General features: G+C 35.3%; 1 protein-coding gene and 1 long non-coding RNA gene across 2 annotated transcripts; one reads left to right on the top strand and one right to left on the bottom strand.

Annotated features, from left to right (window-relative positions):
• Positions 1–33262: 33262 nt before the first annotated feature.
• Positions 33263–56621, bottom strand: LOC148949868 (uncharacterized). Its single transcript, XM_089091967.1, has 4 exons — positions 56468–56621; positions 52443–52572; positions 40323–40400; positions 33263–33524 (listed from the first exon to the last, which is right to left on the bottom strand). The coding sequence occupies exons 2-4, from the start codon at positions 52570–52572 to the stop codon at positions 33325–33327; spliced, it is 408 nt and encodes a 135-aa protein (XP_088948093.1). The 5' UTR covers positions 56468–56621; the 3' UTR covers positions 33263–33324.
• Positions 34935–52432, top strand: LOC148949869 (uncharacterized). The gene is made up of 2 exons (XR_016141982.1): positions 34935–34997; positions 51905–52432. It is a non-coding gene; the product is annotated as an uncharacterized LOC148949869 (long non-coding RNA).
• Positions 56622–72089: the final 15468 nt, after the last annotated feature.

The following is a 72089-nucleotide window of genomic DNA, read 5'->3' as shown; positions in this document are numbered from 1 at the left end:
AGTGTAAAATAATACCATGCAAAGAGCTTCATACTAATCCTTGAGTGTGTGATACATATTAAGAATATAACCTGAACTGAAATAAAATGCTGAAACTTGTACAGAATCACAGTGCTCTTTTTGAGTTTTTGCTATTTATGGATTAAAAAAATAAATAGGGCACAGCCACTAGCCACCCATATCAGTCTGTTTGTTTAATTTCAACCTTTCTATAGTTAAGGTTTGCTTACTAACTGCACTGATTCAGCAATATACTCCCCTCTACCTCTTCTAGCCCATGGACTGGACTTCTGCGTTGTTTTTCTTTTTTTTTTTCAAATTCCAATTCTTTTGCGCACTAATATAAACAGCGCAGTTACAGAGATAACTTTGTCATGTTTTGGGACCATGGAATAAATGTCAAAGGAAGAGTGAGCCAACAGTCAACCGCCTCCGGTACGTTCACCCATCAAAATGCTTTCAGCTGAGAGGGTAAAAAAAATTATTAGATTTAGGCAAAAATTTACTAGTTTTGATTTTACTAGATCTGATCCCCATTATACTTGATTTACAAGGTGGATATGCTTTTTACAAGATATAATAACATTTTTCAAGGGGTGGCAACGTTGGGTCCTTCTCCTTCTCATAGGCAGACTTTTCCACTCACCATAAAGTTTAGAGGGATCGTCGGTTTCCAGTGAAACAGAAGTAATCATACTATATGATATTAACATTTAATAAGTCCGAATTTGTCTTTATGTAAAAAAGGCCAAAACAGATTGTTTCTCTTTTATTAATACACTGTAACTATTCCATAAGCCATTTACATGATGAGATATGAAGAGAGATACATTTATTAAAAAAAGAAAACATACACTATTCGCCTTTCGCCTGCCAAGAAAGGCAATAAGCTTGAAAGGGCAAGCGAGGTTATCACTCTCAGCTAATTAAAACAACATTCATACCTTGCTACTCAACACACAAGAAAATTGTCTGATGAAGGAATAAAGGAAAAACAGAGAGAAAGAGGAAAAGACAAGAGGTAGATAGAAAAAAAAGCAAAGTAAATCGGGGAAATACATTAAATAGAATGACAACCTGGAGTGGGCTTAACACAAAATTCACTCACGAGATAAAAGAAACTTTTTTGCCCGTGACTTGAAAGCCGGAAGACTAGGCGCATTTTTCACACACTCGGGCAATATATTCCAAACATGAGGACCATAATGGCGAATCACAAAAGAGGCCCGAGTGGTGCTCCTAAACTCATGAGTTAGGTTATCAGATTTTCTTGCTTGAGAACCAGGACAGTATCTTTTAAGAGTAAAAACATTTACAAAAGCAGGGGTGAGCAGCTGATTCAAATATTTATACTAGAATATTACAACCTGGTAAGCTCAAATTTGGAATATTCCCATTAACTTATTCTTTATAAAATACTTATGAGCAGGAACCTCATCAGAATCATCAAATTCAGATACTAATTTTACAGCTCTGTTCTGAAGCTTTTGTACTCTTTTGAAACATGTTACAAAATTACTTGCCCATATAGAGCATCCGTAGCTAATGTATGGGTAAAATATAGAAAAATAAATCATTTTCAGGATCTTTTTTGGGACTAGATTTTTAATTCTTCGCATCACCCCAAGGCCTCTGCTTAATTTTTCAGCTATTGCACTTGAATGGTTTTTCCACGACAGTTTTCATCAATTAAAAACCCAAAATACTTCGTTGTTGCTACTCTCTTTATCACATTTTCTTGAACCGTGATATGGTCATTTCTAGCACTAGACGAAAGTCTAGAAAATATCATGAAAAAGGTTTTAGAAAAGTTTACGGTTAACATATTTTGCTGAGAAAAAGTTAGAAATTCAGAAACTGCATTATGAATTTTATTATATAAAATATCAAGTGAAGGCGCTGCCAGAAAGAGCTAAGTGTCATCTGCAAACAGGATGACACCAGCCTCTTCACTCGAAGAAGAGGCTGTTTCACTCGATCAATGAATATAACGAAAAGTAGAGGTCCCAAGATTGACCCTTGTGTGACCCCACACTCTACTTTCTTTTTGAAGATAAAATGACCCATTCTGAACTATCTGATACCGACTGTGTAGATACGATGAAAACCACCCCAGACTTGAACCCTTCACCCCAATCGAGTCAAGAGCTTGAATAAGCTCTGAGTGGTCCACCGTATCGAACGCTTTTTTCATGTCCAAAAACACAGCTGCGGGTATGAGACCAGCTTCAAATGCATCACTAATCCAATCAACCAATTTCAGAACTGCTATATCCGTAGATAGCCCTTTTCTGAACCCAAATTGATTTTCCATTACAATTTTATTGTTTTCAATATAATAACTTAACTGGGCATGTACCACTTTCTCATATAACTTAGAGAAAAATGGGAGAATAGATATAGGTCTTCGATTCGATGGGTCATCTTTTTTCCCTCCTTTATGAAGAGGAACCACTCTTGCAATCTTTAGTGCTTCCGGGAAGACTCCAAGATCTAGAGAAAGGTTGATGAGGTGCGTCAACACAGGTAAGACACTTGTTTTTGCGGCCTTTATGAGTTTCAGGGAAAACTCGTCCATCCCGCTAGAGCTTGACTTCATCGTACCCAAGAATCATGCCACTTCCCGTTCCGAATATCTTGCAAACTCAAAGGAATTCTGACTTACAGGCTGTCTTTCAACGACAGATCCAAAACTTGCAAATGTGCGTATTTTACCCCGCGCACTTAATTGCAGAGTCTTTTTCCTTCATGTGCATAATAGCCACACAGAAATTCAGATATGTCTAGAGAATCAGTAAGACGACCTCCTGTTGTCTCCAAGACTGTCACCTTCTCCTTACAATGAAATTTACCCAAAAGTTTATTTATTGATTTCCGAGTATTTTTCATATTCCCTTGATTTTCATGAAATTCATTTTGGAAATCAAGTTTCTGAGCATTCCGTTTTACTGAATTTAAAATATTCCGAAATCTTTTGAATTCTATAAAACTATCATCTGAATGATCCTTTAAATAATTCACATAAAGTTTGTTTTTCTGCTTTATTGAAACTAAAATAGCTTTTGATATCCATGGTTTCTTATGAAAATTTTTATTAGGGTTTATTCTTCGCAAGGGACATGTTTCATTCATTACCTTCGTCACTATCTCACTGAATAGCTTATATGCAGTATTTGGACACTGCTCATTTATTATACGTGAGAAATTCGTTTCATCCATTATATTTGCAAAACTCTTTAGGTTTTTATTATTCATTTCGCGGTAAAACCAAGCCTATTCATTTCGTTTATTTTCCTTTGACTGATTCAGCTTTATTTCACTTATTAAAAGAAGGTGATCCGTGCCGTCGGACGCAACCACATCTGCTTGGGATCTTTCAAGCAATCCACCATTAACGAAAAAATTATCAATTAAAGATGCCGAGAGATGCGAAATCCGAGTTGGAATAGTCACAAGAGGAAAACTATCATGTGACACCATCATATTAACAAAATCTGAACTATTTGCTCTTTTTAGTAAATCTATATTAAAATCTCCCATCATAAATTTGTTTTTATTTTCATTATTAATTTTATCTAACAATGGTTCAAATTCATCAAGAAAAAAAACTAATATCATATGACGGATTTTTGTAAACTAATCCCAAAATCAAGTTCCTTTCTCCTTCATTTTTTATTTCAATGAAAAGTGTTTCGATCCCACCTTCAAGCCACTGGGAAAGGTCATCCCTAACCCAATATTGGGTACCTTCACTAATCAAAAGGCCTAGACCGCCCCGCTCCTTGGTTGTCCGTTCTCTTCGCTCGCAAATATATCCTGGGAAAGAAAAATCCCATGGCAGTGACTTGCTAGAAACAAATGTCTCACAAAGGCCTACAATACACGGTTTCTTATCGAGCGAACTTAAAATCTCACATAAAGAAGAATATTCCGTTTCTAGACCTTGACAGTTCCAGAAAACGATCGCTCTTTCTGCACTCGCAGGATTTGAATGCTTATAAAGATTATTCGGATTCGCATAATTACTTGGGCGACAATTCAACGAAAAATTATCTATGCATTCATCATCCCCCGCAAGTGTGTCACGAGCTTGGCTTCCAAGAATAAACCGGTTTTTTTTCAAATTCATTCAAAGGGTCATAATATATATATTCGCACTCATTGAAGAGGGTGACTACCTTTACGACAAAATAAAAAACAAAAAAAGCAAACAAACATACTGATAGGCAGAAAGAAAAAGGAAAAAAAAAAAAAAAAAAAAAAAACAACGTGAAAGGAACTGAAAATTTGGCTATAAAATAAAAAAAGGAAAACAAGCATACAAGTAATTCAACAACACAATTTACATAACACAAAATTATATGGTCAGATTTGGCAAACCAACCACTTCAGCCATAGCTCGAATTTTACGGTTCTCTCCCACTGAGTTTTTTCCAAAAATTGTCCCGTTATTCGACCAAACATTTCTGTTTCCAAGCTTACTCTTAGCCAAGCCAAGAATCTGTTTCTTTTTTGATGTTAGGTACTCGGTGACAAAATTCCCGACCGAGCAATTTGTGATTAAAGAATTCATATTATATTCTTTCATTGCTACCAAATATTAATTATAAGCTAAAAACATTTGTACATAAATTTATGCATGTTCATAAGGACATTTGTACGAAAATTCACTTTAAATGGCACGAAAGTCAAATCCAATATTCTAGAGATTTCAATCTACTGTTGAAGTCCAAATCAGTTTGATTAATCTAGCCTATTTGTGTCAAAAATTACATTTTTCCTACTGAAAAGTGCATATATCTTAATAGTTTCAATAAATTGTTACCAATAAGCAAGACTTGTTTGAATTCAATAAGCAAGTCACAGTTCAAACAGAAAAATTGGATTTTTTTGACTTGCTTGAATTTGAGCGAACCATTTTGTTGGAAACCAATTTTTTTTACAGTGGGGGGTCATTCTTAAAGTATTAGAAAAAATTCGAACTTTAGCGTAAAGAGCGAGGTAATGACTAGGGGGAGAACCCCCTAATATACGTAATAATTTCCGTTCGTTTTAAGCTTTAATGTTGCTCCTTACTTTCAGTTGAAAAACTTTTTTTTATTTAATTCCATACCAAGGTTGATTTTTTTTAAACGCAGTACGCAGCCAAACTGGAAAAAACGTTTAGTAATTACTGATTTTTTTTTTTAAATAGCACTTGTCCTAAACTTCACTGATTGCGTCGTAGCATTAGCTAGTGTGGTAAAAATATGTATTGTTTTCGTTAGTTTCGAATAAAACAATAAAAATACTAAAGTAATTTAACGAATTCTGATATTCATCAGAATTCTATTTTGATTGGCTTTGAGATAGAATTTTACAGTAGATTGAGGTTCGGCGGTGGGACATGAAGAAGTGAATAGGAATTTAGTGGAGGTATTGATGGCAATAACAAAACAAGTTAAATCAAGGAAGCTAATGTTGAATATCAGGATACTAGGATAGAATTCCACCACGCCGAATTTTGTTACACACAACGCTCCTGTTTCTCCATAATAACGTCAAGTCGTGTAAAATACAAGCAGAAATTTAATTAATGCGGCAGAATCTTTCACCAAAAAGTGAAGAGCGGTATTAATACTAAAAATGAGCAGAAATGAATGCGCATTAAGATCGTTTAAAGCATGAGTTGTGTTTTCAGGCACTAGGTTTGAAGCAAGTTTTAAGTAGGTTCAAGCATTTCGCCGGCAGAACCAAGGTCGTCACAGCGGAGGCCTCGCAGTGCTAAGCAAGTATCAACTCAAAACCCTAAAAGTTAGTGAACGCTTTGTCGCCGTACCTTTTAATGATCTTGCTGTCATAAATGTGTACTTGCCTACTAGCTATTGTGAACAAGCCTCCCAGGACCGTGTCGCCTCCGCTTGTCAGAGGCTAGCAAAGTTTGCTAAGAAAACCCTCCGTTCTTTTCATAGATGTTTTATCACAGGTGATTTTAATTGTGATCTAGCCCGTTCTGAATGCCCGCGTTCTGAAACTATTATAAGTATGCTGCCTCCCTAATTCTCATTACTTAGAAAAAACAAGGAATTTACATACATCTCACAGGCTAGCACTAGGTTAAATGTGGACCATGTACTGTATTCAGGCAGCCCAGGCCAATGCGTGACAGTAATGGGCGGTGAGGCTACCAGCGACCATCTCCATATATGCGTCTTGATACCCGTCGCGGGGAGCAAAGCCGATGACTCTCAACCCAAGAGGTTCTTGAAGAAGATGTGGAGTAACATGAAACGTAGGAAGGGGTTTCAGAGGGGTGAACCGCCCTGGGTGCCAGCCCTGGAGGGGTGACAAAAATTGTTCTAAAAGGACTTATGATTGATTAGGGCCCGCCGTGCAAAAACTGGGGTAGCAAAGTAGCAAATCTATTTCGCAGTTTTCAACTTGGTTGACAGGTTTTGTCTTAGACTGTTAGATGTCACTTTGTTTTTACCTGGTCAAAATCTCCCATTTCGCGAACACAGGGAAAATGTGCTATCAGAAAAAAATGGGCATTTCTTAGAGCTGATTGAACTGTTATCAAAGTATGATCCTGTACTCAGAGAGCACTTGACCAAACTAGACCTTTCAAAGCACTCAAACACACAAAAGGTATTGACAAGCTATTTTTCCTCTACTACTAAAAATTAGTTCTTCTTACTTCTTGGTGGTATGGTAAAGAAAAGATTTTAACTGATATTAAAAATGCAAAGTAGTTTGGTATAATGTTTGATAGCATACCCGATGCCTCGCACATTGATCAAATGAGTGAAGTAATTCGTTACGTGCACATTGAGAACAAGAAAGTTGAAGTAAAGAAGTCACTTTTAGGCAATTATCAGCTTGCAAGAAAAAAGAGCCGTGGGCATTACACGGGATATGTTAAATGCAGTTGAAGAAGATGGCCTGGATATAGAAATGTGCCGAGGGCAGGGCCACGACAACGCTCCAACAATGCCCGGAGTAAATTCAGGACTACAAGCTAAGGTTCGTGAGCTTAATCCTAAAGCATTGTTTATAAAATAAAAGTTCAAAATAGGGATAAAATCCTTTTTAATAGAAAGTGTATAGAAAATTCACAAACAATACCAGATATTTCGGTCACATATACAGTCACCGTCATCAGTAGTAAAACAGTTTTACTACTGATGACGGTCACTGTATATGTGACCGAAATATCTGGTATTGTTTGTGAATTTTCTGTACACTTTCTATTAAAAAGGATTTTATCCCTATTTTGAACTTTTATTTTATCGTCACGGAAAGGCAGTGTGGTCTCCGAAATTATCTAAAGCATTGTTTGTACCTTGTGTCACCCAACAACTAAATCTTTGCGGATTTAGTTGAACTGTGCACTCTTTTGCTGCAGTTCCTTCCTGTATGACATTTTTTGGTACTGTGGAAAGTTTGTATGTTCTTTCTTAATGCTCAACACACAGATGGAATGTCCTCTTGGCAAATGCTGAAGTAACGGTCAAAAGACGTGCAGAAACCAGGTAGAATTCTCACTATGAAGCTGTTAAGCAAGTGTTTAAATGCTTTAAGAAGATTGTCGATACCATTAACAAGCTTTGTGATTCTTCAGAAATTCTCGACATTAGAGGAGCAGCTCAAATTGTGTTGACTTCGATGTGGGATTTCTCATTTTTGTACTTTTTAGGTTTATGCGATATTGTCCTTGAAGAAGTCAACCACACCCAAAAATATATGCAAATTGTTGAAATAAGTTCCGAAACGTTCCTCATCAAAATGAGGAGTTTAAAGGCCTTTTTGAATGATAATAGAGACTGTATTGTGGAAAAGGCAATGGAATTTTCAAAAGCTATTTATGATTAGATGGACATTCCCCTAGCCAAGTGAACAAATATTAGAAGAAAGAAACTGATGCCCGGAGAAAAAGCTGCGGACGAGCCTGTAACTTTGGAAGAAGAACTGTATCAATGTTAGAGTGTACTGACACGTTTCAACAAGAAATCAACACGTGTTCCCAAGGCATGGGAGGAATATCAATTCGATCTGCTATCTTAGAGACCAGAAGCTTGTTAAAGAGTTCAGAAACTGAAGTGCTAAAATTAGTAGGCTGTTTAGTTGAGAATTAAGAAGAAATGTCTTCAGGGGACATGTTAAATGAAATCCTACGTCTGAGGAGGTTTTTACAAGCGGCAAACATTCCTGAAGAAGTAGATCTGAAGCGGAGTTCTTTGAGATTACTGTAGTTAATAGTTGAATATGAGCTTCCAGACTCTATTCCTGATCTTTTAGCATTAAGGTTTTACCTGACATTATGTGTCTCTGTTGCTTCTTGCGAGAGCGGTTTTTCTAAACTCAAGCTTATTAGAAGTTATTTCAGTTCTACTATGAGCCAAGCTCGACTATCGAACTTAGCCATGCTATCTATTGAAAACAGTGCAGCAAAAAGATTTATTTTGATGGAGCTATTTCTAAGCTTGTAGAAAACAAAGTTAAAAAGAAGAGGTTCTGAATGTAAACATGGGTTTTAAGTCCAGTACATTTTGTTAGATTCGTGCAGATAAAAAAATATATATAGATACCATTCATTCACCTGGGTATTTGAAGTCAAAGTACAAAAAACATGGATAGGCTTATAGAAAAACACGAAAGCTAGAGCTACTCTTTTATTTCCTCTTAAAACGTTCATAATAAAAGCCCCTGCCCATTTTAGCCATACTTAATGTATGCCACGAATTAAAATGGTGTTGTTTGATACTTTAAAAATAATGTTAATATGTATAAAAATGTTTTGTTTTGCTTAAACTTATATAAGTCATTTACATTAAAATGTTTAAATACCAATGATATACAGCACGCAATTTACTTTTCCTTTCACTTCTTAATTCAAGCACTTCATATAGATTTTTTTAATTGTGTGTTTCCACCAAAAACAAATACCACTCAACAATGTCTAAATGTTTGATGGGGGGGGGGCAAGTTGAATTTCCACCCCGGCTGTCACAAGACCTTGCTACGTCACTAGGAATAACTAATGTGTACCGGAATTTCTTGAGTCTTGCGACCGTATCCTAGTGAATTTGAAGGTTCCTTACCATCTGTTACAGCCAAGTATCAACCTAAATGAAAATTAGTTAAGGTTACAATTAAATCTGTACTGTGAGAAAATAATATAAGCGCTGAAATGTGCTGATAAGGCGGCAACTCCAGTGAGGCAGATACGTTGAAAGAGTTAGAAATATAGGTGTTCTAGTGACCCATTTATAGTGTCAGCCTGTACTACGGTTAAGTGGTGGTTGCGGCTATGGGACGAGTGCGAGAGGCCAAGGACTGGGGTTATAAATACAGTCCGGATTTATTCTAAGAGAAAATTTACAAATGCCCTGCAGGAGCATCTAACAGTGGTCAAGTCGATTACTGCCGAGAATAATGAAAATGACCCTAATTACCTTTGGAAGTCTCATCCTCTTTCTGAGATGCAGAATCTTGAGGGCCCTGATAGCATTCCAAAGTCTGAGTGGGTTGCCAATTTCAGAAGTCATTGTAAAATCCAAGAACAATTTAGAAATTTCTTTCGATAGTGAGATGGCTTCGTTGCATGATTCTATTCCAAAACCAAATTATATTGTGATAAAGCCGTCTGCTATTAAGGAGGTTGTGTTGAAGCTTCAAAAGAAGAAACTATCAGCTGCCGCCAACAGTATTTGTGCTGAGCATTTTATTGCCGCAAGTGGCTTCGTGCATAACCACCTTGCATTACTTTTTCAAACAGTTTTTAACATTGGTGTCGTTTCTGACAGTTTATGCATTTGAGTGATTAGCCCAATTCTGAAAAAGAATAAACCAAAATCGTCAGTGGAGTCCTAGATTTTACTTCTTCAGTGGTCATTGGAGAATCAGTGAACTGTTTCAAGGCAATACATCTTTAATGTCACTGTACTCTCTAGCCTTGAGAGATAGTAGTGCAATGACTTAGTTGCGCAGTAGACTCTGAGAGTTCTATGACTCGCATGCATCATTGTACGGTATGAATTAGAGTGGTTTCAAGTCTCATTGCACTGGAGAAAATGAATTCTTACACAATCGATTTCTTTAGCCTTTTGCCATTGATAGCTATATGAATAAATTTTATATTTTGGTTGGATGAAATCGATTTACATTTTTATAGGAATCATGCTTTAGGTGAATATATAGTGGGATCCTAAATGCATTATTTTAAAAGGTGCCGAGAATAGTATTTTAATATAGAAATCCAGTAGTGTGGGGGTTATGGAATTGACGACGCCCATAGTGGGTATACTATTAGAACTACTACAAAAAGTCGTATACATTTTAGGCAATGATAAGACTTAGTCATTGATGACACAACCTCCAAAGGCCTCAATGCCCCTCAGACCCCTAGCCCCCCTGTTTTTTTGTACTTTTTTTTAATTTTTTTTAATTTTTTTAAAACACTTTTTTAATGGAAATTTTTTGAACTTTTTTATGTCATAAAATGACATGAAAAATACTTAAAACCAAAAAAAGTGCCATTTAGTGTTTTCAAAATACAAAATCATAAACATATCGATGTGTTATCGTGATTTTTACCATTTGAAAAATAATGATTGTAGTAACTTCTTTTTTGGACTGAACTTCTTTGGACTTTTTTGTGGTACTCTGTGGCTGGTCATCGACAGCGCCAAGAATAGAATTTTAATATCATTGAAATAAAAGAAATAAAAAACTAACTAAAAAATAACAAAAATAAGTAAAAATGTCATTACAAATACTGTGGTCTTTCTAAAACGAAAAATCACGAGTATTATATGCATGCAATTTTCATTTTGTATTTTTAAAATGTCACAAGTGAATTTTTTTAAATGATAATCATATTTTTTTTTTTTTTATTTGGCTGTCCCACTGGTACTTTATGGCTGGTTGTCGAAAATAACTAGTTTATTGTATGTTTCCAATCATTATTTTTTGTACATTGGAAGCATAAACGATTGCATCATGTTAAAACAAAAATGAAGATGAAATATTCGAATAAAGAGTATGCAGATGATAAAGTCATCGTTGCGTTGAATGCTGACAAAGCAAACATTTTGACTATAAAACAAACAATAGTTGGGATTTTAACGGAAATATATGCGTGCATCGTCATCAAACAGTTAGTAGTAACGAACTGTAAGTATGGACGACCCGGGTCAATAGTAACCGAAACTCTAAAAAACGAAAGTTTGATACCAATAGATAGACAAAAAGAATCAGATTTTTGTGCTAATTTCAAATATATAAGTTTCTTCAAGTTTAATCTTACCCATTAAAAGTTAAGCACCCGAGAAAATTTGCCTTATTTTCCAAAAAAGCGGAAAACACCCCTTAAAAGTCATGGAACTTTAATGAAAAACACACCATTAGATTCTGCGTATTAAAGAACCCTACTATAGAAGTTTCAAGCTATAATCTGCAAAAATGTGGAATTTTGTATTTTTTTGCAAGAAGAAAGATCACAGATGCGTGTTTTTGCTTCTTTTTGTTTTTTTTTTATTTTCCCAGGGGTGATCGTATAAATTCAGTAGTCCTAGAATATGATGAGAGGGACCATTCGAACGGAAATTAAAAGTTTTATTGCTTGTTTTAAGTGACCAAAATATTGGAGGGCAACTGGGCCCCCTCCCACGCTAAATTTTTTCCCAAAGTCGGCCAATCAAAATTTTGATATAGCCATTTTCTTCAGGATTCTCGAAAATCTAATTAATATGTCTTGGAGGATGATTTAATCCCCCACAATTCCCAGGGGAAGGGCTGTAAGTCATAAACTTTGCCCATTGTTTACATATAGTATTGGTTATTGGAAAGTATACAGGCGTTTTCAGGAGGAATTTTTTCCTGGTGAGAGGGGGTCTGAGTAGGGGCTATGGGGGAGTATCTGTCGATGGAGGATCTTTCCTTGGGGACCAGATTTCCCGGCATTATTTAAAAAACGATCAGAAATTAAATAAGTAAACAAGTTTTTTTCAAGTGAAAGTAAGGAGCAACATTAAAACTTAAAACAAAGAGAAATGATTACGCATATGAGGGGTTTCGCCCCCTAGTCAATACCTTGCTCTTTACGCTAAAGTTTTTTTAGTACTTTCAAAAGAGCTCTCTATTATAATCAACCGCCCTTTGTGATTCAGGGGTTTATGATTCGATCAAAATTCGAACTTTAGCGCAAAGACCGAGGTATTAAATAGGGGGCGAATTCCCTTAATATACGTAATAAAAACAAAGGAATATAGAAATTCGTTACGTAAGTTAATTCAGAATTAATTCGTAAGTTACGTCAGAACAAAATTTCGAAAAAGCCATTTAGCCAAAAAAAAGGAAAATTAAAGTGTGAATTTCGTATTAATTATTCATGCACGGTGAGCTAAAATCAAAGCTACATTAATACAAAAACGTTCAGAAATTAACTATAAAAAACTAGTTTTTTTTAACTGAAAGTAACGAGCGACATTAAAACTTAAAACGAACAGAAATTATTCCGTATATGAAAGGGGCTGTCCCCTCCTCAACGCTTCGCTCTTTACACTAAAGTTTAACTCTGTCTCACAACTTTATTTTTTAAAACAATATAAAACTTTAGTGTAAAGATCGAGGCGTTGAGAAGGGGACAGCCCCTTTCATATACGGAATAATTTCTGTTCGTTTTAATTTTTAAGGTCACTCCTTAGTTTCAGTTAAAACACTTTTTTTTATTTAATTTCTGAACGTTTTTGAATTAATGAGGCTTAGATTTTGGCTCACCGTACATGAACAATTAAAACGAAATTCGCATGTTAATTTTCCGTTTTTTGGATAAATGGTTTTCTCGAAATTTTGTTCTGACGTAACTTACGAATTAACTTACGTAACGAATTTCTATATTCGTATGTTTTTATTTTGTATATTAGGGAGTTCGCTTCCTATTCAATACCTCGCTCTTTACCCAAAAGTTTGAATTTTGTTCGAATCACAAAGGCCAGTTAATTAGAATATATAGCTCTTTTGAAAGTACTAAAAAGCTTTAGCGTAAAGAGCGAGGTATTGACTAGGGGGCAAACCCCCTCATATACTTAATCATTTCTGTTTGTTTTTAGTTTTAATGTTGCTCCTTGCTTTCAGTTGAAAAAAAACTTGTTTTTCTTATTTAATGATAGTAAGAGATTAAAGCAAGTATCAACTCCACCCTAAAAGTTAGTGAACGCTTTGTCGCCATAGCTTTTAATGATCTTGCTGTCATAAATGTATACTTACCTACTAACTATGGTGAACAAGCCTCCGAGGCCCGTGTCAACTCCGCTTGTCAGAGGCTAGTAAATTTTGCTAAGGAAACCCTCCGTTCTTTTCATAAATGTTATCACAGGTGATTTTAATTGTGATCTAACCCTTTCTGAATGCCCGTGTTCTGACACTATTATATGTATGCTGCCTCCCCAATTCTCATTACTTAGAAAGAACAAGAAATTTACATACATATCAACGGCTAGTACTATGTCAAATCTGGACCATGTACTGTAATCAGGCAGCCCAGGGCAATGTGTGACAGTAATGGGCGATCAGACCATCTGCGACCCTCTCCCTATATGCGTCTTGATACCCGTCACAGGGAGCAAAGCCAATGATTCTCAACCCAAGAGGTTCTTGAAGAAGATGTGGAGTAGCCAGAAGCGTAGGAAGGGGGTGCAGAGGGGGCGGACCATCCCAGGTGCCAGCCCTGGAGGGGTGACAAAAATTGGTCTAAAAGGGCTTATGATTGATTAGGGCCCGCCGTGCAAAAACTGGGGTAGCAAAGTAGCAAATCTATTTCACAGTTTTCAACTTGGTTGACAGATATGTCTTAGACTATCAGATGCCACTTTGTTTTTAGCTCGTCAAAATCTCCCGTTTCGCGAACACAGGGAAAATTTGCTATCAGAAAACAATGGGCATTTCTTAGAGCTGGTTGAAATTTTGTCAAAGTATGGTCCTATAGACCACTTGACCAAAATAGACCTTTCAAAGCAGTCAAACACACAAAAGGTATTGACAAGCTATTTGCCCCATACTACTCAAAATGAGTTCATCTTACTTCTTGGTGGTATGGTAAAGAAAAGATTTTAACTGATATTGAAAGGCAAAGTAGTTTAGTATAATGTTTGACAGTACACCCGATGCCTCACACATTGATCAAATGAGTGAAGTAATTCGTTACATGCACATTGAGAACAAGAAAGTTGAAGTAAAGAAGTCATTTTTAGGCATGTATCAGCTTACACGAAAAAAGAGCCCTGGACATTACACGGGATATGTTAAATGCAGTTTAAGAAAATGGTCTGGATATAGCAATGTGCTGAAGGAAGGGCCACAAGCTAGCTTCAGGAGTACAAGCTTCACAAGCTTCAGGAGTACAAGCTAGGATTCGTGAGCTTAATCCTAAGGCATTGTTTGTACCTTGTGCCACCCATCAACTAAATCTTTGCGGAGTGCACTCTTTTGCTAAGGTTGCTTCCTGTTTGATTTTTTTTGGTACTGTGGAAAGGTTGTATGTTCCTTCCTAATGCTCAACACAGAGATAGAATGTCCTCTTGGCAAATGCCGAAGTTACGGTCAAAAGACGTGCAGAAACAAGGTGGAGTGTTTAAATGCCTTAAGAAGATTTACAATAACATTGACAAGCTTTGTGACTCTTCAGAAACTCTCGACACTAGAGGAGCAGCTCAAACTGTGTTGACTTCGATATGGGATTTATCATTTTTGTACATTTTAGGTTTATGCAAAAGTGGCCTTGAAGAAGGCAAGCACACCCAAAAATACCTGCAAATTGTTGAAATAAGTTTCGAAAGGTTCCTAATCAAAATGAGGAGTTTAAACGCCTTTTTGAAAGATAATAGAGACGGTCTTGTAGAAAAGCAGTGGAATTTCCAAAAGCTATTTGTGATGAGATGGACATTTCCTTAGCCAAACGAAAAAATATTAGAAGAAAGAAACTGATGCCCGGAGAAAAACCTGTAGACGAGCTTGTAACTTTGGAAGAAAAACTATATCGGTGTTAGAGTGTATTGACACGTTTCATAAAGAAATCAACACGTGTTGCCAAGGCATGGGAGGAATATCAATTCGATCTGCTATCTTGGAGACCAGAAGCTTGCTAAAAAGTTCAGAAACTGAATGCTAAAATTAGTAGGCTGTTTAGTTGAGAATCAGAGGCAACGCTGTAGCGTTGCCTATAGTAAAGGCCATACGGCTCCAATGTTTATTATTTTTTTCCAGAGGCACTTCATATGGAAGGGGTCGTCGTAGAAGCTTCAAAGTGGGCTTATTTGATTGGAAATTGCGAGTTCTAGTGCCCTTTTTAATATTCGAAAGTGATTGGAGGGCAACTAGCCCGCCCCCCACGCCCATCCATCCCACAAAAACCACCAATCAAAATTTTTAGATATACATTTTGTGTAGTGGAGTTTATTTTCAGAAAGAAAATATGTTTTTGAGTAGGACACTCACCCACAACCCTCAGGGAAATGGTTTTAAGTTATACCCTGAGGGCATATAAGGTTTTTATAGAAGGCGCTGTCGTAGAAACTTTAAAACAGGCTCATTCGATTGGAAATTAAAGAGCTACTGCCCTTTTTAATAGTCGAAAGTGATTGGAGTGTAACTAGCCCCCCCCCCCCCACACCCATCATTTCTCCAAACACATCCAATCAAAATTTTCAGATAGCCATTTTGTTCAGCGTTGTTTGATTTCCAGGTAGAAAATATATTATTGAGGAGGACACTCCCCCACCCACAACCCTCAGGGCAAGAGTTTTAAGTTATGCCCTGGGGGTATGTAAGGTTATTATAGAAGGCGTTGTCGTAGAAACTTCAAAACAGGCTCATTCGAATGGAGATTAAAGGGCTAGTGTCCTTTTTAATAGTCGAAACTAATTGGAGTGTAACTATCCCCCCCCTCCCCCCCGCGCCCATCATTTCCCCAAACACATCCAATCGAAATTTTTAGATAGCCATTTTGTTCAGCGTAGTTGATTTGCAGGTAGAAAATATATTTTTGAGGAGGACACTCCCCCACAACCCTTAGGGCAAGGGTTTTAAGTTATGCCCTGGGGTGCCCTTTTTAATAGTCGAAAGTAAATGGAGTGCAACTATCCCCTCCCCCCCCCCCCACGCCCATCATTTCCCAAACACATCCAATCAAAATTTTGAGACAGCCATTTTGTTCAGCGTAGTTGATTTCCAGATAGAAAATATGTTTTTAAGGTAGACACTCCCCCAGAACCTTCAGGGCAATGGTTTTCAGATATGCCCTGGGGGCATATAAGGTTTTTATAGAAAGCGTTGTCGTAGAAACTTCAAAAGAGGCTCATTCGATTGGAAATTCAAAGGGATAGTGCCCTTTTTAATAGTCGAATTTGATTGAGTGTAACTAGCCCCCGGTCCCCTCCCCCTACGCTACACCATTACCCGAACACATCCAATCAAAATTTTTAGATAGCCATTTTGTTCAGCGTAATTGATTTCCAGGTAGAAAATATATTTATGAGGAAGACACTCCCCCACAACCCTCAGGGCAAGGGTTTTAAGATATGCCCTGGGGGCATATAAGATTTTTATAGAAATCTTTGTCGTAGAAACTTCCAAACGGGTTCATTCGATTGGAAATTAAAGGGCTAGTGCCCTTTTCAATAGTCGAAACTGATTGGAGTGCAACTAGCCCCCCCCCCCCCACGCCCATCATTTCCCCAAACACATACAATCAAAATTTTGAGATAGCCATTTTGTTAAGCGTAGTTGATTTCCAGATAGAAAATATGTTTTTGAGGAGGACACTCCCCCAGAACCAACAGGGGCAGGGTTTTAAGATATGACCTGGGGGCAAATAAGGTTTTTATAGAAGGCGTTGTCGTAGAAACTTCAAAAAAGGCTCATTCAATTGGAAATTCGAAGGGATAGTGCCCTTTTTAATAGTCGAAAGTGATTGGAGGGCAACTAGCCCCCTCTCCACGCCCATCATTCCCCCAAACACATCCAATCAAAATTTTAAGATAGCCATTTTGTTGAGCGTAGTTTATTTTCGGATAGAAAATATGTTTTTGACGAGGACAATCCCCCACAACCCTCAAGGCATGGGTTTTAAGTTATGCCCTGGGGGCTTATAAGGTTTTTATAGAAGGCGTTGTCATAAAAACTTGAAAAAAGGCTCATTCGATTGGAAATTCAAAGGAATAGTGCCTTTTTTAATAGTCGAAAGTGATTGGAGGGCCACTAGCCCCCTCCCCACGCCCATCATTCCCCCAACCACATCCAATCGAAATTTTGAGATAGCCATTTTTGTTCAGCGTAGTTGATTTCCAGATTGAATATATAATTTTGAGTAAGACACGCCCCCACAACCTTCAGGGAACGGGTTTTAAGTTATCCCCTTGGGGTATAAAAGGTTTTTATAGATGACGTTGTCGTAGAAACATCAAAACAGGCTCATTCGATAGGAAATTCAAAGGGCTAGTACCCTTTTTAATAGTAGAAAGTGACTGGAGGGCAACTAGCCCCCAAACGCCCATCATTTCCCCAAACACATCCAATCAAAATTTTGAGATAGCCTTTTTGTTCAGTATAGTTGATTTCCAGATAGAAAATAGGTTTTTGAGGAGGACACTCGCCCACAACCCTCAGGGCAAGAGTTTTAAGTTATGCCCTGGGGGCATATAAGGTTTTATAGAAGGCGTTGTCGTAGAAACTTCAAAACAGGCTCATCCGATTGGAAATTAACGGGCTAGTACCATTTTTAATTTTCGAAATTGTCTGGAGGGTAAAGCGCCCCCCCCCCCCCCTCGACGCCCATTCTTCCCCAAATCATCTCCAATAAACATTTTTAGATAACCATTTTGCTCCGCGTAGTTTATTTTCAGATTGAAATTATATTTTTGAGAAGGACACTCCCCCACGACCCTCTGGGCAAGGGTTTAAAGTTATGCCCTGGGGGCATGTAAGGTTTTTATAGAAAGTGGTGTCGTAGAAACTTCAAAAAAGGCTCATTCGATAAGAAATTCCGAAGGCTAGTGCCCTTTGCAATAGTCGAAAGTGATTTGAGGGTAACTAACCCCCCTCTCACGCCCACATTTTCCCCAAACACATCCAATCTAAATTTTAAGACAGCCATTTTATTAAACTTAGTTTTAAGTTCTGGAAATTAGGTGCTTGAGGATTAAAACTCTCCCAAAGCCCTCAGGGCAAGGGTTGTAATTTAAGGATTCTCCAAATCCTTCATATTATTTCTTATGGAAAGGATGCTCGTATAGACTTTAGAAAGGGATTATTGGATTGAAAATTGGAAGTTATTGCTAACTTTTTAAGAGTCAAAAGAGATTGAAGGGCAACTAGCCCGTCTCCCTCCTCCACGCCCTAAATGCATCAGATATAAATTTGGAAATAGACATTTTGTTAAAATAGTTCAAAGTTCTGATAACAAAAAACTCCGGTGTCGACGCAGCCCACCAGGGCCCAGGGGTAGGCGTTGTAAGTTATGCCCTGGGGCATAACTAATTAAGGGAGGTTTATAACTTATGGGAAGGTGTTTTGTATGGGAAGAACACATAGGAAATCTATTATAATTATCCAATTACACATAGGAAATCTATTATAATTATCCAATTATAAGGTTAAAATACATACTCTGTGATAGATGCAAAATTGCTTTGGCACACAAATTTCTATTATGGTCAATTTCAAACAGTCGTGATCCCTTTGTGTCAGCAAGTGAAATGGTCTAAACCCTCTTATTGGAGCTGTTTTTTTCAATCCATTCATTGTTGTCAATCGCTGTCCACAAGTTATGCAAGCTGTTTATTGTTCACATGTAAGGTTTTTATCAAAGAGGTAATCGTATAGACTTTGAAAAAAACCTCATTCAATTTGACTTGAAAGTTCTAGATCCGTTTTTTAAAGTCAAGAATAATCGGACAGTAAGCACCCCCCCATGCCATAAAAACCTAAACTTTCTGCAATCAAAAACGAAAAAAAAATTATTAAAAAAAATTCCGAAAAACAAGTTTTTCAAAGAAAAGTAAAGGCAATTTTAAACTTAAGCTCAGGAGATACAAATACCTGTTAAAATTCAAACTCAAAACAACCAGACATTACTATTAAAGAATAAATGAAGCCCAAAACCAGCAGAAATTAAATGAACAGTCATAGAAAAAACATACAACAAGTAATAATATAAATGAATAAATAGATCTTAAAGCGAGTAATGCTTAGATTGAATATGAAAATCAAGCTTAAAATGAAAAAAAAATATTTTGCTATTAAAGTATAAATGAACTTAAAACGAACAAAAATTAAATAAACAATCAATGCGAACAAACATATAATATATATATTGATGTAAACGAATAAACAAATCTTAAAACGAGTGAAACTTAAATTGCATATGCAAATCAAGTTTTAATCGAATAAAAATAGCTACAAACAAGAGTTTGGGTATCGTCTCACTGCAGAAGCCTAAAACCTACTGCGTCATTGGCGCTTTACTGAAAACGAATTATATTACAAATGTTTTTTTTTGTACTTAATATTGAAAATAAATATTAAAATTACAGTAAAATTTTGAACTGATGAGCTTTTAGCAATTAATATAATTATGTATCAAATATTCAGTTTAATTTATTAGTTCCTTTCAAGATTGGTCAAGACAAATATAGTTTCACTACAAGCGAAATTTGGATACTGCCTCCTTCTTTAACTGTAAAAACCTAAAGCCATCTGCGTCATTGGTGCTTCACTGAAAACGAATTACTCGTATATTACAAATTTATTATTTTCCAGTTCTTACAGTGTTGAAAATGAAAATAAAAATTACAGTGAAAAAAAATCTTGAACTGATGGAGCTTTTAACAATTAATATCATTATATATCTAATATTCAATTTGATTTTGTTTATACTTTCCAAGACTGTTCAAGACTCATATAGTTTTGCCATTTTTTTTAACTCTGCCATTTTTTGTAACTAATTGTGTTAGTTTGTTATGAAAATATTCTATGGCTTCTAGTATTTGAGCGGAAAACTGCACCTCAAACTTTGTGGAACATGCATTTTCTTGCATGAAACACCAAAATATAATAAAATGTCAAGTTTCGGAGTATTCCACCACTCACAAGCAAGTGCCCTTGGTATTTTTGAATCTGCATGGTCAATTTAGGGGGTGGAGGGTAGGCTAATTCTCGTAGCAGCCCCATTCCGTCGTGGTATGATTCACATTTTCAACACCTGGCGTCCGGACTACCATATAATCTACCAAGCATACAACTACCCCAAATCAGTATCAATAAATAAATGAAACCCAAAACGAACAAAAATTAAAATAAATATTCGAGTCAATCTCAAAACGAGCATAAATTAATGTTAGTAGGGTTCAAAACCCCTATGCTTTCTAAAAGCCAGAATATAATGTGTACTTTACTAAAAAAATTGAAATGAGTTTACTGGAAAAAAAATGTACATTGCCAATTTAATATACATATGCTGATATTTATTCCCTAAAATCTTAATTAATTTTTGATTTCTTAAAGTTACAAAAGTGAAAATATTTCAAAGAATGGTTTTCAGTAAAGCGCCAATGACGCAGTAGGTTTTAGGCTTCTGCAGTGAGACGATACCCAAACTCTTGTTTGTACTTATTTTTATTCGATTCAAACTTGATTTGCATATTCAATTTAAGTTTCACACGTTTTAAGATATATTTATTCATTTACATTAATATATATTGTATGTTCATCCGCATTGATTGTTTATTTAATTTCTTTTATTTTTAAGTTTCATTTATACTTTAATAGAAAAATATTTGTTTTCTTTTTAAGCTTGATTTTCATATTCAATCTAAGCATTACTCGCTTTAAGATCTATTTATTCATTTATATTATTACTTGTTGTATGTTTTTTGCTATGATTGTTTATTTATTTTCTGTTCGTTTTGGGTTTCATTTATTCTTTAATAGTAATTTCTGGTCGTTTTGAGTTTGAATTTTAACAGGTATTTGTGTCTCCTGAGCTTAATTTTAAAATATCCTTTAATTTTCTTTGAAAAACTTATTTTTAGGAAAGTTTTTTTAATTAATTACAAAGAAATATATTCAGGGGACATGTTAAATGAAATCCCACGTCTGAGGAGATTTTTAAAAGCGGCAAACGCTCCTGAAGAAGTGGATCTGAAGGAAGTTCTTTGAGATTACTGCAGTTTATAGTTAAATATGAGCTTCCAGACTCTATTCTTAATCTAAATTTAGCATTAAGGTTTTACCTGACATTATGTGTCTCTGTTGCTTCTTGCGAGAGCGGTTTTTCTAAACTCAAGCTTATTAGAAGTTATTTCAGTTCTACTATGAGCCAAGCTCGACTATCGAACTTAGCCATGCTATCTATTGAAAACAGTTTAGCAAAAAGATTGATTTTGATGGAACTATTTCTAAGCTTGAAGAAAACAAATTTAGAAAGAAGAGGTTCTAAATATAAACATTGGTTTTAAATACAGTACATTTTGTTAGATTCGTGCAGATTAAGAAATATATATAGATACCATTCATTCACCTGGGTGTGTGAAGTCAAAGTACAAAAAAAACATGGATAGGCTTATAGAAACTAGAGCTATTCTCGAAACTAGAGCTTAGAGAAACTAGAGCTATTATAACTAGAGCTATTCTTACATTCCCTCTTAAAACGTTTATAATAAAAGCCTCTGCTATAATTTTTACTGACAAGATATATTATGAAGGAAAATTTGACGTTATTAACATAACAATTAAAAAAACAATTTAGATATTTCTTTGGAGGCTCTTTACTCGTTTTATTTTTCCCAGGTTATCATTACTTTTTCAAATACTAAACGACTGGGAGCAACACTAGTTCTCCCTTTTTCCGTTTCATGATCTGAATTTTGTATTAAGGATTTTTGTTTCTCCTCTTTATAATATTGACAAGTTTTCCCCTAGTCTCTATAGTGTGACTTACAAGGTTCCGAATTTGAGCGTGATTTTGTTGCTTCGTCAAATATCTTTAGCCTCCGTTCCTCTTGACGTTTCGCCTTTTTCATTAGTGACTTAGCCCCTTGTGCTGCTGAAGAAGGAACTTGCTGCCGTGTTTCTGGTTTCTTAACCTTCCTCCATAGTTTTTCTCTTAATGAGGTTTTCTTAACGAGGGCCCAGGTTTAGTTATATCCGTTTCTGTAGAAGAATTATCAGTTTCACATTCTGTTAGCTTTCATCTGGTAGATGGTGTTTTTTTCCAAAAGCTTTTTTTGTGTTAAGACTTTAGGCGAGTCCAGCGTATGAAATTCAGACAATTCTTGAGTTTCTTCCAATTTTTCTTCTTCTTTGAATTTAACCTCTGGTTTGTTATCTCTTAAACCAGTAGGTTGTTTTTGAAACTCCTCTCTGTCTCTTTCATCGGCAGTATCTGATGGGCATTGAAGATCTCCTCTTTTCTCTTGTTTGTTGTAGAAAGTTTTTAGCCAAGACTGGGTTAAATATTCCTTCCACTTCTCCCAACTGGTGTGGTCAATAAAAAGCTCATAGAATTCATATGCCCTTCGGATATATACTGGTGCAGTTGTTTCATCTATATCTTCATCTGCAGAAATTGGCTCTGATTTTCATGGTTTTGAAAAAAATCCTTTCTTCATTCTACTATGGTGTACTATTTCTTCCTTTTCGTTTTACTGATGCTTTAAAACATAGGTTAAGTTATTTGGTAGAATTTTTACAATTCTATAAGGTCCGTCCCATTTCGGTTTTAACTTTTCGTCCCTTCTAGGTTGTTTTTGTGTACATAGACCAAGTCTCCTAAACAATAATTAGTCTTATTTGGGCTTTTTCTGTCATATTTTTCTTTTTGTTCTGTCTTTACACCTTCCAAATTGTCTTTAACCTGTTCCATAGCTTTTTTCATACGCATAACAATCTCTTGTTTATATTGGTCAAGATTGTAATATACTCAATCATATTTACTTCACTGTTGTAAATAATCAAAAAAAGAAAAAAAGGGTTCAAGTTAAAAATATAGCCAGACTGACTTGAAGGAAAAGAAATTCAATGGAGTCGGCTAGACTCTGATATACGTGAATACTAAGCTGACCAAACGAGATTAGTATGAGATATTTGTTGTAAACAAGTACAGAATAAATAACATATTATACTAGGGAACCACCGTGACAGTTGTTTAACTCTAGCCGAGATTAAATAAAATACTGGAGATATGCTACAAGTAGAGAAAGGGAAAATTATGCTCTTTCATGTGGGAGTCGTTTTCGGAAAAATGACAAGCATAACAATTAAAAGAAGGCACATTAATAGCCTAAAGGACCTAAGTTGAAGATAAGTTTAAAATAAATTAGCACATACCATGAAGGCAAGGTATATTTCCTGCAGAAGGGCCACTATGTTTGATAAGAGAATAGCCTAAAAGAAAATGTGGCCACAAATAAAAAGTATGGCTATACTATAACACTACTATAACACTACTATAACACTGCCGTTTGCAGGCTCATAATAGTTTTTTCAGCATTAACAGTCAGACAAGAGAACCTGGAAATGTATATTAAGCAACCAGAAGAAACTTAGGGTAAGCAAACCTTAGATGCAGGCACAAGTACGTTGATAATGTCAAAACAAGTAGAAAGGTGAATAGCTAAATTTTCAGCTTATCAAATCTAAGCTGTAAATAGAGCCTTGTCCCAAAAGGACATTAAAGCTGAAAAAAGAGATTACAGGCGAAGACGTTATTTAACTGTCTCAATTACCTGAAATTCAAAAAGAATTAAAAAGCTCATAAGCTTGAATAAACAAACAAACATGGAGTAAGCTAAAAACAGTTAATGACACAAGTTGGTTCGAAATAAAACTAAAGTTGTAAGACAAAGACTAATAAAAAAGAAAAAAAACAAAAATAAATGTATATAGTCGTATATGGAAGATATATATAGTGGTAACAAATGTTATTGAGAAAATATATACAGTTATAAAGGTATTTTGAAAACCTTTAATAAATACGGAATTGTTATCATATAAAATTGTAAATGTATAAATTGTAATTGTAAGAACTGTTTCCAAGCCCTTAAATAGCGGCTAATCCCAGTTCTCAGTTATAGTATATAAATCTATTTGTTTTGTTGATTTGTTTTGTGAATATTTAATTGCAGATTCAGACTCATCAAAAGGTCTTGATGGACTTATTAAAAAGCTGTACAAAAAAAAATATTGCAGTGACTAATTAAATTGTAAGGGTACATAGGGTACATAATTATTGCTTCTCTTTAAATAATTAAGTTATGTAAAAACATAACTTAAGTCATTTTAAATTATCAATATATATATATTGAACTAATATGCTGAGTATTTTTTTTTTGTATCGTTCAAGAAGTATTCTGCATTACTACTTTATAAACAATTAACAAAGCACTAATTGGAATTAATTCCAATGCTAGTCTATACTGTGTTTTATTTTTCGTAAATACTTTAAATTTTAACTAGTGGTTTAATTTTATATCTAAGCCTTGTGACTTCTAGTCAACGTATAAATATTTTTTTATTGTGTAATAATCCATTAAGTGATTAATATTTTTAAATTAAGCTTTAAATGAAAGATGCAAGAAATTGCCAGCAAGAAACATGATGTTTCTACTTAAGTGGCATTTCATGTTTAAAGTAAAAAGAGAGAAAAGTAATTAGAAGTAATTTACCTCTCGCTTAAAAAAAGAATGCAGTGATATATTCATAATTTAGTGTTTCTTTTTACTATATATGTAACACTTTATGCTTTATGTGTATTCTTATGTGAATATTTATTTTAGATAAAGCCTTAGTTTTGTTTTAGAAACCAAACTTCGTATCCTTTTGGATCCTTTTTTTGATCATTTTTCTTACGCATTTTTGGATAGTAGCAAATTTCAAAAACAATTCAATTGTATCCTGATACAAACAGCTCATATCATCAGAAATCAAACCATAACTGGTCAACTAATATTTTGGAAACTCTATGCAGTATTACAGAAGTTTGCTACCAGTTCATTATAAAGCGAGATAAAATCAGAACTTAAATTAGGTTAGAAAATATCAAAGAGAGTGCTACGTAGCCTAAATGGGTTTATATTATTGAAAGAAAATGTGAAAATGCTTTGTGTTGGAAAAATATGTGAAAGTTCAAAAACCAAAATTGTTATGTATAATTTATCCAAGGCATTTCTAACCCCGGAAGATCAATGTTAAATCAACCATATCACCCAGATAAATTAAATTATTAATGGGAATTAAATTTAATATCAAGTAATCAAATAGTTTATAATATAACTTTCAATCTAATTTAAGCAAAAACACTAATATAATTCTTAAGACACTGTGGGTCAAACAGTTACAGAAGATGCATATAAGAATTAGGGTGAAAAGACAATTTTATAGTCCTAAAGACAAAATTAAAAAAGAGAAAAAAGAGAATAACAAGGATACATTCCAAAAATTGAGATCCATGGAATAAAGGACATGGCATATATTGGCCATAAACATGACCCTAAAGAAACCCAATGAGGGTATAAGCACAGAATGACCCAAAAATGGCTGTAAACAATGTACAAAATTCAATTGTTTTAAAAGTAAAATATTGAGAGTTGGGGCAACTCTTCTCAAAGTCGGAAGTATTGTGGTGACCCTTTCTAGTTAAGTCATATGGGGGATTTTAATAAAAAAATAAAGACGCAATACAAAGTTTCGAAATACCAATTTTTATTAAGATAAGGAAAACATCCTGGTATGTGTATGTTGAATGGGAAATTGAAAATCCCCCCTTCCTAGGTATGTACGTCAGTGAGCCCCGATAAAATATGGTTGATGAAATGAGTAAAAGATACATTTTAAGGGAACGGGTTGTGATATACTAATTTTATGCCGGACTGACCTCTGGTCTATTGATTTTAGAAATACCTTGGAATATTGTCTGATTATTGTAAGTGTCTAAGTATCTTATTGTATTATATCTTATTGTAGATTTCTTATACTTGTCGTCTTCCTGGGACCACCAGTCCCAGTGGAATATATATATATTTTTTCAAACCCTTTACTAGTGCACGTTAGCTGAATAAAAGTATTATGTTATAGCCAACCACTCTGCAATCTAAATTTAGTCCCTCGAATATTCCCATCTGGTACGCCTCGTTAGTTAAGTCATAGCCAAAGGCACGTTACCAAATTTTATTTACCTTAGGGCCATAGTTTATCTCTCCTATAAATGGAGAATAAAGGCATCGACTACAACTTCACCTTACAACCTTAAAACCACTTTACCACAATAACAAGTTTTCTGTTAGAAGTGGCAAGTTTTCCTTTATACTAACAATTTTTCTCATCGAAGTAACAACAATTTCCTTAATGCTAACAAACTTTTACTTAACACTATCAAGTTTCTCTTAAAAGTAACAAGTTTTTTTCTTAATAGTAAAATTTTGTTTTAATAACAGCAAGTTCTCCGTCAAAGATAAGAAATTTCTCTTAGAAGTAACACTTTTTTTGTTTATCTTAACAAGTTTTCTGTCAGATTTAGCAAGTTTTCAATAACACTGACAAATTTTCTCACCGAAGTAACAACTTTTTCCTTAATACTAACAAATTTTTACTTAACAACATCAAATTTCTCTTAGAAGTAATAGGTTTTTTCTTAATAGTAACAAATTTTTTCTAGCAACACTAATTTTTCCATCAAAGATAACTAATTTCTCTTAGAAGTAACAGTATTTTGTAAGTGATAGTAATTTTTCAGTTAGAGGTAGCAAGTTTTCTATGAAAGATAATAAATTTTTCTTAGAAGTAACAATTTTATGTTGATGATAACATATTTTCTGTCAGAACTAGCAAGTTTTTCTAACACCAATGAATCTTCTTTTCGAAGTAACAACTTTTTCCTTAATAGTAGAAAACATTTACTTAATACTATCAAATTTCTCTTGGAAGTAGTGGTTTTTTTTAATAGTAGCAAATTTTACCTAACAGCAGCAAGTTTTCTGTCAAACACGAGAAATCTCTCTTAGAACTAACAATTTTCTCTACGTGTAGGTTACGTTCCTTTAACATAGATTAAAATGAGTGGTCTTATTGACCTAAGTTAAATGAGCCTAACTTGAACGCAGAGAAAAAAACTGTTACTTCTAAGATAAATTTGATAGCGTTAAGTAAATTATTTTTAGTATTAAGGAAAAAGTTTTTACTTGGGTGAAAAATTTTTATAGCATTAAGGAATACTTGCTACTTCTGACAGAAAATTTTAACTTCTAAGGGAAATTTGTTATCTTTGACGGAAAACTTGCTGTTATTAGAAAAGATTTCTTATTTTTAAGAAAACACTTGTTCCCTCTAAGAGAAATTTGATAGGTTTAAGTAAAAGTTTGTTAGTATTAAGGAAAAAGTTGTTACTTCGATATAAAAGCTTGATAGTATTAAGAAAAACTTGCCACTTCTGACAGAAAACTTGTTATCATTAACACAAAAAATTGTCACTTCTGAGAGAATTTTTTTTATCTTTGACGGAAAACTTGCTGTTATTAGAAAAAATTTCTTACTATTAAAAAACAAGTTTTACTTCCAAGAGATATTCGATGGTATTAAGTAAAAATTTGTTAGTATTAATGGAAAAAGTTGCAAGTTTGAAGAGAAAATTTGCTAATGTTAACAAAAACTTGCAACTTCTGACAGAAAACTTGCTATCATAAACAAAAATTGTTACTTCTAAGAAACATTTGTTATCTTTGACAGAACACTTGCTACTTCTAACGGAAAATTGCTATCATTGACGAAAAATTGTTACTTCTAAGAGAAATCTGTTAACATTGACGAAAAACTTGCTGCTATTAGAAAAAGTTACTATTAAGAAAAAATATGGTACTTCTACAAGAAATTTGATAGTGTCAAGTAAATATTTCCTAGTATTAAGGAAAAAGTTGTCATTTCGATGAGAAAATGTGTTAGTGTTAAGGAAACTTGCTACTTCTGACAGAAAACTTGTTATCATAAACAAAAAAAAATGTTACTTCTAAGAGAAATATGTATCTTTGACGAAAAACTTGCTGTTATTAGAAACAACTTTTTACTATTTAAAAACAAGTATCACTTCCAAGAGATATTCGATGATACTAAGTAAAAAGTTGTTAGTATTAAGGAAAAAAGTTGTTACTTCGCAGAGAAAATTTGTTAGTGTTGAAAAGAACTTGCTACTTCTGACAGAAAAATTATTATCATAAGCATAAAATTGTTACTTCTAAGAAAAATTTGGTATCTTTGACAGAGAGCTTGCTACTTCTAATGGATAAATTGTTATCACTAACGAAAAAATTGTTACTTCTAAGAGAATGTTGCATTCTTTGACGGAAAACTTGGTGCTATTAGAAAAAATTTGTTACTGTTATAAAAAAACATGTTACTTCTAAGAGAAGTTTGATAGTGTTAAGTAAAATTTTGTTAGTAATAAGGAAAGAGTTGTTACTTCGATGAGGAAATTTGTTAGTCTAAGGAAAACTTGCTATTTCTGAGAGAAAAGTTGTTATCGTAAACGCAAAAATTGTTACTTTTAAGAAAACTTTGTCATCTTTGACATAAAACTTGCTAGTTTTAATGGAAAACTTGTTATCGCTGACGAAAAAATGTTACTTCTAAGAGAAATTTGTTAGCTTTGAGGGTGAACTTGCTGCTATTAAAAAAAAATTTACTCTTAAGAAAAAACCTGTGACTTCCAAGAGAAATTTAGTAGTGTTAAGTAAGAGTTTGTTAGTGTTAAGGAAAAATGTTGTAACTTCGATGAGAATGTTTGATAATATTAAAAAAACTTGCTACTTCTGACAGAAAACTTTTTATCATAAACAAAACATATTACTTCTAAGAGAAATTTTTTATATTTGACGGAAAAATTTCTGCTTTGTGTGTGTGTTTGTTTGTGGGTGTGTGTGTCTGTGTGTGCTGTGTGTGTGTGCGTTTCAAACGTTAGAAGATGTTTACAATGATGATGACAGGTGTCGTAGGGGTGCTAGAAAGTAGTTATAGTGTGGCATTGTGGGGCGAATCACCTTGGAGTATCACGTTCTAGCAAAGAAATGACGACTTCTCGGTGTTCAAAAATATATTGTTTAACTTAGATTCAATAGCTTTTCTTTTTCGGTGAGAAAAGGCTGAAAGCGTCCTAAGGGCAGGGGGGCTAGTGCCAAATTGATTTTGGAGAGGGGGGCTGTAATGTCCTGGTGGTGGGGAGTGTTTTGTGGAGCATCATGATAGGCTTTGGTTGCGATAAGCTTAAATCAGCAGATTTAAATGCATAATTTTATAATGAAATGACTGAAAAATGTCTTGATCAATGACTGAAAAATGATGATTTTATGTCAAGAGGTCAGTCAAGTAATGTCATTGTGGAGTGAATTGATTGGAGTATCATAATCTATAGCTAAAAATTTAAGGTTCCATGATTTTTTTCCATAAAGGAAGGGGGAATCTAACAATTACTCAAAGAAATGGATATTTTCGTTAAAAGTCTTTCAATAATACCACTTAATATGGTTTACATGTACAACTAATATCAGCTCACCCGGGGGCTGGGATTTGGTGCCACAAGGTGATGTATGGGGGAAGGGAGGGGGGTTGATGCGATGGTGGTGTGGAGTGTTTTGTGGGGCATCATAATAGGCTTGGGTTGCAAAAACTTGAATCACTGGATTTAAATGCATAATTTTTATTATGAAATAACTGAAAAATGCCTTAGAAATGATGGCGTGATGTCAGGGGGGGGGGGGGGCAGTCAAGCAATGTCATCGTGGAGTGAATTACTTGGAGTATTTATAATTACCATGTTCTACAGCTTAAAAGTCAACGATGAGGCGTTAACGAATTTTTTCCATAGAGAAGGGTGGAAATTTAACAATTACTCAAAGAAATGGTGTATTTCGTTAAAAGTCCTACAAAGATATCTCTTAATAAGGTTTAAATGTATCACTAATATCAGCTCGCTTGAGGACGGGGGCTTGTACCACATGGGTGATGAATGGGGGGGTGTGATGCCATGGTGGTGTGGAGTGTTTTGCGGGGCATAATGATAGGCTTCATTAATACCATTTCACCCAGGGGCGGGGGCTAGTGCCACATGGGTGACGAAGGGGGGGGGTTATGCCGTGTTGGTGTGGAGTGTTTTGCGAGGCATCATGATAGGCTTGGGTGGCAAAAATTTGAATCACGGGATTTAAATGCATAATTTTTATTATGAAATAATTGAAAAATTGCCTTAAGAATGATGACGAGGGAGGGTTTAGTTAAACGGGTTCAGTTGCAGGGCTATAAACATGGGCGTCGCTTGTGAAAACTTGAATCACGGGATTTAAAGGCATAATTTTTAATAGGAAATGCCTGAAAGATGTCTTGGGGAGACGTGGCGATGTCAGAGGGGTGATGTATGCCATGAATAGTTTACCAAGGTGGTATGCATTGCCTTGGACTAGTGTACCCTAAAGCTTAAAGATAAGGTGGGAGATGTTCAATGAATTTTTCGGTAGAGGGGGACTGAAATCTAAAATTCCTGTCTAAGAAACGATCCATTTCGTTAAAAAAGCTGTTAATATAGCATAAATTTAACTCTATTATCAAAGCACCCCTCCTCTGGAACTACTTGCTTTGACCCCTCCCCTCTCATCCTTCTTTAGTTTACTCATGTTATTGTTTATATTTTATCGTTTTGTAAGCTTTTTCATGTTTTGTTTTTCCCTTCGCATTGTTATGTCTCAAAACGCTGTATTTTTGTTATGGGCTCTCAGAAATACCTCAATAATGCCTAAGCATTGCATCTAATATCAAGCCCCCCTCCTCTAGAACTAGTTGCTGGGACCCCATCACCTTTCTATAATATATGAATCTTTTGCATATATTACGATAAGCCTTATTCACTCTTTATTTTTTGTTTGTCGTGTTTTTAACTTCTTTTTCTGTGTTTTTAATATTGCTTGTAAATTTTTTCGAAACAATAAAACCTTTATTTACAAAGTCTGTGTATTTAAAATGCATTGTTTAGCACGAGTATTTTCCTTTTAACGCTATAAATACCTTGCCAGCAATTGTCTTTAAAAATAAATATTCCCCGTCTTCGTGTAAAGTGATGCAGGTGCATGGAAAAAATGCCGCTTGCTAGGGAACACCTGTGACGTCAAGGGGATTGTGTTATTTACTGAAAGTATTTCTCTTATAAAGAATATTAAGAATGGCTTGTTAGTCCTCTCGGTTAAGGCACAAATCCGTTGGATAGGAATGACCTGTCGAGTCCTGGCGGGGTCAACAATTATAAAAAAAAAGAACTAAAGAAAGAAAGAAAGAAAAATGTGTTGAGCGTTTCGGGCGAAAAATGAGATGTCTAAATGGGTATTATGTGACAGTGATGCGCAATTATTACGTAAGGTGTGTGCTGTTGTTACGTTATAAGCGGGGATGCTCCATTGGGTTCCCTACGCAGGGTTACGTAAAATTGCGTCAAACATATTAGACCTCTCCGTTTGAAAAGGGCTAAGTCGTCTGATGTCATTCGAATCAAGAGTGGTGTGTCGTGACCGTATTGTGCTGGTGTGACGGCTTGATGGGTTGGTAACTCCAATTATCTGACCCTTTAAAGCAGAAGGGTGTGTCGCGTGACGTAGCAGGGCTTGTCTCAGAAATACACAGGGGTGTGTTGAGTGACGTAACAGGGCTCCACTTGTAATACACAGGGGTGCGTCACGTGATGTCACAGGGCATGCGTTTGAAATCCTATTGAAAAGGGAGGGCATGTGCTTGAAATCCGGGGAGGGTATGCGCTCGGAATCTTACCAGCTGACTACTAGAAACAGAGATGCCGTGACGTCCGAGGGCTGCGGTAGAAATCCAATGCGAATTTTCCTATGGATGCCGTGACGTAACATGACTCCCATAGAAATACACTGAGGTGTGTGCCGTGACGTCAGAGGGCATGTCACAGAGGGATGAACCTTTTTAAAGCACGAGGGTCTGTTGCGTAATGTAACATGGCCTGTTACAGAAACACAAAGGGGTGTTTCGCGTGACGTCATGAGGGCCTTGTAGAAATATTGCCAGCTGACGGCACCGTCTAGACATGTATATGGGGGAAACACCAGGGAATTTCGCAATTTCGCTGTGACATATCTAGAAACACGAGATGTCACGTAAATACTATGAACCTATTTAATGCGGGAGGGTGTGTCGCCTGACGTAGCCAAGCTGTGCAATGCTATTTTCGTATGGCTGCCGTGACGTCAGAGGGCTGTTGTAGAAATCCTATGGAAAAAGGAGGGCGTGTCACAGGAATCCAATGCTAATTTTCCTATGGCTGCCATGACATCAGAGGACTCTCATAGAAATATACAGGTTTGTGTCGCGTGACGTAAAAAGGCTCGGTTTAAAATCTTATGCTATTTTTCCTTTCTGTGCCGTAACGTCAGAGGGCATGCTTTTAAAATGCCATGGGAAAAGGGAGGGCATGCGTTTAAAACTGGACCCCCCCCCCCCACTACTAGGGTTGCGAAAGTGCTATTTTAAGTATGCAAAGTTTTTGCTTCAGGCCCCTCGGTGGTTCAAGAACAGGTACATCGTTAATCGTTTTGGTGTGGTGGAACCAGTTCAGGCCGGGGATTAGCAGTTTCAGAAAATAAGTAACCAGTCCTCTTCTCACCCGTGGAAGGGCGTACTATTTTAGATTTGTCATTATTAGTAATTTGTGTATATCTTTACGACGTGTTTGTTTTGTTTTCCTTTCTTTTATTGTACTCCATCTTTTTTTATTGTTTTTTTTTTTGTTATAGATAGGTAATAAAGATCATTCATTCAAAAATAGTTTTCAGGTCCTCGGTGTTTAACCCAGCCAACCTTAAATCGTTTTCATTTTACGAGTTCCAAGCGTGTTGGACACAAGTTCTTCAAAATTGCAACGCACCAGAATAGCATGGTTGAACACGGGTTCTGAAAAGACCAAAACGCGTGTTGAACCCGGCACTGAAAACTATGTTCCGCTCAACTCGTGTCAAACCCCGTGCTGAATGTGGGTAGCCTGAAAACAGAGCTCTAGATGTTTCGCTGTCTGTCTAGGCCTTTTTTCGATGCCAAAATAGATGACATTTCAACAGTTCGCTCGGTATTTAAATAATGTTGTGCGCGGAAAACCAAAGAAGATTTCTAACGATAGCTGGTATCTTAACTAGCACATTCTCTAAACTGTACTAACAGCGTTCTTTTCAAAAATAACCTTTGAAAATAAATACGGCTTTAATAGCTTAAATTCAAATTATAAAACAACTAGATTAATTTAACGAAATTCTAGTAGTGACCTCCACCAGGTGTATGTTTGATAATAGCAATATTGGCTCCTGAGTTAGAGATAGCAGACGCTTCTTGTGCTAATTTTGCAGCTTTTTGAGCAGTTGTAGCTGCGTCCCATGCTTCCTGAGCTGCAGCTAGCGCTTTGTGGATTTCAGTCAAAACAACTTGCTTCGCAGCTTCAGCTGTATTAGCAGCACCTACAATGAGGGAAATACTGGAATAAATACTGAGGATGAATTTTGCTTCTGAATCTAAAGCTTCTCTGCCTATTTATCTAAACTTATTACTGTTGCCTTAGGAATTCAAATTTTAGACTTTATTTATACATGACGCTAAGAGAGGAAAGGAAATAATAAATGAAAAATAAAACCAAAAAGGATGAGAAAACGAGGATTTGTCAGCCAGTGGCGGAACATGAAGACAAAAAACAAGCAAATATTTCGACAAGGACCTCCGCCAAGTCGTCATCAGTGCTAAACAAGAAATAAAAAAAAAGAAAAAAATCTAACCTTTTGGAGTCTACTGCAAAAGATACGAACAGACACTGTTCGTATCTTTTTAGTGTCTTGTTCGTATCTTGTGCAGTAAACTCCAAAAGGTTAGATTTTTTTTCTTTTTTGTTTAGCACTGAGGACGACTTGGCGGAGATCCTTGTCGAAATATTTGCATGTTTTTCGTCTTTATGTTTTGCCACTGGACTGGTCTCCAGTTCTCAATATCAGATGTTGAGCCACCTTTGTGAAGGGGAAAAACCTTGGCTGTTTTGAGACCTTCAGGAAAGATTCCAGTTGCTAGCGACAAATTTATTATACGAACAATACAAGGCAGAAGATAAACCAAAACTGACTTAAAAGCTCTGAGGTTCATTCCATCTATCCCCGCTGAATTGGAGCTCATGCTTCCAACAATTTTAGTTCATCGCTGGTACACCTCTCAAACTCAAAGGCTAATCTTTCCCCTCTATCATCTTGAAACTCGTACTCGCGGAGGATTCAGGACTCTGGTTGTTTTCCTTTTGCATTGTTTGACCAATTTTAGAGAACTAATCTGCAAAATGTTCCGCCACTTGTAGAGGATCAAGTTCCGCCACTTGTAGAGTGTAGTCTCATCTGCCTCTATTGAGAGAGGCTCACCACGGCTCTTCTTTGATATCATCTCCCCGATGATCTTTCAAGTTTCTTTCGAGTTACCTTTGGTCTCAGTAAATTTCTTTTCAAAATAATCCCTCTTTGCTCTTCTTTTAAGAGAGTTTACCTTGTTACGGGGTATCCTGAATTCTTCAAAATAATCACCTTTTTCTGTCCTAAGGTGCTGTTCATAAAGATAACTCCTGAAAGCAGTGAATGTCTAAGACTCAATAGATTTGACTGATCCTACCAAAGAAAAATCCTCAACGTTATTCCCATAAGTAGAGTCAGTAGCACCGGATCACGAATACGCTGCCACCAAAAATGTGACATCAGTGCATTAATGAAAAAACAACACCTAGCTTTATTTGGCAATTTTTTTCAGAGGCCAGAAAGCGCCCTCATCAAACAAGCGTTAAGCTATAAGCCCCTGTGCCATTGGAAGAAGAAGCGGGTATGTCAAGTAAACACTTTTATCAATACAGTCAAGACAGACCTGAAGCCTATAGGGGACTTTCGACGTCAGGGACGAATATGGCACAGGTAATGAATAAACATCACTTCCCTATACAATGATGACCTAGCAGCGCCAGTCAGATCTCTGCTCTCTTAACGCATTTCCGCAAGTAAGATATACTAGCAAGGAAGGCATGGCTGAAGGATACTGGTGATGTATAGGAGCCTTTGGGGGCATAGGAGGATCTAAGGTCCGAGTTATGGTTTGAGAGTGTTGTAGCCATCTCACATTTACGGTAACCTTAGAATTTGCAGTAAAAAACGGACAGAAAGATAACATACAAGCTTTTGAAATGAAAGTGAAGAATGGCATTAAAACTTAAAATGAACAGCAATTATTTTGTATCTGAGGGGGGTCAACCCCTTCTCAACTCCTTGCTTAAAGCAAAAATTTGACCTTTTGTCCCATTTCTATAAAAAAAAAGACTGCTCAATGCTGCTCAAAGACTCCTCAAAGACTACACAAGGGACGTTGATGGCTTCTTCTCTATATGGAATTAAATTAAATAAGAAACAAGCTTTTTCGACTGAAAGTAAGGAGCAACATTAAAACTTAAAACGAATAGAAATAGTTACTTATATGAGGGGGTTCATCCCATCGTCAATACTTCGCTCTTTACGGTAAAGTTCGAATTTTGTTCCAATTCTTTAAGAATGACCCCTGAACCACAAAGGCAGTTTAATTAGAATAAATAGCTCTTTTGAAAGTAATAAAAAAACTCGATTAAACTTGATGAAACCTATATATTTAAAATCAGCATAAAAGTCTGGTTCTTTTGATGTATCTATTGGTGTCAAAATTCCGGTTTTTAGAGTTCGGTCACTATTGAGCCGGGTCGCTCCTTACTTTCAGTTCGTTACTACGAACAGTTTCAAAAAAATTAAAAAAACTTAATTATAAAAAGTTATGAATTATAAAATAATAAAAAAAAATAAAAAAACTTGATTAAAAAAACTTTTTTCACAAAATAAGGTTTTCAAAGAAAAGTAAAGAACTCCATTAAACCAAAAATGAGCAAACATAGAGTCAAATAATCTACCAAACGTGAAACTACCATAAATCAGCATCGATAAATAAATGAAATCTAAAACGAGCTGAAATTGCAATAAATAACCGAGATAAACTCAAAACGAGCACAAATTAACAAGAGCACGGCTAAAATCCCCTATGTCTTCCTAAGGCCAGAACATGATTTGCGCTTTACTGAAAAAATATAGAGGTTTTTATTTTTATAACTTTAATAAATCAAATAAAATTAATAACATTTTTATTACTAAATACCAGCATATGTCTATTAAACTGAAAATGCACATAAATTTGTATTTTTTTTTAGTGAAGTGCATAGTGGGAGGGGGATTAGTTTCCCTCCAATCACTTTCGAATATTAAAAATGGCATCAGCCCTTTCTATTTTCAATCGAATGAGCCCTTTTCGAAGCTCCTACGACAAACTTCTTCAATACGATTTGCCCTGGTCTAAAAAAAAAAATAATAATAATACATTGTACCCACATCGATCTTTACAATAAAAATTTCAAGCCTTCCAATCAATTTGGACTATAAAAAAAGGGCACTAGGCCTTTTGATTTCCAATCGAATGAGCCCTTTTTGAGTTTCTACGACAACGCTTTCTATAAACACCTTATATGTACCAGGTCATAAATTACAACCCTTACCCTAAGGGTTGTGAGGGGGTTTTCATCCTCAAAGACCTAATTTCCTGATTTTTCAACTATGTTAAACAAAATGGCTATCACAAAATTTTTATTGCATATGTTTGGGGACATGGTGGGCGTGAGAGGGGTGTTAGTTGCTCTCCAATCACTTTCAGCTATTAAAAAAGGCACCAGCCCTTCGAATTTCCAGTCAAATGAGCTCTTTGGAAGTTTCTACGACAACGATCTCAATAAAAGTCTTATGTGTCCCCAGGGCATAACTTACAACCCTTACCCTGAGGGCTGGGGGGATATTTGTCATACTCAAAGAAATAATTTTCAGAACTTTCTACTACGTTCAACTATGTGGCTATCTAAAAATTTTGATTGAATGTGTTTGGGGGAATGGTGGCCGTGAGAGGGGTGTTAGTTGCCTTCCAATCACTTTCGAATATTAAAAAGGGCACTAGCCATTTCAATTTCCGATCGAATGCGCCTTTTTTGAAGTTTCTACGACAACACTTTCTATAAAAACCTTACATGCCCCCAGGGCATAACTTGCAACCCTTGCCCTGAGGTCTGTGGGGGGGGGGGTGTTGGCATCGTCAAAAACCTATTTTCCAGAACCTTCAACTATGTTGAACAAAATGGCTATCTCAATATTTTTATTGGGTGTGTTTGGGGAAATGGTGGGCTTGAGAGGGTTGTTAGTTGCTCTCCAATCTCTTTCAACTATTAAAAAAGGCACCATCCCTTTCAATTTCCAATCAAATGAGCCCTTTTGAAGTTTCTATGACAACGCTTTCAATAAAAACCTTATGTGCCCCAGGACATAACCTACAACCTTTACCCTGGGGAATCTGGGGGGTTTGTCATCCTTAAGTACATAATTTCCAGAATTTTCAACTACGTTGAACAAAATAGCTATCTCTAAACTTTGATTGCATGTGTTTGGGGAAATGGTGGGCGTGAGAGGGGGGTTAATTATTCTCCACTCACTTTCGACTATTAAAAAGGGTCCGTTCAATTTCCAATCAAATGAACACTTTTTGAAACTTCTACAACAACTTTCTATATAAACCTTATTTTTCCCCAGGGCATAACTTACAACCCTTGCACTAAGGGCTCTGAGGGGGTTATCATTCTAAAAGACCTAATTTCCAGAACTTTCAACTACGTTGAACAAAATGGATATCTCAAAATTTTGATTGGATGTGTTTGGGGAAAAGATGGACGTGAGAGGAGGGTTAGGTGACCTCAAATCACTTTCGACTATTAAAAAGGGCACTAGTCCTTTGAACGTCTAATTGAATGAGCCCTTTTTCAAGTTTCTACGACAAATATTTCAATAAAGACCTAATACGTATGCCCCCAGGCTATAACTTATAACCCTTGCCTGAAGACCATGGGGGGATTGTCCTGCTCAAAGGTGTAATTTCCAGAACTTTCAAGTGAGTGGAACAAAATGGTTATCTCAAAATTTTTATTTGATGTGTTTCGGGAAATGGTGGGCGTGGGAGGGGTATTAGTTGCTCTCCAATCACTTTCAACTATTAAAAAGGCACCAGCCCTTCCAATTTCCAGTCAAATGAGCCCTTTGGAAGTTTCTACGACAACGCTTTCAATAAAAACCTTATGTGTCCCAAGGGCATAACTTACAACCCTTGCCCTGAGGGCTGGGGGGAGATTTTTCATCCTCAAAGAAATAATTTCCAGAACTTTTTACTAGGTTCAACTAAGTGGCTATTTGAAAATTTTGATTGGATGTGTTTGGGGGAATGGTGGCTGTGAGAGGGGTGTTAGATGCCCTCCAATCATTTTCGAATATTAAAAAGGGCACTAGCCCTTTCAATTTCCAATCAAATGAGCCCTTTTGAAGTTTCTACGACAACGCTTTCAATAAAAACCTTATATGCCCCCAGGGCATAACTTACAACCCTTGCCCTGGGGACTCTGGAGGGTTTGTCATCCTTAAATACATAATTTCCAGAACTTTCAACTACGTTGAACAAAATAGCGATCTATTGATTGCATGTGTTTGGGAAAATGGTGGGCATGAGAAGGGGGTTAATTATTCTCCACTCACTTTCGAATATTAAAAAGGGCCCTTTCAATTTCCAATCAAATGAACACTTTTTGAAAATTCTACAACAGCTTTCTATATAAACCTTATATGCCCCCAGGCCATAACTTATAACCCTTGTCCTGAAGACCGTGGGGGGATTTTCCTGCTCAAAGGTGTAATTTCCAGAACTTTCAACTGCGTGGAACAAAATGGTTATCTCAAAAATTTTATTGGATGTGTTTTAGGAAATGGTGGGCAAGGAAGGGGTGCTAGTTGCCTTCCAATCACTTTCGACTATTAAAAAGGGCACTATTCATTTCAATTTCCAATCGAATGAGCTCTTTTTGAAGTTTCTACGACAACGCTTTCTATAAAAACCTTATATGCCCCCAGGGCACAACTTAGAACCCTTGCCCTGAGGGCTGTGGAAGGTTGTCATCCTCAAAAAACCTATTTTCAGAACTTTCAACTACGTTGAACAAAATGGCTATCTCAAATTTTTGATTGGAAGTGTTTGAGGGAAAGGGGCGTGAGATGGGAGGGTGGGGGGGTTTAGTTGCCCTCCAATCAGTTTCGACTATTAAAAAGGACACTAGCCCTTTCCATTTCCAATCGAATGAGCCTTTTTTGAAGTTTCTGCGACAACGCTTTCTATAAAATCCTTATATGCCCCCAGGGCATAACTTACAACCCTTGCCCTGAGGACTGTGGGGGAGTGTCCTCCTCAAACACATAATTGCTATCTGAAAAGCAACTACGCTGAACAAAATGGCTATCTTAAAATTTTGATTGGATGTCTTTCGGGAAATGGTGGGTGTGGAAGGGGTGCTAGTTGCCTTCCAATCACTTTCGACTATTAAAAAGGGCACGAGCCACTCAAATTTCCAATTGAATGAGCCCTTTTCGAAGTTTCTACCACAACTTCTTCTATACAAAGGGCCCTGGTCTAAAAAAATAAAATAAAAATAATACATTGTGCCAACTTCGTTCTTATATGCCCCTAGGGCATAACTTACATCCCTTGGCCTGAGGGCTGTGGGGGAGTTTCCTCCTCAAAAACATAATTTCTGTCTGAATATCAACTACTCTGAACAAAATGGCTATCTTAAAATTTTGATTGGATGTGTTTGCGGAAATGGTGGCGTGGAAGGGGTGTCAGTTGCCTTCCAATCACTTTGGGCTATTGAAAAGGGCGCAAGACACTCCAATTTACAATCAAATGAGCCCTTTTTGAAGTTTCTACGACAACTCCTTCGATACGAAGTGCCCTGGTCTAAGACCAGAAATAAATAATACATTGTGCCAACATCGTTCTTTACTTAGGCAGCGCGATTGCGCTGCCTTTGATAAATAACTCTTTTGAAAGTACTAAAAAAAAACTTGCTTAAACTTGATGAAACTTATGTATTTAAAATTAGCATAACAGTCTGATTCTTTTGAGGTATCTATTGATGTCAAAATTCCGGTTTTTAGAGTTCGGTTACTATTGAGCGGGGTCGCTCCTTATTTTCAGTTCGTTACTACGAACTGTTTGGTGATTGTTGTTCTAATTTAGTTTGAATATCACTCTCTACTTTCATTTAGAAAAGCTTGTTTTTCCATATGATTAAGTAAAAAAAAAAAAAAACTTACCGCTCGCAGCTGTAGCAGAATACTTAGCAGAAGAAGCTGCGCTTGCTGCGTCCTTGGCTGCATAAACTGAAGCAGCACCTTAAAAAAATGTACAATTCAAAAGGCATTTATTCAGTTACTATTTTCTGTTATAGAAAAACAGAATATTTAACGTCAAGAGAATCTAGATGTAAAGCTTACTCAGAGTAAAGAATAATCACACAGCATAAAAGGATAAATGAAACATGAAATAAATAAAAAATGTAGTAGTGACACATAAAGTTGGGGTAAGAAGTTTTAAAATTAGAAAAAGAGAGAAAGGGAATAATTTAAAAATATTGAAATAAAATTCCAAAGATATTAAAAAAAAAGTTCACAGGAATCTATAAAAGCAACACCGCTCTCTTGATGTTAAGGTATTTAGGGTTACTTACTTTCTTTCTCCCTATCTGTATCTTTATTTTTCTTTCTCTCTCTCCCTCACTCTGTCTCTCCCTCTCTCCTCATCTTTCGTTCTATTGTTTGTAGATATTTTTGATGTAGATAACATGTCTTTCCGGAAACAGTGCTCATATCCGTGAGGAGATTTAATACATACGTAAGGTAAAGAACTTTGACTGTGTGTTGAATAGAACATATGCTGATTGTTATCAGCATATCTGGATACATTTGAAAAGATAAAGGAATCCCTCTTCTCCCCCCCCTAAGAAAATTTGGCCCTAGCCTACTTCAGGGCTCATAGATAAATGCCATCATGATTTTTAAAATAAATTCAAGCTATTATCTCATATTCTCTCAAACGTCTAGTATTTACATAAGAATAACACCCAGTTTTAAGTTTTTCCGACAACCTCATCCATGTTGATTTATGCAGAGAAAGAATGGTTAAGTTTGTACTGTTAAATCATTTTGTTTTCTAGGCTTTTTGGGGATCCAGATATAGTTTTTTTTAATTTTTTTTTAGGGGGGGGGGAACTAGGTGGGGTAATTGAGTAATGGAAATGATAGACCTGGCATTGGCTGAACCCCATTCAGCTCGATACATTTTGCCCCTTTTATCTGATGTTAAATAAGTCAGTTGCTCCATGACACCTTTAATGCAAAACCAGCTTCAGAACAGCCTTTTTCCACCCTGAAATTGACTATAATAACAGCTCCTTCATTACTATTTATCTTCAAATACTGCAAATCTATAATACCAATTGTAATAGCTAATAAAAATAATTTCATTTTCTTTGTTTTAACGTTTGAACAGCCGTTTTTCATTAACATTTTCTGGACCTTATCATAGGACATACTTAAGAAGTAACACTTTTATGTTGTTTTTCTGATTTTAGAGACTTCTCCCAAAATATGATAAGCTTTACCTTGGCCTTATTAACGAAATCAAAAATGGCGTGATAAAAGTGAGATTTCTCAAACCATATTCAGTCGAACTAATTTTTTTGCATTTCCAGAATTTTAGTAAACGTACATAATTCGTTGCATTTTATGTGAAATGCCTTGCAATGCTGTTTTTCCTAACTTTTATTTTTTGCTTGAACTATATTGATTGCCTTTTTGAAAGCAACAACCATAGTTTATGAAACATTAGTTTTTTGTTCTTCTTTTGCATGTAGCGTCTGACATCAGTCCTTTTATGAATGAATGAATTTCATTTCCCACTCATTGACGTCTTTAGGGGAGTAATATATAAAGAAAGATAGAATAAATAAAAGAAAAAGACACAAAACAATAAAAAGACATTAATACTGCAAAAGGTCCCATGATTCATTTCCTACTAAACTCCTACTGAACTTCCCTAATCTTTCCTGTACAACGGTGTACTGGTAGGGTACGTTACAAATGCTACTAATCACTAGGTTATATTTCCAGGACAGGGGCTTTACTTGGGGGGCAGTTGCCCCCCAATAATATTGAAAAAAAAAGTATATGTCCCATGCCCCTTTACTACCCGGATACGGACCCCTTGGCCCCAATAAAAATGCTAGAAGTTCTCATATGATCCTTTCAGTGCACAAAATTTCTCTTGAAAACCAGAAAAAGAAAGACTTAAATTAAAAATATCATTAGCATAATTTAATGAAGACAAATCTAGATGGAAAACTAATTTTAACTACTTTCTTAACTCTTAGTACACTGTTGTTGCATAAAGGCGGTGAAGAGATTCCTCCTAGATAAATTTCATATTAGACTGCAGTAACGGTGGATAAAATTTTGTTCCACTCGGTAGACTAGTCTTAATCTTTGCTTTAATTTTTTGGTAGAAATTACGGAAAAAAGAGCCATCAATTTATTAAGATCACGCAACAGCTTTTTGGTCCATGCCCTCAGCAGCAGGTGGCTAAGAAGACAAAATTTGAATGCTCGACTTTAAACTAAACCCGCAACAACAATAGACTCGCCAGTCTGCTCATACTCCTGGACGATATTACAAATAGGTTGATGCACATGTTATCTACTATTGTCCTATTTGAATCCATACTCGTTGCTGGGCGTATAACACACTCGGTTTATCTCATCAATGACCGACATTTTAAAATTTTTTCATAGGACCAGAGCTACACAAATCGGTCAGTGTGAGCTGCACTAGGTTGCATCTTTTTCCTTTTTGATATTTGGAGTAACGATTCCACCACAAAACGAATCAGTTTTTAGGGCATATAAAAAAATCATTTGATACATTATGGTTGAATACCCAAACGAAATTATACTGCCATTCACAAGATGCATTCTCTTTGAGCATTTATTTCTTACATAATTCATAGTATCATAAAAGGTTGAGATGGAGACTTCAAAACCTTGCCTTTCAGTAGGCTGTGATAGCCTCTTGTTGAGCTCATTTCCAAGGGCGTGTTCATGCTGAGGACTTGGTGAACGAAACCTTGAACCGTTGTGGTCAGTCCACTTTTCCTCTGAAGGACTTGTTTGGCTAAGATTGGACACCTTGTCACGTATTATTTTTACAAATTTCCAAACCAGGGAGGGAATGGTTTTCCATGAGCGCTGTTTTCCTTTACAATACGAGCACGATGATGAGCCAAACATTTTTCGAATTTGTGGCTTCGTATACGATCTGTTTTCATTCGCTGTGCCTACTTTAGGCTTACTGTTGTCACACGATAGCTGAAGCGAAAACCCCAAGGGTCGACAAGCTTTACCAAGCTCAAGGTTTTAATTCCACTTTTTGTATTTCCGATTTAAACTGTTCTCTTCTCGTAGGTATGGCTGCCATTTTTGCCGCTCTTAACTTGTTTATAACTTCATAACAGTAAGAATCTAGTGAAAAATACTTGTCAGTCTAGCCAAAGCCTAGTCTAGCTTGGAATAAATGGTAAGACACTTTAATCTCAGACAATATGTTATCAGAAACTGAATGGTAAGTAGGAAGACTATTGTTTTCCTGCACCTTTTTCTAAATCCTAGGTTTTTTAACGAACAACATAAGAATTCCAAATAAGGACAGGTCTTTTTATTAGACGGTGAAAACAAAATATAAACAGAGGCTCTATATCTTTCGATGACACAGTCAGTCAATCATCATCATCAGTAGAGTTACTGACGTATCAAAATAAAAAAAAACTATATTTATACTAAATAGTGTTTTTATTTTGATACGTTAATAACTCTACTGATGATGATGACCGACTTTCTTATTAAAATATCTAGAGCCTTTGTTTATATTTTGTTTTCACTGTCTAATAAAAGGACCTGTCCCTATTTGGAACTCTTATTTCGTTTCGTCATAGAGAAGGCAGTGTTGTCATGGAAAAAATACCTGCGCTTTTTATTGAATGGAGTGCTAAGATTACTTGAACCAGAACAGAACGTACTCAACACAGTTAAGTGGTCAGAAACGCTATTTGAAACACAAAGTCAGAAACACAAAACACCATTATTAACATGGGAAGTAGGGCAAATTGCAGTTGAATCAGTTGAAAGCAAAAAGTCAGGCTTAGATGCAGACCCACTTTTATGTACGCATGTAAATGCAAGGTCGTTATTCATCACAGCGAGTTAAAGACTTGAACTAAGAAAGATTTCTGTTATAAAATTTTAGTATAATTAAAATCATAATTTATAACGCTTGCAACAATAACAGTGAAGGCTTGTTTATGTGATTTTGCCAAAGCAGTTGCAAGCTTACCAAAGACCATGCTAAGTTTTCAGTCTGAGTTTGGGACGCAAAAATCAGTTGGCATGTAAGCAGAGAAAACATCAACGCCTAACAGTTGAACAGGCACAAAAAATCAGAACACAAAATCGGTCTAGGCTGAAGTTTAGCAATAACAAGCATACAAACACCCCCGGAAATTCTTCCTCGCTCACTAGACAGTGCAGGGACATCGATGATTTCAGCCCCATCATCAAGCTGCAGCAGGGCAAGAACTTCTTTCGACAGGAAATGTTCCTATCGGTATATCACATCACAATTAGCCGTGAACAGACACAAAAGAATTCTTTTAATGATTACTAAATCATTTATTTCCAGGTAGTGATTTGTTTGCACTTATGTGTAGTAGTACTATAGAATCGTAGGTACTTATGCCCGTAGCACGGGTGACTGGTTATATCACGTAAAACACATTTCAGGGCTAGCTCACAAGGGCCATCTTTAGAGTTTTTAGATTGACCACCGTATTGCGAGCATCTCTCTAAATTAACAGAATTAGCAGCAATATGGTCAAATGCCTAGCATCTATAGCATCAATGGGAGAGAAATTTATATTTTGACACCAGTTAGATGCTCATAGCCAATCTTAAGTTGACTGCCAAATGATTTTCGTAGATGCTCTCTGGTTTGAAACTTAATGCTGAAACATCTGGTTGACCAAATTTTAGGCACTTTAGTACAGTTCTGAAAACAACTTTGAATGTCGGCAGGTGATATTCCAAGGGGAATACACTGAATAATGCAAAAATGTGAGCAACATTTCAGTTTTGCATCTCCTCCTTGGTTAAACCTTGGTATACCTTCTGCAAATGCAACTGTGTCACTTCTATCAAAACATAACAACTTGCGATTCAGCCTTTCCAAAGCTTAGGGTGAAAATGCTTGAACTAGAACTGTCAGCTACAGAATCAAGAAAATATTCACGGGTGTTTTTGGGTTTTCAAGATTTTTTTGAAGATTTTTGAGGGCAAGAGCATGAGAATTATTTTCAGACACTCTCATTGCCCTTTCATTGGTCCTCAAAATTTTCTTAATCAGTTCAAAAACTAACCATTATTTTATTATAAAAACAGGTTAGATTAATTATTCTGTTCTTCTAAACTCAAATTTTAAAGTCACCTATAGATTGTGATGACGATTATGCAGACGATGGATTATATCCATAAACCTAAAAAGCCCAACCAGGGCACTTACCATTACTTCCCAAAAAGTAGGATTGCGATACAAGATTCTGAGGGACAGACTAAATTTTATCAATTCCCTTTTAAGTTCCATATGATATTTGTTTTGCCTGCGAGGAGGTGTTGTGATAGTTCGATCATTTGGCCACACTGACATACTGAGAGCCCATGACACTATCATAACTTCAACAATTTCCTCCACTTTATAGAAATGGCAAGCAATTGTTACAATCTTTTCTATCGAACAACCCACTTTTCTTACTCTAAGAATAAAGTTCAATGCATGACTCAATACAAGTTTCTCGTTTACCACTTCTGATTTTGTTACAGAATGATTCCCAGGGTTGCCACCCGACGAGGAAAAAAATTGGCTAGATTTTAGTGATTTGTCGTTTGAGTTACTGATTTTCTTCAATAATCTAGTGATTTATGTGCCGATTTAGTGATTTTTAATTAGGCAATATGAAAAATCACTAGAAATAGTGACAAATAACCAGGTCTGGCAACCCAGATGATTCCAGAGAGAGTATAGTCAGTGGGTGGGGCCAATCTTAAGTCATCAGAAAGTAAGTATTCCGAGGCAATGAAGACTAATCAACTTGATGTTTGTAGGACAGGTTTAGACTATGAAGGAAGTCAAACTAGCAACGCAATTGAAAGGCCCCGTTCACGCGATCCCTACAGTTTAAGAGAAACTTCTCCTAGCAGCAGTGTTGCCACTTGACGGATACCAAAAAGCAGTTTGGGTCGATGAAATAAGCGGTGTTTTTGCGGTATCCTGTTTACCGAAACACGATAAAATTTATTGTATACTTTGATACCCGTAATGGAAATAAGTCACCACTAGTTTCAACACAAAACTTACTTTTTTAAAAGGAATTAATATTTTGCTACTTTTCTAGCAAATGGATACTATTCTTTATTATTTTTTTTAAGTGGTGGATTCTGCCATGGACTTTGAACTAGAAAGGTAGAATAAAATGAAAAGAGACATCCCCCAGATACCTACCCCACATAAAAAAGGGAAAAATAGTCCTCAATGATAAATTCATATCTTTTCCCCACTTTCTGGCGCTCTCACCCGTTCTTCATCACTAATAGCTTATCCAGTCCATCCGTTCTCTAGAAAATTGGAAGCAATATAATCTACTCTTTTCTGTTTTAAACTAGATTAAAAGTTTATTATCAATTTTTGTTTCTTTTTCGGCGCTTTCCCCAGAAATACCGTGTATACTGTCGTTTTTTCCCATTCGTATATTTTTGGATCCTCCGATATACCGGCCTTGAAAACAAAAAAAAAAGAGACAAATATGCCAGTCTAAACTTTCAGTCTTCCGCCACATTTTTTTAAAGAAAGCAGACAGTTTAACGCACTCCAAAAGATAAGAATGCTAGAATGAAAAGTTTCAACTGGTTCAGTAAATATGCAAAACGACATTCTTGAACCAGACACTAATTTTTTCCCCTTTTTAAATTTTAATCTTTGACGCTTTGCGCAACAAAGGCAGTTTTTACACAACTTATTTCCTTAAAATTTATTTTAAAAAATTATTGTAAAGAATAATACAATTTGTGGTGATGCTTGTCTACGATTTTTAACTTTTCGAGAGAGTTATTTACTTGCTTTAAACAAATCTTCTGCATGGTTCGGTTTTTGATTTGTCAGCTTATCTTTATTCCTTCCCTCGCCCCAAAGCACAGAAGGTAGTGACACCCTTGTCTACATAAGTGCCCAAGGCATAACTGTTTGAAAATTTATTTCTTGACCCCCCCCCCCCTTTCTTTTCCGAAGCTTGACCCTATCAATGGGACAAACTCTAGTTAAAATCACTGATCGAAATCAAATGTTGAAGGTATTTGTAGACATGAGAACTAGGCTTGAAAAGATTGCATTTAGTTTCATGTGCACTTACGGGGTTTGTGGTTACCTTAAGGCCATTTTTTTGTACCAAAAGAAACTTTTGCAGCTTTTATGGGAGAAACAATGTATAATGACCCTGAGATGTGGCATTGTCCCAAAAAGAAGATAGAAAAATAGAAAACGAAATGGCTAGCTAAAAAACGTTACTATGATCACGACTAGATTTTAATGACAATTATCATATTGAAGATACTAAAACGTGAAAAGGAATCATTCGCATAGGCAGACAGAGGTTACTCGGTATCAGACAGTGTGGTCATCTTCGTCAAGACCTACATTGGCCGCACTATACAAAACGTTTTGATTTACAGCAGTGCTGTCACTTGAGGTTGCTTTACCGTTCACTTGAAGTACACGTTTAACAATTCTCAGTTCTAGCCCCCCCCCCACCACCCCTGTCATGGCTTGACCTACCTTTTTGCTGACGGTTCAGACCACATTCTGCTTTTAATTTCAGTGAAAGAGTTAGCAAATGAATCTGCTGACGTTCTAATGAACTAAGATAATTTTGCTGAGGTTTTATTGAACTAAAATGATTTTGCTGACGTTTCATTGAACTAATATGATTTTGCATGTCAGATTTCTTACTCTAAAAAACAAAAAAGGCGCTCAGCAATGACATTTGATATTGGCAATGAAAAAGTATGGGGTCAATTTTGAAACGCTTGGGAAAATTACTGCTCCAGTCACAGATTTTATTGTAAGGATGTAGCACCAGAGTCGTCCAAATTTTCAATATTCAAACCTTCAGGTTAAGTTACACTCGATATAAACTGCCATTCCTGTCCCTCTTTGCCTTATTCCATATGCCAGAGGTGTAGTACTAAGAGAATTGACTAGGAATAGTACTAACTGATGACTAGGAACTCTTAGCTCATAACTAGAGAGGGTTAGAAAATAGAGAAAGTCATTTATCTTTTCAGAGAAGTGAAAACGATCTAGAATTGGCTTGATCTTCTCACGTGACGGATCTTTAATAACATGAGTCTCAATACAACGTGTGAGTATCCGAAACTCGAGAATGCGTCTTGTCGAGTTTTCAAATGAAAACCCACATGTGGCAGCCGAAGCAAGGAATATGTGTTGTTCCACCTTAGTGAAGACTCAGATATATTTATTCTTATATGCATATTTTCATTCTGCACTGTGTTAAAAGTGATTGCAAATTTTTTTGCATAAATCTTCCCGACTCTTAGATTTTTTTTTTTACAATTATGACTTGCAACCAAGGCATATTAATGACAGCTAAATTTCACAACTGTAACCCAAGGTTATATTTCTTTAACAAACCTCTTGACTAAGTGATTTATTTCCATTGGTGGCGCAATCTTCAATCTAGTTCTGCATGGGAACGCCCGTCTTCTTAACATAGTCCATCCCTCCTACCAAGTGACTGAAAATAACAGATACTGATCAATGATTACACTCTAGCAGAGCAATTAAATCTACCAGTAAATCCGTTATGACATTGCAGAAACTGACACAAATAGAGTTGTTTGGCAAAAGACTGATCTATTATCTAGTCAAAATCCACTGAGAAAAGGTTAGTTTTTAGGTTTACAAGAAACTTATCATGAAAATCAAATGCCAGAGCAAGTTTAGCAATGTTGGTTGCTTTTATTCTAATCAGACTAGCATGGCTCAGCAAATTCGGCCATGGCATACTTTTCACGGACTTCAGCAAGTTGTCAGTGATTGAATAGGGTATATCATATTTAACAAAAAATGTAACAAGCCTTGCTTTAATAGTGGTCTCCTTTTCGTTTTTGGAAAAAGTGATGAAGAAGTGGCAGAGTCTGAGAAGACAAAGTAATCCATGCATTTTCATTAACCCGTGACAATAAAGCTGATGGGCTTCCCAATTGAACCATGACACAGCCTAGGCAACAAGAAGGAACAAGCGGCTTATAACCTGCTTCCTCTGGATAGCAACTCTGCAACTTTGCATTCACATTTGATTTGAATGAATAATATGCAACAAGAAATCGGGTAAAAAAAAATCAGGTATTTTAAAAATAGATAATTTCCTAAATTTTGGAATGCAGGTACAGGAAACGAATGTTAGTAAGCAAAAGTAAAGTAAACATGACGGGAATTGACCCTCAAGGTCCAAATTGGCAGTGCTGATAACCGTTTTGCGGTCCTTCAGTCAGAAAACGGCATGGGGGGCTTAGAGGCAGCCATCCTGTACTTTCACACACCCTTTATGCTTACCTTCCTCAGATTCCACCAGGTACCTCATGAATGTTAGCCTATATTTGAATACAGTATTAAGTTCTAAATGAAATAGCATTTTATATCTTAACCATTGTTCTGCATTCTGAATTTTTCACATATTTACAAGAACTTCTTTTACTGTATACTGTTCAGTCTATTGGGCTGTAAAAGTGGAAAGGTAATGCCCAAAAGAAGCAAGATAGGATAGCCTGAGACCACTTATTTACTCAATTCTAATATAAAATTCGGTCTGCTTTGCAGTGTCCGTATACCTTTACCATATTAATTGCTGAAAATTACTTTCATTCAGGCACCTGACTGATGTATAAAATATTTGCTTTTGGAAGCACGTTATTTATTTGTTTGAATTCTCGCGAGATCCACAGTAACCTATCCAGCCATATGTCATTAGAAGTAGAGAGCAAACATTTGTCCCTTTTCCCGTACGGTGACATTACTTAGTATCAATTCAGTGATAAAAGTCATTTTGCGGTATAAATACGCTGATCAAAGTCATTTCGCGTATGCGGTATAATCAGAAAAAAGTGCAGCATTTCTATCCAAACTGCGGTATTATACCGCAAAATGCGGTATAAGTGGCAACACAGCCTGGCAGGTATAATGACGCTTACCACTGGTAAATGTCCGTCTTTTACTTGCCTAATTAGAATATATGATGCACTCTAGGCTCAAAACTATAGATAGCGCTGTAAATGTACTTGAAAATAGTGTAGATGGCAAATTAATTGATTTGCAATAGTAGAGAGTATTGGTAAAGAAATCAAAGAAAAAAACTTCAAAAATACATAGTTGGGGCACAAAAAAAGCCAATAACCAAAGCAAACACGCTTTAAATAAACCACATGCTGTAAACAGTGTTTTTAAAATTAAACAACAACCTTGTATGGCATAAAGTAACAGTGGCGGATCCAGGATTTTTTAGGGGGGGGGGGGCGCAAAATAGGTTGATCGGACAAACTTGCGTTAGGAACAAGTTTAATTAATGCAAACTTGCGTTAATTAAGTAAATACACTACTTTAGACTATTTTCGGGGGGCGCGCGCCCACCTCGCCCCTCCCCTGAATCCGCAACTGTAAAGTAAGAATACCTAAACTTCGAAAAAGCAAAATGATTTGACGCAATAATAACCAATACAACTAGATGGTGTCAATTAAGGAGTGCTAATCTGCATGCACCCTTATGTATGTGTTAATCTGCTTAAGCTATTTTTTTCTTTTTTCTTCCATTTTTTCCATTAATACAGGCTAATAAAGGCTAGTTGTTGATAGAACCATAAAATAGTGTATTAAAAACAAGGTTATTGAAAATGTTTTTATGTCTAACTCATTATTGACATTGAATAAATTTTGAAAGAAAGAGGTCAACGGAATTATTTTATATCAAAAACAGTAATCTACATTTCTTTTTTAAAATAAGATGGATACATAAAATTTTTGTTGAAAGAATAATACATGAAATTGAGATTCCAAAAGTCCAATATGGATTTCACTTTATTTTCTCATCAGTATCCTTACTTTAGTGTACTATTAAACAAAGGAAAAATGAACCTCAAAGAAAAATGTTACAAAATACCTTACGAAGCAATTTTGTGATTTGTCACCATTCTTCAAGAGTTCGGAAAAAGAAATACAGAATAAATCTGAAATCTGAATAATAAATCTAAAATAAAATTCATTTTTCTAAAAAATATTTACAAACAATTGAAATATGGGATATTTTAAGTTTCCTACGTCTCAGGAACTGTAAGCCCCACTGATTTTTTCACTAGAAAGTAAATGATGTTCCCCGTTTTTTTTAATTATTTATTTGATAATGTTCCCATGATCAGTTGCCATTTACGATATTTAGTTTAAAAAAAAGCTCGCCAAAGAAAAGTAATTAGTGATATTAAAATATAAGAACGAACAGAGATTTAATCGAATAATCAAGTCAAATTTGAATGGACAAAAATATATTTTCTCGTATTTTCCACGGAATCACCTATTTCATTTTCTTTTCTTTTTGTGGTTTTCCTATGTAACTGGTTTTTATTTTTTGACAATGCCCATTTTTCCTTAAATGAACTATTAATTTCTGTCATATTTCTAGTACAATCGGTCCCGAAGTTCATTGAACCAGGTCAGCTCGTCTGAATCACGTTTTTGCTCACTGACTTCATCAGAAGAACAGTTGGAGAGAGATGCAATAAGGCTAGTATGCCCTGGAACTAAGCCTTCTAGTGAAATAATCGTTAATAAATTTAAGTAGAGTTTCGATCACTCAAAAAACTGATAATTGCCAAAAAATTACCACTCGATTAATTGCCACTCAAAGCCTTAAGGACACCCTAGACGGTCAATCATTTTGATCAAAAGATTCCGTCAATCAATTGATTAAAGCATGATTGACCGTCTAGGAACCTGTTTGATGCTTGAGTCAAGCGTTGATGGTAATTGATAGAAAGTTTGAATGACTCAATCGGTTCCAAGACGGTCAATCATGTTTTAATCAATTGATTGACGGAAGCTTGTCTAGGGTGGCCCTTATAAGCTGACCATCCAGTCTGGGCCTGTGTTTAACTCCTTAATATTTTCGATTCTCGGTAAAGTAAAATCTTTCCTTTTTTTAAAAATATAATTATTCTTACTTGCTGCGTTTCCTCCTCCTCCACCACCAACTAAATGAATCACACTAGAGCCACTGCTTGCTCCTCCTCCTTTTAAGAAGGTGCCTTCAGAAGTGATTAAAAGGAGGGACAAGAAAAGCAGTCTGTGCATCTAAAAAAAACAGAGGTTGCTGAAGAGGTGAATATTAACTTAAAAAATAAATAAGTATTTTCTTCTAACTTTGGTTGTAAAGCTGTTATTTTTATGGATGGGCCGGTAAAATTTCAATAACATAACAGTTTACCAAAAACAATTTTTATCTACGGCTTGCATGCCCAGTTAAAGAAAAGATTGTGGGCCGAAGGGGTATTTTCGGTGGCCCCCTAGGCTAATAAAGGTGTTAATTCATTTGTGAAGTTATTAACCTCACAGTATCCTCTTAAACCATTTGCAGGAAAGAGAAATCCCCTCCATACAGTGTATTGCTTAACAATCCTTCTTTGAGAACATAATAAATGAACTTGCGTAATAATCAATAGCCGCCTTATAAAAGGAGAGATGTAGTTCCATGTAAATAAACAATAAAATGATTCACAAAACTGTGCCTTGTACTTCCAATAGCTCCTGAATGAAACCATTCATGTTAATGAACGGAAATACAAAATAAAATCTTAAATTTGAATTGTTATTATATATATATATATATATATATATATATATATATATAAATATATATATATATATATATATATATATATATATATATATATATATATATATATATATATATATATATATATATATATATATATATATATATATATATATATATATATATATATATAATAACAATTCAAATTTAAGATTTTATTTTGTATTTCCGTTCATTAACATCATATATATATATATATATATATATATATATATATATCATATATATATATATATATATATATATATATATATATATATATATATATATATATATATATATATATATATATATATATATATATATATATATATATATATATATATATATATATATATATATATATATATATATATATATATATATATATATATATATATATATATATATATAAACAGTGATAAAAATTCACAAAAATACCTGATATTTCGGTCACATATGCAGTGACCGTCATCAGTAGTAAAACTATAAGTAGTCGTCATGGAAAGGCAGTGTGGTCTCCGAAATTATCTATGACTACTGAATCTTCTTTTGAAAGAGTCAACAGAGAAATTGTCAGGGATAACTTCCGCAGGAAGATCATTCCCGATCTAAGTGCAAAGTGGGATGAATCTATTCTTCAAGTATTGTGTTCTTTGCTTGCCAGCCTCAGATAATTGGACTGAGAAATGTTCTACCGAGAACTTGTAAAAAATAGCCATCGACGTCACATCAAACCTCTCACTAAGAGACTGGAGACAGTCATAGGGAACGACTAAACTTGCCCTATTGGTCCTATTTTAGATCTTATGGAGTGGTACTAATAACTTTTTAGGAGGACAAGCATACTTTGGGCATCCATACTCGGCCATGGGTCTTATGCAATACTTGTAAAGTGGAATGATTGAGCTGAGCTGTAGAAGGTTTTTGAAACGAAGGGTTATCGAAGCTCATCAGCTTTGTTTATAACTTCGCTCAATAAAATGAAGCTAGGGTGTATGCGTCATACTCTTGATCAGGAGATCATTAGCTTTCGATGCATTAAATTTGACTATCCAGGCATCAGACCCCTTTTCAGTTTCCAAAAGATCTGTCTATAGTGACAGGGAGGTTTTGATTGGGTCATTATGTTTTGGGATGACTAAATATGTTGTGTTGTAATCAGAAAGTGACGCAGAGAGCTCGCAAGTTGCCCTCTGCATCACTTTGCATAACGAATGAACGCTAGGAACCAGGAAATTGAAGAGGCAGGGAAGAGGTTGAAAATCTGAGTAATGAACACAAAACATAGCCCAGATTTTCAACCTCTTCCCTGCCTCTTCAAGCTTCTGGTTCTTGGTTCTGGTTCTTCTGGTTCTTATGCAAGTGCTGAAAGTAGTGCCGGTACTGTTCTAATATCTGCAAAAAACACGAGGCATCCACTCGACAAAAGCAAAGATCTGAAGTTATCTGATGCTGTATAAACAAGTATTCCAGGGTTTCTCACTCTGGGAACTATATTTAAACTTTAGTTTTTTGGGGATTAGGGGGGGAAGGTACCTAGGTTAGGTTAGGTTACGAATTTAATATATGCTATATTTTACCCCCAACCCCCTAATGTGCAAATATATAGCTGAAATTTGTTTGTAAACTATTATATTTTTAGCCTATTTTTTTTATTTCATTAGCATTAACTAAACTTCACTTCTCACATGTTTTACAGATAATAAAACAGTACCGTAGTACGACTCCTCTTGTGCCACTCTGCTGTTCAGTGTTTTTGTCAGTGAATTTCTTTGAAAACTCGTTTGCTTTGCAGACACCACATGCTTAAAATAATGTTCCAATATTAGCTATAAAATATCATAACTATATTTTTTTCAGGGTTTATCCAGGGAAGTATTCTGAACAAATCTTTTTGAAGGGGAGTCCCACCTCTCCCCTTTTTAGCGGGTAAGCACATGAATATAAACTTTAATGACAAGCCTACAATATTTCTGCAATAATCGAGAACCTGCCACTATTCAACCCCAACATTACATGATTTGTTTAAAGCATTTCTCGGGATGAAGAGATGCTGAGGGGAAATCATAAGACGTCCTCCCTCCTTCTATAGTTATCTGAGCATCAATGTAAGTTAAATGATTGAGGCCTAAAGAGTATTCTTTGAGGCTTCTAATACTTCCACAACCAATAAAGTATATGTTTATCCCCCCCCCCCTCTCCCTAACAGCTGATGTACAACTAATCACGATTGTAACTAAACCCTAAGCAGGATCAAAATAGATATATTCAGTTAAATGAAGCTTAAAAATAATCGTCTCTATTAACCACTTATCTTACAGAGACTACATGTGGTTTTAGGACCAAGTTTGTTATGTTCCATTACGTATCACAAACTACTTTATGGCCTCTGCAACTAATTAATTTATTATTGTTATTTTTATAAATTATTTTTTTTAATAATAATATTAATTATAATTATAATAAAATAATAATAGAATAATAATTACTATTATAATAATAATAATACTTAAATAATAATTTAAATTTATTATAAATTTAAGTTATTATTGTAATATATTTCTAAAAATTTATTATAAGTATATTATTTTTCAGTTATTCTAAATCGATTAGTTATCTTTAATTTTCACACGGTTGCGTTTTGGCCTTTTACGGGTCAAAATTGTTGCTTTGAACTACAGACTGGCAGGAGACACCACTTTGCCATGGTACCATCTCTTAATATGTAAAAAGCACACTCAAATTTTAATATTCTTTCAAATGAGCTCTTTTCTTAATCCTAGGATTACTGGCTCGGTACGATCGACAATAGGAGAACAATAATAATAAATAAAAACGCGTCCTTGGCCAGTTTTTGCAAAAAATAATAGGATATCATATTATTGCAGATAAGTACTTGAAAGCTTAGTATTATGGTTCCCTTACATGCTGAATTTGATAAAAAAAAAAAGTTGTACAGATCAATTTCCGCCCAGAGGGTGTTTTCCCCCTTCTTCCAAAATTCGGCCAAAATTCTCAGGTTCATACATTCTGATGATTAATTCTAATTTCAATTTTTATTCATAATTTGATGTTTCGCGAGTCACCATAAAAAGCCAATTCTTTTGATGTACGTATTCTTATTAAAATCCTATATTTTAGAGTTTCAGTTACCGTAAATAACCCAAGTTGCTAGGCGAAAGAATGAAAAGTGTTTGTATCATAGCACATTTTGGAAGTAAACTCTCTATGGTTTGACTCTAAGCTTATGATTACCAAGAAATATTAGTATTAGCATATGCACTGATAAATAGTGTCGGATGAGGTATTTATATCATTACTGAAAAAAACTAAAATTATTCCAACTGTGCAAATCAAATGGATTTAGTTTACCTTAATGACACTGGAGAAGCACCAAATCCAATGAAAATCTGTAAAATTTTAGCTAAAATCTTTTCCAAACTGATTATAACTGTAACTAAATAGGTAGCTTTATAAAATTAGTTAAAAACTTGGCATAATATTGACCATGAAAACCATTTTTGTTGCCTCTGGAATGAGATTGAAATCTGTCATGCCCAAAGGTTTTGGATAATGAGTAAAATGGCAACTCTGGAACAAAAGAAATACTGATTGATTGTTGACGCTTGAAATTTTCGTGCTGCTCGAATCGATTCTCTCTTGATCAAACAATGGTTTGTGCGAAAAAATCATCATTCCTTTATTTTAACCAAATATAACTGTAGGTTTTAAAATTAACAAAAACTGACTAAGCTAAATTAAACTAAATTAAAAAAGTACATTAAAAATTATCAAAACTAAACTAAAAATTAAAAAAATCAAATCAGGCCAAAAAATTAAACTAAATTTTTAAAGGTTAAGGTGTAAAAGTAGAAATGGGGGTACCAGCCCCCTACGAACACATGTGCTGCCATCTACAATTTAGTTTAATGCTGACGGGACATAATTTATTCAAGGATTATCGATCGAGTCTAATGGGGGTGTGTCAAGGTCAATCGATCTGTTGTTGTTTGGCCACGTGCGAATGACACGAGGGATGATTTACATAATCGATGGGGGACATAATTTATTCAAGGATTATTGATCGAGTCTAATCGGGGTGTGTGTGTCAAGGTCAATCGATCTGTTGTTGTTTGGCCACGTGCGAATGACATGAGGGATTGATTTACATAATCGATGGGGGAATTATTGATTCACGAGCATGGGGAATTAAGAAACAAACATGGCTTCATTATTGTATTAGCTAACCGAGCATAGCACCTGTGAACTTGATTTACATAATCGCTAGGGGAAATTATTGATTCACGAAGGGAGAATTAGAAAACATTAAGGCTTCTTTAATCTTAGGTCTGAAGGAAGGGGGAATTAAGAAACAAACATGGCTTCATTGTTGTTTGGTTAGCTTAACCTGAGAAATAGCACCTGTGAACTTGATTTACATAATCGCTAGGGGAAATTATTGATTCACGAAGGAGAGTAGGAATTAAGAAACAAACATGGCTTCATTGTTGTTTGGTTAGTTACCTGAGTAGCACCTGTGAACTTGATTTACATAATCGCTAGGGAAATTATTGATTCACGAAGGGGAGAATTAAGAAACATTAAGGCTTCTTTAATCTTAGGTCTGAGGGATAAACGTTCTTTAGGACAGAGAGAAAAATTAATATTCTATTTCAAATAGGGCTTCATTGATCTTTAGTGTCAGGAATCATAATTAACATCACTTGTTATCTTGGAATTATGCGGGAGTCTAAAGAGATAGAAATTCTATTTTTAAATACGGCTTCACGGAGTTTTAAGTCGGAGAGGTAAATTGATATTCTAACGAAACCATAATAGTTTAGCTAGGAAAATTTATGAGATGAAGAGATTAACGTAGAAAAGGGTTTCTTAGAAATTTGAAATGCGTTAGCACACAGATGCCATACAAAAGGAACACACTGAAATTACGTTTAGGGATTATTTGTGCGAAACGTTTTTATCCATTTTATGGAACTATTTAGGCGAAACAGATAGAGACATTTTAAAAGAAGATTTTAGTAAAGGTTTTAGAAGAGAATTTGAGGGTGAAACTCTGTGGTCGTTATAATACACAAGTTCCATTTGAACAGTGTTGTGAGGTCCTCTACCCCAACCCAAAGGGTTCCAATCCTCCTACCCCAACCCCGAAGGAAGCCCCCCGGGCCTCAAAGGCCCACCAGACCCCCACTGTCCCCCCGGACCCCCAAAGGCCATCCCTGTGCTCCAAAGGCCCTCCCTGTGCCCCCAAAGGCCCTCCTCCGGTCCCCAAAGGCCCATCGAGCTTCCAAAGGACCAACGGGGGCCCAAAGGCCCTCCACCGGTCCCCAACTGCCCCTCCGGACCCCCAAAGGCCCTCCCTGTGCCCCAAAAGCCCTCCCCTGTGCCCCAAAGGTCCTCCTCCAGTCCCCACACGCCCATCAAGTTTCCACCGGACCATAATTTTCCCAAAGGACCTCCCGCTGGCCCCCAAGACCTCACTGGACATCTACCCGGCCTCCTCGTGTCCCTACATGTCTCCACCGCACCCAACGGTCCCCCCCGGCGCCCCACAGGTCAACACAGTCCTCCACCTGCTATCTCCGAACCCCCAAAGTACAAACCCTGATCCCCCAAGGTCCCCCCGAGCTCCCCAAGGCCCATTGCCCCGCCAGGGACCCACAGACCCTCAAAGGCTCTACCCCTGCACCCGTCTTTCGTTGATGTGTGATGTCTGAAACCTATGAGTTAGGATGTGTAGTTTGCTACTTCAGGTTTTTCTGAGCTAAGGTTTCTTCGTCTTTCATTGGTGTGTGTTGTCTGAAACAAATAGTTTGGGATGTGTAATCTGCTATTTCCGAATTTTCATAACCGGATTTCTTAGTCTTTCGTTGATGTGTGGTGTCTGAAACCTATGATTTGGGATGTGTGGGTTGCTATTTAAGTCTTTTCTGAGCTGGATTTCTTAGTCTATCATAGGTGAGTAGTGTCTGAAACCTCTGATTTGGGGTGGGTGGAGTGCTAATTTTGTCTTTTCTGAGCTTTATTTCCTAGACTTTCATTGGTGTTTGGTGCCCAAAACCTATGATTTGGGATATTTAGTTTGCTATTTCCGTCTTTTCCGAACCGGATTTCTTAGTCTTTATTAGGTGTGTGGTGTCTGAAACCTATGAGTTGGGATGCGTGGTTTGCTATTTATGACTGTTTTGAGTTGGATTTCTTAGTCTTTCATTGGTGTGTGTTGACTGAAACATATGATTTGGGATTGTTAATTTGCCATTTTTGACTTTTCTGAGCTAGATTTCTTAGCCTATCATATGTGTGTCCTTTCATAAAATTATGAATTGGGAGGTGTAGTTTGGTTTTTGGACTTTTCAGAGCTAGGATTCTTAGTCACTCATAGGTGTTTGTTGTCTGAAACTTCGAGTTTGTTATGAGTTTTTGGATAGTTCAGACTTTTCTGAGATAAGGTTTCTTACTATTTCGTTGGTGAATGCTGTCTGAAACTTATGATTTGGGATATATAAATTACTATTTCGAGCTTTTCCGAGTTTAATTTCTTAGTCTTTTCATATGTGTATAGTGTCTGGAACCTATGATTTGGGGTGTGTCGTTTGCTATTTTTGACTTTTCTGAGTTAGGTTTCTTAGCCTTTCATAGGTATGTGTTGTCAGAACAATATGATTTGGGGTGTGTAGTTTGCTATTTCAGGCTTTTCTGAGCTAAAGTTTTAGAGTATTTCGTAGGTGAATGATGTCTGAAACCAATAGTTTGGGATGTGTAATTTGCTATTTTAAAATTTTCATAACCGGATTTCTTAGTCTTTCGTAGGTGTGTGGTGTCTGAAACCTATGATTTGGGATGTGTGGGTTGCTATTTCAGGCTTTTCTGAGTTGTATTCTAAATCTTCTTAAATTCAATTCAGAGCTTTCTCAAAGAGATGAAAAAATTAAAGTTCTGTTCCAAATATTTTCAAGGAAGAAGAAAAGTTCAACTTCAATTCTGAATTTTCTGAAGGAAAATGAAAAAGTTATTGATCAAATCTTTTTTCCCAAAAATAATTTAAAAATTTCCACTTCAGTTCAGATTTTTCTCAAACAGATGAAAAAATTTAAAATACTGTTCCAAATTTTTCATAGAAGATTGGAAAATTTATACTTTGATGGCGAATATTCGAGTTCTAATCTGAATTTTACCAAATAACACAATTAATTTCTAAGTTCCACAATAACAAATAAAAAGTTCGATTCTAAATTTTTATGTTGAAGATGGAAAAAGTAATACCGAACTGGTTAATATTTACATGGAAGATAAAAATTTTTAGTTCAATTCAAAATTTTCTCAATGAAGTGAAGAAGACCTATATTTCTCTTAGGAAATATACAATATTACAAAATTCAATTCTAATTTTACCATTAAAAATAAAAATAATCCTCTTCAGTTCTTTATTTCACAAACACATAAATAAATTTAAAGTTCAATTCAAAATTTTTAGGTGGACGATAGAAAAGTAAGACCATACTTGTGAATATTTTCATGGAAGATAAATAGTTCTAGTTCAATTTAAAATTTTCTCAACGAAGTCAAGGAAAGTTCAAGTTCTCTTCTGAATTTTCTCAATGAAAAGAAATTAGTCATTGATCATTTCTATTTCTCCAAATAATATAAAAATCTTCCACTTCAGTTCAGATCTGACTCGAAGAGATGAAAAATTTAAAATACTGTTCCAAATTTTTCACTGGAAGATAGAAAAAGTTCAATCTGGCTCGAAGAGATAAAAAATTTAAAATACTGTTCCAAATTTTCTCAACGAAGTGAAGAAAAGTTCAAGTTCTCTTCTGAACTTTACCAAAGAACACACTTCAATTCTAATTTCTCCAGAGAAAATAAAAATCTTTCCACTTCAGTTCTTTATTTCACAAAGACATAGAGAAATTTAAAGTTCAATTAAAATTTTTCGGTGGAAGATAGAAAAAGTAATACCATACTTGTGAATATTTTCACGGAAGATAAAAAGTTATATTTCAATTTAAAATTTTCACAACGAAGTGAAGAAAAGTTCAAGTTCTCTTCTGTACTTTACCAAATAACACACTTAAATTAGAATTTCTAAAGATAAAAAAAACATCTAACTCTACATTTCTTTATTTCACAAATAAAAAGAAATATATATTTAAATTCTAAATTTTTATATGGGCGATAGAAAATTTAATATAACACTAGTGAACATTTTCACTGACGATTAAAAGTTATAGATCAATTTAAAATTTTCTCAACGATGTCAAGTACATTACAAGTTCTCTTATGAACTTTACCAAAGAACAGACTTCAATTTTAATTTCTCCAGAGAAAACAAAAAGCTGCCACTTCAGTTTTTTATTTCACAAAGACATAAAGAAATTTAAAGTTAAATTTTAAATTTTTCTGAGGGAGATTGAAATATTATTTCCATACATGTGACACTAAAAATGAAGATATTTACGCAGAGTTTCAACTACCTATAGCTAAGTTTGCTAAAAGACAAGCTATTTTCTTGAAAAATCACACAAACTCAGAAAAAATGTAAATTTGTAAATTAGTACCTACTCGCTGAGACTAAAAGTTAAGATATTTATGAAGAATTTCAACTATATATTTTAAAGTTTGATGAATACAAGCTATTTTCGTTCTAAAAAACACAAACTCATTATAAAAATTTTATATTTTAATCTCTTACCTACGAACTTTTGATTAAATGTATATATTCAATAAGAGTCTCAAAGAAATATTTCTAAGTTTTATAAACACAAGAGCTTTTAGTGCGAAAACACATAAAATAACAAGTAAACTATTAAATTTTACTTTACTAAATTCGAACTTGTGATATAACTACTATAGTTATGATGAGTATCAACGATATCTTGATAAGTTTGCTAAGTACAAGCTATTTTTTCCTGAGAACACACACAAACTCAGAAAAAAATGTTAAATGTTCATCTATTAAATACTCAATTAGTCTATATATGAATATATTCATGTAGAGTTTCAACTAGCTATGGCTAATTTTGCTAAAGACAAGCTATTTTCGTGCGAAAACACACAAAATCAGAAGTAAAATGTTCAATGTTCCTATAGTACCTACGCAATTAGACTAAAAATGAAGATATTTATGCAGAGTTTCAACTAGCTATGGCTAAGTTTGCTAAAGACAAGCTATTTTCTTGCAAAAACATACAAAATCAGAAGTAAAATGTTCAATGTTTCTTTTGTAACTAAGAAATTTGGATATATATGAAGATATTTATTCACCGTTTCAACTAGCTATGGCTAAGTTTGCTAAAGACAAGCTATTTTCTTGCTAAAACACACAAAATCAGAAAAAATGTTCAATGTTCCTTTAGTACCTACGCAATTAGGCTAAAAATGAAGATATTTATGCAGAGTTTCAACTAGCTATGGCTAAGTTTGCTAAAGACAAGCTATTTTCTTGCGAAAACACACAAAATCAGAAAAAATTTTCAATGTTCCTTTAGTACCTACAAAATTAGGCTAAAAATGAAGATATTTATGCACAGTTTCAAGTAGCTATGGCTAAGTTTGCTAAAGACAAGCTATTTTCTTGCGAAAACACAAACAAAATCAGAAAAAATGTTCAATGTTCCTTTAGTAACTACTCAATTAGGCTGAAATGAAGATATTTATGCAGAGTTTCAACTAGCTAGCGCTAAGTTAGATAAAGACAGTCTATTTTCTTGCGAAAACACAAAAAAAATCAGAAAAAATGTTCAATGTTCCTTTAGTAAATACACAATTAGACTAAAAATGAATATATTTATGAACAGTTTAAAATATATATGGCTAAGATTGCTAAAGACAAGCTATTTTATTGCGAAAACACACAAAATCAGAAAAAATGTTCAGTGTTCCTTTAGTACCTACGCAATTAGGTTAAAAATGAAGATATTTATGCAGAGTTTCAACTATCTATTTCTAAGTTTGCTAAAGACAAGCTATTTTCTTGCGAAAATACAAAAAAAATCAGAAAAAATTTTCAATTTACCTTTACTACCTACGCAACTAGGCTATAACTGAAGATATATATGCATAGTTTAAACTAACTATGGCTAAGTGTGCTAAAGACAAGCCATTTTCTAGCGAAAACACAAACAATATCGGTAATTATTTTCTTTTTTAATTTAGTACCTACTCATTTCCTCTAAAAATGAAGATATTTTTTCACAGTTTAAACTATATATGGCTAAGTTTGCTAAAGACAAGCTATTTTCATGCGAAAACACACAAAATCAGAAAAAATATTCAATGTTCCTTTAGTTACGCATTAGGTAAAAATGAAGATATTTATGACTGTTCAGCTAGCTAGGCTAAGTTTGCTAAAGACAAGCTATTTTCATGCGAAAACACACAAAATCAGAAAAATATTGTTAGGTTAGAGTTAGGTTAGAGCATAGCATATAGTTAGGTTAAGTTAGGTTAAGTTAGGTTAGGTTAGGTTAGATTAAGTTAGGTTAGGTTAAGTTAGGTTAGGCTAGGTTAGCCTACGTACGCGCGCGTACGTAGGCTAACCTAGCCGAACCTCACTTAACCTAACCTAACCTAATCAAACTTAACCTAGCCAAACTTAACCTACCCTAGCTTAATCCAACCTAACCTAACCTATAAGCGCGCGAACATAGACTAAACTAACCTAACCTAACTTAACCTAACCTAAAAATATTTTTTATGATTTTGTGTGTTTTCGCATGAAAATAGATTGTCTTTAGCAAACTTAGCCGTAGCTAGTTGAAACAGTGCATAAATATCTTAATTTTTAGCCTAAATGCGTCGGTACTAACGGAAGAGTGAACATTTTTTCTGATTTTGTGTGTTTTCTCTAGAAAATAGCTTGTCTTTAACAAACTTAGCCATAGATAGTTGAAAATGTACATAAATATCTTCATTTTTAGCCTAATTGCGTAGTTACTAAATTAAAATTTAACATTTTTTCTGATTTTGTGTGTGTTTTCGCAAGAAAATAGATTATCTTTATCAAACCTAGACATAGTTAGTTGAAACTCTGTACATATATATTAAGTTATAGTATAAGTGATTAGGTACTAAAGTAACATTGAATATTTTTTCTGATTTTGTGTGTTTTCGCTAGAATATATCTTGTCTTTAGCAAACTTAGCCATAGATATTTGAAAATCTGAATAAATATCTTAATTTAAGCCTAATTGCGTAGGTACTAAAGTAACATTGAACATTTTTTCTGAGTTTGTGTGTTTTCGCAAGAAAATAGCTTGTCTTTAGCAAACTTAGCCATAGCTAGTTGAAACTGTTCATAAATATCTTCATTTTAGAATAATTGTGTATGTAATAAAGGAACACTTAACATGTTTTCAGATTTTGTATGTTTTCGCAAGAAAATAGCATTTATTTAGCAAACTTAGCCATAGATAGTTGAAACTCTGAATAAATATCTTCATTTCTGCCTAAATGCGTAGGTACTAAAGGAACAGAGAATATTTTTTATGATTTTGTTTGTGTTTTCGCAAGAAAATAGCTTGTCTTTAGCAAACTTAGCCATAGCTAGTTGAAACTGTGCATAAATATCTTCATTTTTAGCCTAATTGCGTAGGTACTAACGGAACACTGAACATTTTTTCTGATTTGTGTGTTTTCGCAAGAAAATAGCTTGTCTTTAGCAAACTTAGCCATAGCTAGAATAAACTCTGCATAAATATCTTAATTTTTAGCCTAATTGAGTAGGTGCTAAAGGAAAATTGAATAATGTTTCTGATTTCGTGTGTTTTAGCAAGAAAATAGCTTGTCTTTCGAAAACATATCCATAGCTAGTTGAAAATCTGCATAAATATCTTCATTTTTAGCCTAATTGCGTAGGTACTAAAGGAACATTAAACATTTTTTCTCATTTTGTATGTTTTTGCAAGAAAATAGCCTGTCTTTAGTAAACTTAGCCATAGCTAGTTGAAACTGTGCATAAATATCTTCATTTTTAGTCTAATTTTGTTTGTACTAGATGAACATTGAACATATTAATTCTGATTTTGTGTATTATCGCACGAAAATAGCTTGTATATAGAAATCTTAGCCATATCTAGTTGAAACTCTGCATGAATATCTTCATGTTTAGTCTAATTGCGTAGTTACTCAAGCAACATTGAAAATTTTTTAATATTTGCTTTGTTTTTGGAAGAAAATGGCTTGTATTTATTAAAATTAGACCTAGCTATTAGTAACTCTTAATGCATACATTAATTTTTAGTCTACGTGCTTATTTAATAAATCAAAATTTTAACGTTTACTAGGTTGGTTTTGTGTTTTCTATCTAAAATAAATTTTCTTTATTACACTTAGAAATAGGAAGTTGAAACTTTGAATAAATATCTTCATTTAATCATAATTTCGTATGTACTAGAGGAAAAATGAACATTTTAATTCTGATTTTGTGTGTTTTCCCAAGAAAATAGCTTGTCTTTAGCAAACTTAGCCATAGCTAGTTGAAACTCTGCATAAATATCTTCATTTTTAGTCTAAGTGAGTATTAATTACATTAATATTTAAACTTTTACTTCTGATTTTGTGTGTTTTCGCAAGAAAATAGTTTGTCTTTAGCAAACTTAGCTATAGCTAGTTGAAACTCTGCATAAATATCTTCATTTTTAGTCTCACATGTATTGTATTAATTTTGCTATATCCCACAGAAAAATTTAGAATTGAAATTTAAATTTCTTTATGCATTTGTGAAATAAATAAATTGATTGTCATATTTTTTTTTTATCTTGAGAAAATATAATTGAAGTGTGTTCTTTGGTAAAGTTCAGAAGATAACTTGAACTTTCCTTGACATCCTTGAGAAAATTTTAAATTGAACTAGAACTTTTTATCTTCCGTGAAAATATTCACTAGTGTTGTATTACTTTTTCTATCTTCCACCGAAAAATTTAGAATTGAACTTTAAATTTTTTTGTCTTTGTGAAATAAAGAACTGAAGTGGAAGATTTTTGTTTTCTCTGGAGAAATTAGAATTGAAGTGTGTTATTTGGTAAAGTTCAGAAGAGAACTTAAACTTTTATTTACTTCGTTGAGAAATTTTTAAACTGAAATACAACTTTTTATCGTCTGTTACAATATTAACAAGTATGTTATTACTTTTTCTATCGTCCACCTATAGATTAGTAATATACTCTAAATTTATCTATGTCATTGTGAAATAAATAACTGAAGTGGAAAGATTTTTTTTTTATCTTGAGAACTTAGAATTGAAGTGTGTTCTTTGGTAAATTACAGAAGATAACTTGCAACTTTATTCACTTCTTTGATAATATTTTTATAAGTATTATAATTTTTTCATATCATCGAGACAGATAGGACTTTTTTATCTTCAGTGAAAAATTTGGAATAGTATTTAATTTTTTTGATCTCTTCAAATCAGATCTGACCTAAATTGAAAATTTTTATATTATTTGGAAAAATAGAAATGATCAATGACTAATTTCTTTTTCATTGAGAAAATTCAGAAGAGAACTTGAAATTTCCTTCACTTCGTTGAGAAAATTTTAAATTGAACTAGAACTTTTTATCTTCCATGAAAATATTCACAAGTATGGTATTAATTTTTCTATTGTCCAACGAAATATTTAGAATTGAACTTTAAATTTCTGTATGTCTTTGTGAAATAAATAAATGAAGTGGATTATTTTTATTTTCTATGGTGAAATTAGAAATGAATTTTATTATTTTTTAAATTTCAGAAGAGAACTAGAATTCTTCTTCACTTCATTGATAAAATTTTAAAGTGAACGAGACAATTTGATCGTAAATGAAAATAGTAACCTTGACGGTAGTAATTTTTACATATAACCCAGAAAAATCTATAATCTAAGATTATATTTGTTAGGTTTGACCTTCTACATTAACTTAGTTATTTTGTAAATTTCTTAATAATACTCAACTCTTCGCCACAACTTTATAAATTTTACTATATTATATCAAAACTTTTTAACACTATTTTTAATTTTTTCATATCTTTGAGAAAAAAATATGAACAAAAGTGGAAATTTTTATATTATTTTTGGGAAAAAAGATTTGATCAATAACTTTTTCATTTTCATTGAGAAAATTCAGAATTGAAGTTGAACTTTTCTTCTTCCGGGAAAATATTTGGAACAGAACTTTAATTTTTTTCATCTCTTTGAGAAAGGTCGGAATTGAATTTAAGAAGATTTAGAATCCAACTCAGAAAAGCCTGAAATAGCAACCCACACATCCCAAATCATAGGTTTCAGACACTACACACCTACGAAAGACTAAGAAATCCGGTTATGAAAAGTCGGAAATAGCAAATTACACATCCCAAACTGTTGGTTTCAGACATCATTCACCCACGAAATACTAGAAAACCTTAGCTCAGAAAAAACTGAAATAGCAAACTATACATCCCAAATCATAATGTTCTGACAACAAATACCTATGAAAGGTTAAGAAACCTAGCTCAGAAAAGTCGAAAATAGCAAACTACACATCCCAAATCATAGGTTTCAGACACTACACACCTATGAAAGACTAAGAAATCCAACTCAGAAAAGCCCGAAATAGTAATTTATATATCCCAAATCATAAGTTTCAGACAGCATTCACCTACGAAATACTAAGAAACCTTAGCTCAGAAAAGTCTGAAATAGCCAACTACTCATCCCAAACTCGACGTTTCAGACAACAAACACCTATGAGTGACTAAGAATCCTAGATCTGAAAAGTCCAAAAAGCAAACTACACCTACCAATTAATAATTTTATGAAATGACAAAATCATTATATTATATTAAAAAGATCTAATAAAATTCTTAAATGGCAATTAACCCCTACAATTCATCTTTTTCATAAAATACACACCTATTAAAGGCACATAAATCACAATCCGACATGTCAAAAATAGAACCACTCGCCACCAGCAACCTTGTTGTAAAACACCACACACCTACGAAAGACTAAGAAATCTGGTTATGAAAAGTCGGAAATAGCAAATTACATATCCCAAATCATATGTCTCGGGCAACAAACACCTATGAAAAGCTAAGAAATCCACCTCAGAAAAGTCAAAAGTAGCAATCCACCCACCCCAAATCATAGGTTTCAGACACTACACACCTATGAAAGACTAAGAAATCCAACTCAGAAAATTCTGAAGTAGCAATCCACACATCCCAAATCATAGGTTTAAGACAAAACACACCTACGAAAGACTAAGAAATCCGGTTATGAAAAGTCGGAAATAGCAAATTACACATCCCAAACTATTGGTTTCAGACAACACACACCAACGAAAGACTAAGAAACCTTAGCTCAGAAAAGCCTGAAGTAGCAAACTACACACCCCAAATCATAGGTTTCAGACAACACCCATCAACGAAAGAGGGGTGCACGGGGAGAGCCTTTGTGGGTCTGTGGGTCCCTTGGGGGTCGGTGGACCTTTGGGAGCTTGGGGGGCCGTTGGGGGCCGGGGGGTGGGGCTTTGGGGGCCGGGGGATGGCATTTGGGGGTCTGGGTGGGCCTTTGGGGTGCCGGGAGGGCCTTTGGGTGCCTGGGGGACCTTTGGGGACCGGTGGAGGGCCTGTGGGGGTCCGGAGCGGCAGTTGGGGACCGGTGGAGGGGCTTTGGGATCCCGTTGGTCCTTTGGGAGCTCGATGGGCCTTTGGGGACCGGAGGAGGACCTTTGGGGCACAGGGGGGGGGGGGCTTTTGGGGCACAGGGAGGGCCTTTGGGGGTCCGGAGGGGCAGTTGGGGACCGGTGGCGGGCCTTTGGGACCCCGTTGGTCCTTTGGGAGCCCGATGGGCCTTTGGGGACCGGAGGAGGGCCTTTGGGGGCACAGGGAGGGCCTTTGGAGCACAGGGAGGGCCTTTGGGGGTCCGGGGGGGCAGTTGGGGCCTGGTGGGCCTTTGAGGGCCGGGGGCTTTGTTCGGGGTTGGGGTATGAGGATTGTAACCCTTTGGGGTTGGGTTAGAGGACCTCACAACACTTTTAAAATGGAACTTGTTTATTATAACGACCACACTCAAAACCTATTCTAAAACCCTTTCTAAAATCTTCTTTCAAAATGTCTCTAACGGTTTCGCCGAAATAATCCCATAAAATGGATAAAACCGTTTCGCCCAAATAATCCCTAAACGTAATTTCAGCGTGTTCCGTTTGTTTGGCATCTGTGCGCTAACGCATTTCAAATTTCTAGGAAACCCTTTCCTACGTTAATCTCTTCATCTCATAAATTGTCCTAGCTAAACTATTAGGGTTTCGTTAGAATATCAATTTACCTCTCCGACTTAAAGCTCCGTGAAGCCGTATTTAAAAATAGAATTTCTATCTCTTTAGACTCCCGCATAATTCCAAGATAACAAGTGATGTTAATTATAATTCCTGACACTAAAGATCAATGAAGCCCTATTTGAAAATAAAATATTAATTTTTCTCTCTGACCTAAAGAACGTTTATCCCTCAGACCTAAGATTAAAGAAGCCTTAATGTTTCTTAATTCTCCCCTTCGTGAATCAATAATTTCCCCTAGCGATTATGTAAATCAAGTTCACAGGTGCTATTTCTCAGGTTAAACTAACCAAACAACAATGAAGCCATGTTTGTTTCTTAATTCCCCCCTTCTTCAGACCTAAGATTAAAGAAGCCTTAATGTTTCCTAATTCTCCCCTTCGTGAATCAATAATTTCCCCTAGCGATTATGTAAATCAAGTTCACAGGTGCTATTTATCAGGTTAAGCTAACCAAACAACAATGAAGACATGATTGTTTCTTAATTCCCCCCTTCTTCAGACCTAAGATTAAAGAAGCCTTAATGTTTCATAATTCTCCCCTTCGTGAATCAATAATTTCCCCTAGCGATTATGTAAATCAATTTCTCAGGTTAATCTAACCAAACAACAATGAAGCCATGTTTGTTTCTTAATTCCCCACGCTCGTGACCCCACGCTCGTGAATCAATAATCTCCCCATCGATTATGTAAATCGTCCCTCATGTCATTCGCACGTGGCCAAACAACAACAGATCGATTGACCTTGACACACACACACCTGATTAGACTCGATCGATAATCCTTTAATAAATTAAGCCTCCCATCGATTATGTAAATCACCCCTCGTGTCATTCGCACGTGGCCAAACAACAACAGATCGATTGACCTTGACACACATTAGACTAGATCGATAATCCTTGAATAAATTATGTAAACTAAATTGTAGATGGCAGCACATGTGTTCGTACGGGGCTGGTACCCCCATCTCTACTTGTAAATTAAATGAAATTTAAAGAAAGCTTCCTAAGAACCATATACTTTATTCTATGGGCTTTAGATATTATTATTCCGTTTAATAGGGGGTTACTCCCTCATCAATTCCTCGCTCTTCAAGCTAAGGCTTTTTAGTAATTTTGAAGAGCTTCTTATCCTAATTAAACGGTCCTCGTGTTTCAGGAGTCGGTGTTTAAGAATTGGGACAAACACTCAAACTTTAGCGTAAAGAGTGAGGTATTGAGGAGGGAAAAACCCTCCTCATAAATGGAATAATTCCTGTTCGTTTTAAGATTTAATATTGCTCCTTACTTTCAGTTGAAAAAAACTTGTTTTTTTAAATTTAATTTCTAATCGTCTTTCAAATAGTGCTGGGAAATCCGGCTCTCCCCCCATGTAGAATTTCCACCCACAGAGACAAATTTCTCCATTGAAAGGTCATCCAAAGTAAAGTACAACCCCACCCGGAAAATCCCCCCAGGTAATTCCATTCTCTCTGAAAAATCCCTCAGAAAATTTCTTGCAGACGATTCTGCCTGAAAAATTCTCCTTGGAACACTTTCATTTGAAAAAGGTTTAATTTTTTATATATTTTAAAATCATGCTAAGAAATCACCCCTTTGTAAAAATTTCCCCTGGACCCCTCCCCACCACTATTTTAGTGGAAAGTTCCTTCCTTTGAGAAATCCTCCATGGAAAATTTATTTTGCTGAAAATTCCCCATGGAAAATTTATCCTGCAAAAAATCTCCTTCCACGAAGAGATACTCCAGACAGTTCCAGCCCGGATAAGAATTCCTTAATGACTTCCCCGTAACATCTTGACATTTACAGCTAAGTCGGCAAAGAGAAAGTAATATTATAAAAATTGTTTCGTATAGAAACTCTGAAAATTTCCCCAGTGTAAAATTTCCCCTAGAAATTTAACCCACAGAAAATTACCCTCCCACTGAAAATTCTCCCTTTGGAAAACACCCAAAAGAAAATCCCCTCCTCCCAAAAAAATGTCTGCATACTTCCTGATGAAGAAATACTATACGTAAACAATGGGCAAGTTTCATAACTTAAAGCCCTTTCCCCAGGGGACTATAGGGGGTCATTTTAACCCCAAAAGCTTAGCTATTGGATCTTTCAACTATGACGAATAAAATGTCTACCCCAAATTTTGATCAGAAGACGTTGGGGAAAAGGGGGGCGTCAAGAGGGGCAAGTTGCCCTCCAATCTTTTTGGTCACTCAAAAATGATACTGGAATTTTTAATATCCGTATCAGTGTGCTCCTTCCCGATATTCTGGAACCATTGACTCGATACGAGCATCCCAGGGTAAACAAAAAACAAACTAACAGAAAAAAAGAACTAAACAGGCATTTGTAATCTTCCCATGCAGCTCCCATACAGATGGGAGCTTGAAACTTCTACAGTAGGATTCTTTCATACGCCAAATCTGATGATGTGATTTTCATTAAGGTTAATTGACTTTTTTGGGGGTATCCCCCCCCTACTCCGAAAATTTGGTAAATTTTCTCAGGCTAAATTTTCTCAGGTTCATCAGATGGTAAATCAGGCAAATTTTGATGGTAAATCAGGTAAATTGATGGTAAAAAGACGGTAAATCAGGTAAATTGATGGTAAATCAGGTTCATCAGGTAAATTTTCTCAGGTTCATCAGATGGTGCACATATTATTTGAAAAATTTTCAGGCC

This window comes from Artemia sp. Qi Xiang Cuo, chromosome 7, assembly GCF_049724085.1.
Source record: "Artemia sp. Qi Xiang Cuo chromosome 7, ASM4972408v1, whole genome shotgun sequence".
Classification (NCBI taxonomy): domain Eukaryota; kingdom Metazoa; phylum Arthropoda; class Branchiopoda; order Anostraca; family Artemiidae; genus Artemia; species Artemia sp. Qi Xiang Cuo.
The sequence above is the reverse complement of the archived record's forward strand: the minus strand, read 5'-3'. Positions and strand labels throughout refer to the sequence as shown.

Bases quoted from the DNA above. Each gene is read 5' to 3' on its own strand.
- LOC148949868 (XM_089091967.1), bottom strand. From the start codon at position 52,572: ATGCACAGACTGCTTTTCTTGTCCCTCCTTTTAATCACTTCTGAAGGC. The intron at 40,401-52,442 runs GTAAGAATAATT...CATTTTTTTAAG, and splicing joins AGGAGGAGGAAACGCAGCAA to GTGCTGCTTCAGTTTATGCA. The intron at 33,525-40,322 runs GTAAGTTTTTTT...CCCTCATTGTAG, and splicing joins TTCTGCTACAGCTGCGAGCG to GTGCTGCTAATACAGCTGAA.